Source organism: Lontra canadensis, unplaced genomic scaffold, assembly GCF_010015895.1.
Source record: "Lontra canadensis isolate GAN:19392208 unplaced genomic scaffold, GSC_riverotter_1.0 scaffold41, whole genome shotgun sequence".
NCBI classification, from domain to species: Eukaryota; Metazoa; Chordata; class Mammalia; order Carnivora; family Mustelidae; genus Lontra; species Lontra canadensis.
In genome coordinates, this window is record NW_022631035.1 from 3,119,932 (window position 1) to 3,176,360 (window position 56,429).

Consider the following 56,429-nt stretch of genomic DNA (forward strand, 5'->3'; position numbering starts at 1 on the left):
ACAGGCAGGCGGGCACGCCAGGTGGATACCCAGGATCCGAGGCCCTTCCCTATGGGGCACCTGCATGCAAGGAGAGGATGGGGGTGCCTGGAGGGGAGGCAGACAGGGACGGAGAGAGACGCCAAGACCCCAAGGGGAGACGGTATAAAACAGCCATGGATGCGACCAAGGAAAGCCACGCGGGGATCAGGAGCTAAGGGCAGTGAGGGTGACAGGATCACCGATGTAATTGTCTCGAGGAGCTGTGCCCAGGGCAGGCCTCGACAGCGCCATGCAGAGAGCCCAGAAAAACCCCTATGTCCGCCCCTGCCCGCCCACCCTCCGCCGCCAGATCTAGCCACCACAGGGCTAAAGCTTCACCTAAAAATTGCTTTCCCAGGACAGGACGCCCATCCCGGTCACCCAGGTCCCCACCACCTGGAGACACTCCACAAACTTCCTGGTTGGCACCGTCTTCCTCTGTGGTCTCTCCCCATGCATCCGTGTCATTTCACGTAAGTGAAATATGACACGTGCCGTTTGCTCACGGACATTTGCACAAAACATCCCTTTAACTATCCCTTGCCCTCCCCATCTCCCCAGAGTGCCCTCGTGGACAGTCTGGTCCGCCGTCCTGTGTGCCCTTGTCCAGGTCACGCACCAGCACCATAACCTCCCCTGTGCACCGGTGTTTGCTCTAAAAAATTGAACCTTGTTTATCTGTCTCTGCGTTCGTTTTCTCAAGTCCACAGACTCTTATCAAACTTCCCTTCACGGTGGTGATCAACTGGGTGGTTTTGCTCCCCTACGGGGACATTAGGCAATGTCTGAAGATGTGTTTGGTTGTCACAACTTGGGGGGTGGCATTTAGAGGGTGGAGGCCAGCCATGTTGCTCAACACCCACAGGGCACACGGCACGCCACCCCCCCCACCACCACCAGGAAAACAATCTGACCCAGAGGTCAGAGGCAGACACGTCAGGCCTGGCCAAAGGGGGTTAATAAGGGCAATTCATGCAGTGAATGAATGTGGAAGGTCCTTCAGGTGTCCACCGCCAGTCACGAAGGTACTAACTGTCCAGACACTTGCAGCCCCTCTCCAGGCCACAGCTGGCCCTCCTTCTCCTGACTCACCTTCTTGTCATCGGGGATGTTCCTGGCCAGGGGACATGGGGAACAAATATCTGGGCTGGCGCTGGTGTGGGGGGGGGAATCACCTGCCTATGTGGCCGTGAGTCAGACGCCCAGACTGGACAGGGGCCCACTGTGATCCTGATCCCTGAGAGCCACGCATCCCACAACTCCAGAAACCTCCCAGATAGCCGGGCACGCGGCTGTCCCCCAGCTCCCCGCACAGCCGGCAGCTCCCCACCGCCCCAGGAGCTGCCCAAGACATTCCCACCCGTCCACATCCAGCTTCCTGGGCCTGCGGGGCCCGTGTGAATGCCTGTATGCTGGGGAGCGTCTGGCTCTCTGCAACCTGCCGGACGGGGCGGGGGGGGGCTTTGGCTCCTGTCCTGCTATCTCCAGGGAGAGAACACGCTCCACACACCCAGGAAGCAGCAGACCTTCCCCAAACGGAGAGAGTGAGTCTACGCAGAACCCACACTTCCAGGGCTCGCCCCGTGCCAGGTGGACAGGGCCTCGTGCCCGAGGCCTGAGAGGTCACTCTGACTCTGTTTACCCGACAGGAGCAGGAGGGAGGAGGTGCTGGCATTTCCTCCTGGGCCCGGTCGGTGTTTACTCGGCCAAGCCAAGCCTGGGATGTGTTTGCAGGGTGTGCCCCGACATGAGTGGGACGGGTGACAGCTCTGCTGGGCTCCATGCTGGAAACCTCTCTCGGTGGGGGAGGCAGGGGCAAGGTGAATGTTTCTGGCGGGCAGTCGTGGGCCCCGGGAGTGATGCCCCCCTCCCCGGCTGGCCTGGCAGGTACTGCTCCCTCACGACTCTCTTAGGAGAGAGTCGGCCTTAGGAGAGACTCTTAGGAGAGAGTCGGCCTGAGTCGGCTCTGGGACAGATACAAGCTGAGGTCCAGCAGGCTGTCGTCGGGAAGGATGTGGCCCGCTCCCCGTTATCAGGGTAGAGGAGGCTGGTTAGCAGCGAAGGCAAAAGAGGGAGCTACCAGCCCCGGGGCCTCTTCCCTTGCACTCCTCCTGGGCCTGGGTGGGGGCAGGCTGTGCGCCCTGCTGATCCCATCCTCCTCCTCTGGGTGGGGATCCAGAGTGCAGGCCTTGCCCCGAGGTCATCCTGCGTCAACCCAGCCTTCTTGGCGCAGAGCACGTGAAAGAACATCTCGTTGCTGGCCGTGGCCGATTCTGATCTCCTCCCTTCGGTACTTTCCTGGTCAGAGGCCTCAGTTTCCTTGGTCCTGAGATGGAAGAAAGCACCTGGAAGGGCAGGTCAAGGATGGGAAGAGGGGCAGGGAGGTCCACAGGAGCCGCGGCTGCAGGAGGCAGTCCGATGGCCGGGGCGGGGGACACGGAACTGGAGGAGGGACACCGCTCCGTCCCTTCACCTGCTACGTCCTCATGAGAGTCACTTGACACGGGCACCTCGTGGTAACAGGGGACACATGCACCACGTTCTAGAGACCACTTTGGCCCCTCAGAGCTACCTGTTGGGGGCGTCTAATGACCCTGGTGTGGACGGGGCGGCGGAAGCTGGGTGGGGCTAGCGAGCTGGCTGGGCTGCCGCGTCTGGGTCGTACCGGCGTCCTCAGCCCCCGCCCCACCCTTACAGAGGGACCTGCGATGCCTCTCTGCTGAAAACCTTCCAACTCACTCAGAATCAAAGGTGCATTCTCCCCCCTCCCGGCCCTTCTGACTGGGGTCCTAGCTGGCTCCTTTCCCTCACTTTCCTCCTCCTTCTCTGGCTCACGGGTCTTTCCACCTGCTGCCCCTGGGACTTCTGTCTGTTCGGTGGATTTCTGAATGGCCTGCTCTTGGGACAGTGACCACTGTAGATTCTCCTCTGATGAGCACTGTTGGTGGACGGATGGACGGGAGGGAGGGAGGGCGGGCGGGCGGGCAGCAGGCCAGGTCCCTTATTTCCAACCCCATGCAATGGCCTGGCCCGCACCCCCCACCTTGCCCCACCATCAAACCTGCCTCCGGGATAGTCATCACCCTCACTGTGCGCCGTTGCTAATGTGTGTATCTTGCCTAAAGGACAGGGTGTCCTTAGGTTATCTGTCTCCCTCATAAACTGACAAATCGACTTTGGATTCTCTAAAGTTCCACTGCAATTTTTCCCACTCGCCATAAAGAAAGAAGGACGGGAGGCAAAGGCCCTAAGCAGCCATCATGTTATGATTTTTGAATGAACAACTAAAAAGTTAGCATCCTACATCGTTTCAAGACGACACAGTTCTATTTTACGGGAACAAAAGTGGGAAAAGTGACTTTGGATTCGTCAGGGTGCTAAAAATAACCACACGGCCTCTTTAACTCTGCTCCCGGTTGTTTGCTGCGAAGGCACATAAACAGAAAGGAACCGTTTTTTTCCAGCTTTCCAGTACTTTCCAGTCTCCTATGGCAAGGCCAGTCGGCACCACACAGTTTAGTGGGCAATTACTCCTCCGTTTACAGCCCTCCGGCTAGAGTACAGACGTCCTGTGGGCAAGAGCGAGGGCCTGCGTGTGACAGCACCGACCACAGAGGGGCTCAGGGCAGACTCGGTGACAGGCACACAGGGACCCCGGTGGCCACACTTCACAGGCTTCTCCGCACCTCCAGGATCCCCGCCTTTCCTGGAACACAGAACTGTTTTGGGGAAAGTCCTTCAGTCCCACATTGGTGGGAAAGGGAGGGAACTGTGAGCAGAGCCCAGCAAACGCTTTCCTCCAATCCGAGCTCCTCGACTCCTAGGCCCACCCCTCCGGCTCTTGTTGGCTGGTCAAAAATATGGCCAGTTTATATAAAAATCCTGTTTTGTTCACAGTAACCATTCCCCTCCCCCTCCGTCTGAACTGGCCAAGCGCACTTAAAATTCTAAGACCTCCATTTGTAAAAGGAATCTTCAGGAAGCTTGCCCAGGCCACCTACCACGGGGGCGGCGGGGGATGACCCCTGCCCCGCAGCGCGCCTCCCTTTTGCTCAATTCCTAGCTCAGGGACCCCAGGGGTGGACGGGAGTCGGGCTGTGTACACCTCCCGTGCCAGGCTGGAGAGGAAGGGGCGGGGGTGGGCGCCTGGTGCCCTTGAGGGGTGGGCTTCGGGTCCCAAGTGCTGAGTCAGCCCACCCCCACCCCCACCCGCCACGAGCGCCGCCCGCCCCGCAGCGGCCACCCCGACCTCCGGAGATCTCAGGTGGGGGGCGGGGCTGGGGAGCTGCGGGGCCTGAGGGGCGCGGCCCGGGGCCAGGTGCGCAGCTGCGGGCCCCAGACGTGCCTGCGGGTCCGGGCACAACAAAGCCGGGTTCGGGGGAGGGCGGGAGGCGCGGGAGGCGCGCGGGGAGGGGGCGGCCGGGAGCTCCCGGCGCCGCATTGGCCGCCCGCCACCGGGGGGCGGAGCCGGCACGCCTCGGAGCGCAATAAAAGGCCGGCTCGGCCCGCGCCCGCAGCGCACGCATCCGTAGAAGGCCGTGGCAGCCGCCGGCGGCCGGTCGCGCGCGCTCCCTCGCTCCCTCGCCGCCCCCGCCCGCCCGCCCGCCGCGCCCCGCGCCCCCTCTCCGGCCCGCGACAAAGACCCGCGAAAGTTTGCGCGGGCGAGCGCGGGCCAGGTGCGGAGGGCGCGCCCGCGGAGCGCAGCGAGCCCCGCGCGGCCCCGGCGCGCCCCGAGGCCAGCGCCCGCACAGCCGCGGCGGCGGTCGAGCCCCGCGCCCCGCGCCCCCGCGTCCCCGCGCCCCCGCCCGCCATGGGCGCCGCGGCCCGCAGCCTGCGGCTGGCGCTCGGCCTCCTGCTGCTGGGGACGCTGCTGCGCCCGGCCGACGCCTGCAGCTGCTCCCCGGTGCACCCGCAACAGGCGTTTTGCAATGCGGACGTAGGTAAGCCGGCGACCCCGCCCCGGCCCGGTGCCCGCCTCCCCGAGGGTCCCCTGGCGCCCCGCCCGCCCGCATCTTGACGAGGGGCCCACGCCCGGACGCCGGCCCTCGGGCCTGCTAGAATCCTGCAAGTGGACGCCGAAATCGCACTTTCTTTTTCCCCTTACGTCTCCCTTTCTTTGCCTCTCGGCCGAGATGCTTCTCAACCTCAAAATTCCGCCGAAATTCCTCCGCAGCTCCAGCCCCAGAAAAGGGAGCCAGGGAGCGGATGGGGTTTGGCAGGCGGAGGGCCCTGGGATGCCAGCGCGGGGGGCGGGGAGAGTGGGGGACACAGCGTGGGGTGGGGAGAGTTCCGGCCCCGGGGCTGGAGGGCTGGGGACCCCGGGAGAAACTTTCCCAGACAGACGAGATGGAGCTGGGCTTCTCGGGCCCGAGGCCGGGTGGGGAAGGGCTTCTCTGCCTGGCCCTCTCCCGCCAGCCCGGTTTGGGGGCTTACCGGATGAAGCGCAGAATGGAAGCTTCCCTCCTCGGGCCAGTTCCCTGGGCCCAGAGGGGCGGCCGGGAAAGGCAGGTAGAGCCCAAGAGGCCGCCCCTTGCTCTGTTCTGGGAGGCGTCACACACAGGGCTGGACAGGGAGGATGGTCCTTGAATGCTTGGCCGCCGGTTGCCTGCAGGACATCCACAAAGACTGGAGACTTTGGGGCAAGTGGGGTTGTGTGGCTGCTTAGAATTCTCAGAAAATATCTTTTACCCTGCGCACTCCTTTCCCCTCAAAGGTGGGAGCGAGCAAGGGTGGGGGGAGCAGCTTGGTATTTATTCTGATCTACACAGGGGCCCGAGACAAGCAGGGAGAACGCAGCAGAAACGGGAGGAACCAGCGGGGCCCCAGAGTTTCCGTCAGGGCCTCCAGTTGCCCTGGTGAGGGTCAGCCAGATTTCCTGGGCCGAGTTCTGTTTAGCCAGAAGGACCCATGTGTAGCAGGTGCAGGCCCCTGTCCTCCTGCCCTCCCCCTTTGGCTTCTCAACAGGTTCAGGTTCAGCTTCTAAGTCGCAGCCGGTGGAGCATCTGGTTGCCAGGCGAGGTGTGGTGAGGCTGGCTGCCCTCACCTGTGCACACCCGGAGCTGGGGTGTCTGGGTTTCTCCTGTTGCTAGCCATGGCCTCCGATCTCCCCACACTCCCAGGGCTCCTGGCTGCTCCCGGGTTGGGCCTGGGACCTGCTGCCTAGCCCAAGGGGTCCGCAGGCGCCCACCTGCAGGTATCACGTGGCTCGGCTGCCTTGGTGTGGAGCGTGGTGTGTGCGCGCTTGCGATGTCGTTTTACGTAAAGCCTGAGCCGGGGGGGGGGGGGGGGGGGGGGGGGGGCCCATAAGGCTGACCCCTGATTTGGCTTTGTGCCCAGTGGGATCTGAGAGCAAGGCACGCTGGCCTTCCTCTGGGGAGTCCGCTGGGCGCCCAGGCCCCTTTGTTAAGAGCAAGGCCGTGCTTCTGACCATCAGGCTGGCGGGCAGGATGGTCCCAAGGCCCAGAGGAACTGAGTCTTGTAAGGGCTTGGGCTTGGGCTTGGTTCACAGGAGCCAAGCAGGCAAGGGCTGGGCCTGGGGACCACCTCACTCTTCAGCTTCCTGGGAAGAATTTCCAGCCACGTCCTGGCCTGCCCAGGAAGCCAAGGCAGCAAAGGTTCAGGGTCAAGGAGCTTCAGCAAGCCTCGAGGTTCTTTCTTGCTTTGTGTGCTCCTCCCTCCTCCACCTGGATCTCCTGGCCTGTGTGTCCCGTTTCCTTGCATCAGAATCGTTCAAGAGCCTAAACTTTAACCCCGTCCCAGCCTGGAGGCCCTGCGGGGCTGCCGACGACTTGCACGGTAAAGCCCAGTCCGTGAGGTTCCTGGGGCCGCTGTGGGGAATCCTCCAGCTGGGAGGCTCCAAACAGCCTGAGTTGCTTCTGTCACAGTTTGGGAGCCTGAAGTCCAAAATCAAGGTGTGGCAGGGTTGGCTCCTGCTGGAGGGTCCAAGGGAGCATCTGCTCCGGGTCTCCCTCTCCCAGCTGCTGCTGGCTGCCAGCGCTCCATGGCGCCCCTGGGCTTGTGCACATGTTGCTCCAGCTGCTGCTCTGTTTTTAAGCGGGTTTCTCTGTACATGTCTGTCCAAATCCCTCTCTTGTTAGAAGGACCCTGGTCCCTGGGTTTAGGGCCCACCCTCATCTGGCATGACCTCATCTTCCCTTGATCACGTCTACAAAGACCCTCTTTCCAGATACGGTTCCGGACGCAGGTTCTGGGTGGACGTGATTTTCGGGGAGAGGTCTTCGAGCTGGGCCGCTGCCGCTGGCCCTTCTGCGCTCAGCCACCGTGGGATACAGAGCCGAGACACCCTCAGGGAGACCCTGGCTGGCTGTGGAGTCCACCTCCCAGGGAAGGCCGGGGCTTCTCTGTGTCTGCTTCTCCTTTAAGGGTGCTTATTCATGACTTTCTTGCAATGATCCCAGGCTCTGGCTGAGAACAGAATTGCCTGGGGCGTTGGTAACGATCACTCTAGTCTGGGTTGCTTTGCGAACACAGGGAGTCTGGCCCGGAGTCCCTCTGGACCTCCGCTCGACCGGTGACCTTGGGCCCCCTGGAGCTGTGACGCAGGGGCCCATGAAGGGTGACAGCTGCGAGCACGTTGGAAGCCTACAAGCTGCCCTTCACTGTGGTGTCCTGGCGCCTTTAATTGTTGGCCTGGTACGGGCTTGTTACCTGGCCTGGTGTCTACAAGAGGCCGTTGACTTAAGAAACAATCGGATTTCTGTCTGCCTGTGTGGGGACTTCTGGGAGCCAGTAGGACTGGAAGTGTGGTCGGCAAAAGGAGTTCACGATGAGGTCACGAAATTTGGGATGAAGGGAGCGGTAGGTAGGTGAGAGGTGATTGGGTCCCTCCTGGAAGGCCCTGTTCCCCTGTTTTTCCAGGAAAGCAAGGACTGGCGGGACGCGTTTCCCGTCTCCGAGCACTGCTCCCATGTGCTGCTGGCCTGACTCAGACCACCTCATGGAGTCTGTGGCCGAGGTTGGAAGGCGTGGACGGCGCCCAGAACCCGGCCAGAGACCAGCTTTAGGGCTCGCTCTTCAGGCGGTGCTGTCGTGGAGGGAGCCTGGAGGCAGTTACCCCGCTGAGCAGCTTGGCAGATCTGGGCTGTATGGGCTAGTTTCTGGAGTCAGGGGTAAATCCAGGAGCTCTGTGGATGGGGGTGGGGGGCGGTGATAAGATCTCACTTCTGGGGGCGGAGCCCAGTTCTACTCCAAAGGAGTGCCCACTGTGGCATCTTTCTCTGGGGTTGGCGTCTCTGGACACGGCTGTCTGCAAACCCCCTGGTGATCTCCAACACCAGGTGGAGAAGGGCCCGCAGCCAAGGCCATGCGCTGGTTGCCAAGGCGAGGGGACCAGCCCCGTGCGTGCACTGATGGGGGTCCGACCGCGGGCACCAAGCATTCGGAAATTGTGTGTCTTCTCCGGACACGTGTGCTGGGGAGGAGCAGGGCGGTGAGGTTCCTGTGAGGTAAATGAGGCATTGGGCGCTTGGGGGCCGGGTAGGGGTGGCGGTCATTCCGCAGAGTGCCGGAGTGATCTGTGTTCCGACCGTCCTTGCTCTCCTCTCCGGCTGGGTTTCCGTAAATGGCTACGGAGTGGCCAGCTCTGCCCCATGGATTTCGAGACCTGATCTCGTCTTCACAAGACACCAGTGCCCGGCCGTGTGGACGTGGGTTTAGAACTGTGTGTGGCAGGTGGGCACAGCCCCGCAGACCCCTTCCCCGACGGCCAGGCTGTGGCGTAAAGCCAGACAGGCGCAAGTGATAAATGAAGTCACCATGTGAAAAGGGGGAATGCATTTTGGGGTCTGGAGGAAGAGGGTTTTGAAGGGAGGGGGCTGTGGCGGGAGTGCCTCAGACCTGGATTGGGACAGCGGCCCTGGAAGGCTGTGTCCAGGGGGAGTGACTAGAAGGCTGCGTTCTCCCAGGGGAGTGACTAGAACTGGAGTTGCTGGCAGTTCCTGGGGTTGGGAGACAGAGGGGGAGAGATGTGTCCCAGACTCGGGTGTGACGCCGTGCTGGGGCGTGGCTGGTGGCTGCGGGGAGCTCTCCCCGCACCGTGGTACCTGCCTGGGATCTGAGAGCAGGCTGCCAGCCTCCAGCGAGGGCACGCTCGGCACTCGGGAACTGGCAGTCGTGGCCTGGGTTCCGTGAGCTACTGACGAGCGTGGCTGCCTGCCCGTCCTCCCTGCTGCCTCAGGCGGTTGCCAGGCAGACACCTGCGCAGGCCACATGGTCCGAATCGGTTGGCAGTATTTGAGCCTGTTGAGAACGAGGATGTGGACAGCCCCCAGGCTTACGGGGTCGGGAGGGACATGCAGCCACCCTCGTCCAGGTGCAGAGCCACTGATCAGACACCCGAGGGGCTGCAGGTGTGGGCGAACCCCTTAGAGTCCATAATGGCTAAGAGATGTGTTTGGAAGAGCCTGGAAGAATGGACAACAGCAGGAGAAAGAAAACGCCTGCAGGAGACCGGAGAAGGGAGGAGAGCACACGGGGCAGGGTCACCGCTTCTCCCCTGCCTCGGTTGCTCCCTGTCCCCTCGGCACACACGTACAAGGGATCCAGGGCAGCTGGACCCGTAGCTAGGGTGGTCTTCCTGGGAGGAGAAGAGCAGAGCGGGGACATCAGGGTTGGAGAGTGTGAACCCTCACTCTGAGGGGAGATCGGGGAACACACACCCGGGCACAGTTAAGTGCCTTGTCAGTGGTAGCTGCGTGGGGATGTGCCCAGCAAAGGGACCATCTGTCCAGCCAAGGCCAGAGAGTGTTGTGGGCGCAGACGAGGCCAGAGAAGAGGGCAAGGGGCCAAAGGACACCACTCTGACTTATCACATGCAGTCTTTGTCCCCTCCTAAGGCCCCAAGGCGAGCCATCAAGGGTGTGCACCTGCAGGCGTGGCCCAGGGAGTTGGCTAAAAGGCAGGTGTCTGAATTGGGTCCCGAGTTCCAGCCTCAGGGTCCAGGTCATGGGCACTGGTGTTTCTAAGACTGTCCAGGTGATTCTGATGCCCGCCAAGGTTTGTCTCCAACACAGGCTACCCTGGACACTTTAGGTTCGAGAAAAGAATGTTGTAGGTTTTTAGCATAGACATCGATACCTGCACTTGTACAAAATTTTTTCTTTTTTTTTTAGATTTTTATTTATTTATTTGACAGACAGAGATCACAAGTAGGCAGAGAGGCAGGCAGGGAGAGAGGAGGAAGCAGGCTCCCCGCTGAGCAGAGAGCCCGATGCGGGGCTTGATCCCAGGACCCTGAGATGGTGACCTGAGCCAAAGGCAGAGGCTTAACCCCCTGAGCCACCCAGGTCCCCCATGTACAAAATTTTAAATGGGCAAGTAAGTGTTGAGGCTGCTGGGCTAGGTTTCTGTCTTGGTGCTGGAGGGTCTGAGCACGTGTGGAGAGTAAGGACCAGGGGTAAGAGGGTCGACGAGATGCCCCAGAATTTGGGAGGAGAGGTGGCTGAGGGCCGTGGTGGAGGAAATCTTCCAGACTAAGGGATGGTCAGGGTCAGTGTCTCAGAGGGCAAGTGGGATGAAGCTGGCTCCCCCATTTGGAGCTGGGAGCTCCGGGGATCCACTCCCCTGGGCCCTGGGGCCCGAACTGGCTGGAAGGCTGGGATCTTTCCGTGCCTCTATCATTGAGCGGGTCTGTGACTCCAGGGGTAGAATGCACAGAGACCCAGAGGAATACCACTTTGTAGCTGACGAAACTGTACTGCCCCCTGGTCAGCTGAGTCAGAATACCTGGGTCAGGCCTCCCGGGGCCCCGGCGAGGCAGGCTGGACAGCTGTTCAGTCTAAAAAGCCAACAGGTGGGGTCTCTGGAAGGAAGGAACCCGATGGGGGTAGATGGAATCCGCCCAAAGCCACCCGGGGTGGGGGCGGGGGGTGGGGTGGCAGGGAGGCTCCATGGGAGGGCTGGTAGGTGTGGACGTGGGGCAGTGAGCGTGAAGCTGCAGACAGGATAGTGATCTTAAGGGGCCTGTGGTCCTCCGGGAGCCGGCGTGTGCACTGGGGGAAGGACTGGAGACATAAGGCAGATCTGGCAACTGGGGGGTGGCGTGGGGGTGAAGGGCTCGTGGTGGGCTTGCCTCTGGGGTTTGGCCTCAGTGCCTGAGGCTCCATTCCCTGCTTATTTCTGCTGGGGTACGGCGACCCTGGGGTACAGTGACCCTGGGGTCTTCGCGAGAAAGGCTGGGACTGTGGCTCAGCAGACAGTGGAAAATGTGTGCAGGGACCCGGAGGGAAGGGGAAGTGGAATGTGGTGGGGAAGAAGGGTCAGCAGGAAGCGAGGAGACTGGCCTTTTCGAACAAGGCCATGAGGGAGGCCGCTGTGGAGCCCCCCAGAGGCGTCCAGGGGAGAGGTCCAGGCGAGTGCCCTTTGCCTCGTCTCTCCAGCTCCAAACAGGAGACGGTAATTTGCCCACCTCCGAGGGGTGCGGGCGGAGATCACAAGAACGAGTGGAGTCAGATGCTCAGGACGGTGCCCCCGGGGAGGCTGTGGTGTCTGTGTGTGTGTGTGTGTGTGTGTGTGTGTGTGTGTGTGTGTGTGTAGGGTGGGGACGTGAGACCTCTCTGTGCGCAAGACCCTGCACTGTGCTCGCCATCCTCACCGACCTGGAGGGCGGGCCATGCTGATTGACCACACAGGTTGGGGAGCTCAGGGAGACAGGGGCCGGGTTTTGGTACCACCAGGAGGCAGCCAGGGAGCTGGGAGGAAAAGCATCCTCGTTTTGTGAATGGAGGGTGATGGGGGCCTGTTAACATTGTCCTTAAGAAATGTTAACATTGTCCTTAAGAAATGTTAACATTGTCCTTAAGAAATGCTAACGTTCCCAACGTTAGGTTAGTTGGATTCCCACCGTTCCTGATGTCAGCTGTTCCTGATGTCAGCCGGGCGGGTTCAGTCGTTATGCCCGTTTTATAGAAGATCAAACTGAGGCACGGCGGAGGAAGTCCTGCAGCTGGCAAGCAGCTGAGACGGGGCCGGGGGTGGGGGGTGTTAATAGAGGAGGCTGACCTTGGTGATCCTGAACCTCCTGGGCTTGGCGGGGTGGGGCTGGCTGCTCCAGGCGGTGGGGGACGGTGGGGGTGGGGGGAGAGGAACCCCTTGCTCAGAGGTTAGCCCGTAGACTGCAGATGCGCCAAAGAAATAAAGCTGTATCCTGATGGCAGGGTTCCTTATGGATCCGCGTTTCTGACCTTGAAGGACGTTTGGAGGGTATTAATTTGCCGAGCCCAGCTGCCGCCCGAGTGCTCTCACGTTTGGAACGCGCGCGCTCTCCGGCTGGGGCAGAGTCTGGGGCCGACACACACATGTTTTGTTAAAACGCACACCCAAGCGCTCTCCATTTCTCAAGTTTCCAAGTGAGCATCTGGGTCAGGAAACAGAACATTGCTGCCCCCCCGCCCCCCCTCCCCGCCCAAATCCTCTGGTGATCCCTCCTGCCCCAATCTTCCCCTTTTCCTTTAGGTCACCCCTGGCCTGGTTTTTGGTGGCAAGTCCCTGCCTTTACTTTATGCGGGTTTATTACTTTTCTGTGTATGTTTACGTCATGAAGAAGCATGTACACATCTAAATGCTCACAGAAAAGTCTGGAAGACTGTCAGAATTCTAGGCGGCGGTGAGGTCCAGGGCGGGTTCTTTTTCCTTTAGTTTATCTGCATTTTCTAAATTGTGTTTGATTAACGTGTCTTGGGTGGGTAATTTCTTCAAAGCTGAAAGGCATCAGGGATGGATGAGAGGGGCAGGGAGGTGAGGGTTTCTTCAGGAGGGGGCAAGCGGCAGGGAGGCCCCCCTGTGATTGGGTGAGGGCACTGAGCCTGGGGGGGCACACGGCACCCCAGGGCCGCCTGACGCTCCCTCGGGTCCCCCGAGAAGCGGTCGCGTGGAGGGTTTGTTGCTCTGTGAGAAGCCTGTGGTCCTTCCTGGAACTCGGAGACTGGCCACTCCGTGTCGGCTTCCCGGGGGTGTTACTCCCGTCCTGCACACCTGTTCAAGGTGCACAAGCTGGAGTCTTGAGCTCATTCACGGGGCCTGGCTGAGGCTGAGGCTTTATTGGTCCCTTTCTGATCTGTCGTCTGGAGGCCTGGGCTGGGGGCACCATCACAGGCCCGGCGAGGCACGGGGTCCTGCCGCAGGCTCTGCCGACAGCCCCTGCTTGTACTTGAGGGCCCTGAGTACGGACCCCCGGCCGCCGCTTTACCGACAGCAGAATGAGAAAATGGACTGGCATTTTAGAGGAAAAAGACAAACTAGAAAGCTTTGGGAGAAGAGCCAGCCAGAACCGGTTCTGAACCCCAACTCCGTGCCTGAGGCTCCTTTCCTTATTCCAGGATGAAAGTCCTCGGGATCCTGGCCCAGCAGAGGCTGGGAAGTCTCTTCGGGGTGAGCCTAGTGCAGATGCCGGGGAGGGCCCACCGCCGTCGGCCTGGGATGCTTGGCGCCCCGTGCCGCAGCTCTGTAAGAAGAAAGCCGCGGGTGGCACAGGAATGTAATGCCTCCCGCCCCGATTCCTGGCCAGCTCTTAGCACGAGCCCACCCTGCCTGTCATGTCCCCATTGCTCGTGTCACCTCCTTGCCCCCGGCCGGTGAGGAGTTCAGGCCACAGGGTTGGAGGAGGGCCATGGACTTCCTCACGACCACACAGGCTCATGGCCCCCCAGAGAGAAATGATATCCTTGGGGGTCTGCGGCCCCGCCTCTGCCGCATCCCTCTGCCTGGTCACTCCGGCTGACCCTCCGCAGGCTACCATGTCCTCTCCTAGGTCCCATGACGTGCGAGAGGGTGGAAAACAAGGGCAGGAGGCTGAAGAGAGCCAGGAATGTGTTGGAGGCAGAGATGTGGAGCGACGAGCCCATTGGGCTGCGTGTCCCACGTGCTCGCACGTACCCGGCGAGGTCTGCACTCACGGTGACCTCACCAGCAGCGGCTCCAACACCAGGGGAGATTACCCGAGCCTTTGCCCGTGGTCACAAGCCTACTGGGCGTCCCTGCTGGAACCCTAGCTGGTCATCGGAACTTTCAGGAACGGCATTCTTTCCATCATGAGTCGGAGAGAGGACGCTGGCCACCTGTGGGCTTCAGGTCCATGGGGGACCATACTGTTCAGAGGACAGAACCCATTTCAAGAGGGTGATTTGACTCTGTGACAGTGGGGGCTGAGGGGGGCCCACACAAGGCACCCTGCTTTTTGGGCAAAGGGTTGTTGGTTGGACGTGTGCACACAGTGCTCTCCTGGGGCCTCTCGTCTAGCGTTGAACCTTCCATCCCTCGATGTCTGGGAGAGAAGGACCAGCCTGGCATTTTGGGAGGGAGCGACCGTAGCACTGGGATGTGTGTCCCCCCGTCCCGGGTTCTCGGTCACGACGTCCTGTCCCTTCATCCCAGGTGGCTCTAGGACAGAGAATGAAGGGACAAATCTGAGGTGGTCTTTGTCCTGCATGCGCCGTTCTGGGAGGCGGGGACTGAAAGCCGGAGACACATCCTCCCCTATCGGACATCTCTTAGAACAAGACCTCGCCTGTCTCTGCCTTTCCAGCGCAGAAGCCCTGGCCCTCTCTCCCCTGACTTGCAGGCCTCGTTAAGGCAGGTGAGGCCTGTGTCCCCTCCTGTGTGGATGGGGAGTGGTTGGATGACTCGCCCAAGGTCATGCAGCCAAGGGCTCCTGCCAGGAGTCGAAGGAGCCCGGTCCTGGCACGAGTGTCTGCAAGCGGGATTGGATGTCACAGCACCGGACTTCCCATTGCTTGGTTCATCTGGCTCTGGGGCTTGTCCTTGGAAGGGCTTGAGGAGAGGGGTGTGCTGTCTCCGCCTGAGCGCTGGAGAGGGCTGGAGGGCTTTCAGCAAAGTCCCCCTCCGATCAGGTGGCTCTGTATCCAGGCAGTCATTGAGGACACATGCTAGCATTTAGGCGAGAGGATATTCATCTCCGTCCTGTTTGTCTTCGGGAAACGTTGGAAACACCTACACGCACGGCAGCAGGCGGGGGGGGGGGGGGTTAAATCAATCACAGCTTTGGACGCTCCTCGGGACCAAATGGTGTTCGGGTTTTTTTACCAGAGCGCGTTTGGATGGGGGAGGGGGAGTCAGACGTCCTCTCCCGAGCGTGTGTTTTCTCACGTTCCCACGGTGAGCGTGAGTGATACGTGTCACTGGGAAGGTTGCAGCTCACCCAAGTGAGGGTCTAGTTGTGGAGCGCGGTCCAGGGTGGGGGAGAGGGATGGGAGCTGAGGGAGTGTTAGGTGGGTGGGTGGGCGATGTCCTCACTCCGGAAGCAGCACGGAGAGGATGGCCGTGGTGGCCATGCTGGAGCGTTCTGGAAGGCCGGCAGAGGCCCTCCGAGCTGGAACGTGTGGATGCCATGTCTGCCCACCACCCCACCCCGCCCCGGTCTTGTCCCTTAAGGGAGTGGGTACACCAGCCACATGCAGAGCCCGAGGGCTTGGCGGTGCTTGCTGCGGGGGAAAGTCTCCATCTGCAGACTCAGAAGAGGGACCCCAACGCAAGTGGGTGGCGGGGCTGGGCTGCGTTGGGCACTCCCCGCGGGAAGAAGGCTTCCCGGGCCCTTCAGCCTCAGACAAAAGCTTTTGTCCCCAAGACCCCCACACTTCAGCCAAGTTCCCGTTAACAACGGTCTCCCCTCTAGAGCCCAACCCCGAGATCACTTGCTTTGACTTCTTAGGGCCAGAGTCCTGTTCCCCAAACGGAATTGGTGAGATTCATGGAGGGTGCCCCAGCCCTCGGAACGAGGTCAGATATGTCCGATTTCCTGCTTTGGGGGCGTGGGTGGCCCAAGGGGGCCTGGGCTGGGAGCCCTTCTTCCCCGGCCCCTGGAGAGTCCTGCACGGCAGTGACCCCCTGGAGCAGCAGGTGTCCCGCACCCAAGGGGGAGCAGACGTCCCCACCTGTGGGGGGAGGGGCGGCAGGCATCGCACGGGGATCCTGGGACAGCTGGGAGAAGCCCCGCAGGGAGCACTGGCACGTGCTCCCAGGCTGGGGAGGAAAGGCTCTTCTCGCCCAGAGCCCCTCCTTAAACACCGAAAGGGCACACGTGCCAGACCTTCGTGATGCCCCTGTGTCCGGGCCGTCCCCCTCCTCGTCACCCCAGCTGTTTGGAGCCAAACCTTTGTGTTTGCTAGACCCACAGCAGGTGTCCTGCCAGGCGCTTGCCCTCCGGCCAGCTTGTCGCTATCCCTGACTTCACCCCTGCTCTGATGTCACAGGCCAGCAGCTCTGTCGTTCCCGTGGCAGCAGCCTGCCACAGTTCACCAGCTGGGGCAGACGCCGGGCTGCTGGTGGAGGTGGGGAGCTGCGATTCCAGCCTGCTTTGGTCAGTGGGCCCCGGAGACCCCAGCGCAGACTGTCCGTGCTGCCTGCCCCTCATCTGTGGTGGGGTGGGTCTTGTGTGTGCCCCGTGTTTGGGGCCTTGGGAAGTGGACTGGTCGGGGTGGCCAGGCCGCATGCCCAGAAGGCTAATTTGAAAGTCCTGTGCTGTGGGACTCTCCCTGTAGAGTTGTGGGGGGATGGGGGGCAGGATGGGGTTGGGGAGGAACATGGTGGTTTGGGGGAGTGGGGAGAGGTTATCGTGCAGTAGGAACAGCTGTTGATCATGGCGACCCCTGACCTGCACTGTGTCCCTGGAGTCCAAGGTGGGAGGGGAACCCGATGACTGGCCTTGTCAAGGGACATCGAGTGAGCCACTGGCCAGGTCCGCCGTGAGTCTGCCCTGTTCTGAGTCCGAAACTGGCCGAGGCAATAACGGAGACGTGGTGAGCCTGAGCTGCTCCCTCAGGGCCCGGCTACCTGGCCGTCTTGGCCTTCTAGAACCGTCCCAGGCAGGCTGTATGTCGGTGATTGACAGTTAAACGTACAGATCTAAAGCCCCCACTGCAGGATTCTGGTGCAAAAATCTGCTGTGGGGCCTGGCCCGGATTCCTGCCTACTGTGACTCCCCCCGTCCCCCCAGGGATTTTGATACAGGCGGTCCAAAACCCAGCTGGCTTTAGGAACCACTACTCTGGGACTTGGCTGAGAGTCAGGAAGTGGGCAAACCTTGAGGCTCTGGGTGACACAGACGGTGTCACCGAGTGTATTTTTAGAGGCTGGAACTCAGAGAAATGGGAATTAAAAATGTTTCTGCCGTTTGTTTTATCCGGGCTTGGCTTGGATGCCTTCAGTGATGGGTGTCTCACTACCGACCAAGTCAGCCCAATGATTTCAAGACAATCCTGTAGGAAGTGCTTCTTTCCACCTGGCCGGTTTCTACCTCCCTGTAATGTGTTCTCGGTCTAGCTCTGTCATCTGGAGACGCGCACAGTAAGTACCATCCTCTTCCCCAAACAGCGTACTGAGCGTTTGGGTGTTCCTAATGGCGATCGGTGCCCTTATTACCGCCATTTCACAGAGGAGCAAACTGAGGCACCCGGAGTTAGGAAGCTTGCACTGGATCACACAGTTAATACTCTGCAGCAACACACTGTGCTGCTCTAGACGTTTCTGTCACCTGCGAGCTCCCCTGCAAACACGCTTGGTTCCTTAGGACTTTTCCTCAGACCAGTTTTTCACTCTCCTCCTGACCTCAGGCTACGGCCTCTTCCCTCCTCACTGAAGACTCTCTAGTTGTTCTGAATTCTTTCTGGGAAGTCCAGTGCCTCCGTTGTTCAGATTTTGTCCTTATTTAGTGAAGTTGCACACTTGTCCCTGTCTGTTTCTTGTTTAGGTGAATTCCTGAGCATTTCAGTAGTTACACTTCGATCATGAAACTGTCCCCCGACGTTGGCAAAGTAGACGTTGTGAGCTCTCAACACCTCTTTATGGCTATTCAGACCCACGACTGTCGGCTGCGTGCCCCGTCTTTACAGCTCTGTGGTGCTCAGACGTTCACGGAGCCTTCCTGTAAGCTGCGGGCTGTTTGCAGAGCCTCACGGGCCTCCCTGCTTGATCAACAGCCTGTGGTAGGGGAGCAGAACGGGCTTCTCCTGTGTCGGCCGGCGTCTGCCACGTGCCCTCCAGCTCGGCTCGTCAGGGCCCGGAATGCCCAACTAGGATCCGAGCCGGGCATCACTGGGCTGGACCATTGCCCTGCTTATTCTAGGCCCCTCTTAGCCTCACAGGGAAAGATCACACCACCTCTGTTGACCATGTGTCTCTGCTGACCTGTCCCCGCTCTGCACTTGTGCAGTCAGATTTGGGGGCCCATGTACGAGTTATAAATGTCTTCCTAATACTTGGTTCCTCGTTATGTTGGACCAGGCATTAAAGCCCATTAACAATCCTCTGGGCAGGGGTGCCTGGGTGGCTCAGTCAGTTAAGTGCCTGCCTTCAGCTCAGGTCATGATCCCAAGGGCCTGGGATCGAGCCCCATCCCTGCATCAGGCTCTGCTCAGCTGGGAGCCTGCTTCTGTCTCTCCCTCTGCCTGCTGCTCTGCCTACTTGTGCTCTTTCTCTTTATCAAATAAATAAATAAAATCTTAAAAAAAAAAAAATCTTCTGAGCCAGAGGGGCCCCTAGCCAGTTTCTGCCTCCCTGAAGCATCTGACTCTTGATTTCAGCTCAGATCAGGATCGCAGGGTCGTGAGATCGAGCCCCTTGTCGGGCTCCACACTCAGGGTGGAGTCTGCTTGGGATTCTCTCTCTCTCTCCCTCTGCCCCTCCCCTGCTCTCTTGCTCCCTCTAAATAAATAAAATCTTAAATCTTCTGAGCTTGAGGAGCACCTTCCAACACCACAGCTGGTTCTCTTGTGTCCCCGCGGGTCCTTGGGGGCTGGCTGTCCCCCGCTAGACTTGGTAGGTTTGGAGTCATACACCCGTGTACTTGACTCACAGAAGAGCCCATCCGTGCCCCGTGCCGCGGACTCCGTTGATGCTCTAGACGCGGTTTTAGCAAGCTCCCTGCATGCGTGCCAGGCTGTTGGGGGGAAAGGAGGCTAGGGTGCTGTCCGTCTGTCTATGCCTCACAGCCAGAGACGAGGACAGAGGAAGCTATGAAGAATTGACCTGTAGAGCCCAGATTATATGCTGGGGTCATTTCGTGTAGAGGCACCGTGTCCTACATATGTATTTTTTTCTTTCTTTTCTTTGTTTTTTTGGTCCTATGCATTTTAAAAGCCCTAAAGGGATTCCTTATGTTTTAGTCCAAAAGCTTATCTGCAGCGTGCCGGAAGAGGTCAAACTGGGTCTGTTCTGTGGCCTCTCAGAAGACAGAAATGATTAACTTGGCACATGAAAGAGTAAGCTTTCATTCTAGGGAAATGTTCTCTGGCCATGCCAGCTAATGGGGGCCTTTCTGTGTCTATTTTTATATGTTTCAAAGAAGAAGTGCTAAAACGTGTCACCTAGGCACCGAGCCTGTAGGCCTTTGGAGAAAGGCAGGAGCATTTCTCTCGTTGCTACAGAGGCCGGGAGACGTCCTTGGAGGAAGGAGGGACTGGGCCAGGCGTGGGGAAACGTGTGTAGGGTGAGGAAGAGAAACCCACACGGGCAGCATTCTGGCCCTGGATCTGGGTTGCGGGGGGAGAGGCATCAAGGAGCCCAGCTCGGGAGGGGAGCTGGGTCCCGAGCTACCGCCCGTCCTCAGGCCCACAGCCCTGGGATCATTGACCTTGTTAGGAATTGCCAGGGAGATGGTGAACTGACCGGGGTCTGGGCCCCTCCCCGCGGACGCAGAGCCTGGGAATCTGCATTTTAACTGGCGGCTCAGTGGACCGTGCTGCTGGTGGCCTGTGGACGGTGCTGGGACACCTGCTGGTGTGGGTGAAGATGCCATATGCTGAGTTAGGGCGGTGGCTACGGCCGAGCGTAGAGGTGTTGGGGTAGGGCTCAGGGCAGAGGGGAGGCAGAGAGGCTGCTCAGGAGTCTTATAGGAGGGGTGCAGGTGGGGTAGGCGGCTGGGAGGAGGCCACTACAGACACGGGTACCAGGTAGAGCCGTTTGCTAGGGCCGCCTTATTCAGAATGTGGTCCGTGGACCTGAGGATTGCATCCCCGGGGAGCGCCGCACAAGTCAGAATGTCAGCCTCACCATAGACCTGTCGGATCAAAATCCAGCTCCAAACAAGATTTGGGAGGCCCGGGGACGGAACTGGCCTTTCCGTGTTTAAGGAAAATACCCGAATGGGAAAGGGGAGGGTGATGCGTTCGATGAACTGCGGTAAAAACACGCGGGAAACACTACGGCCCAGCTTGTCGCACCGAGGCCTCTCGCGATGGTGGGCAGTCGGGTGGGAGGTTCACCCCAGGACAGAGTCCTGGCTCCCAGCACTGACCTTTCTCTGCCGCAGGGTGGGCGACTCAGATCGGGGGTCAGCCTGCTCAGGCTTGAACCCTTGCTGTCCTGCTTTGAGCTGTGTGGCCTTAGGCAAGTTACTTAACTTCTCTGAGTCTGTTTCCCCATCAGAAAGTGGGGATAGGGCTGGAGCTTCCCTGTCGTGGTGAGACCAGGCGAGAGCGATGGCCTGTGCCACAGAGGTCTGCCGTCCATGAGGTTTACATGGTGGTCAGTGTCCTGTTCATACATCAAACTCCGTTTGACCGTTTTCTTCACACATGTGACCTCGTTTGGTTAAATGTCTGTGAAATCGCGTGCAGTCCCGTGGGCCCAGGTGAACCCTCAGATCATGTGGTGGGTTCCAGCCGAGAAGAAGGTGTGTGTAAGGTAGATGGATGCCCCACGTTCCCTGAGGGGTGTGATGTCCACATTCTGTCATTCTGATGACCACAGGCATCGTTCCAGGGGCCCAGGGCCCCACTACCACCTATAGCGTCATCGCAACAGATGCCAGCACTTGGAGGGCTGCGGGGTCTGTCCCAGCCAACTGCCACGCATCAGCCACGTGACCGTCCACCGAGCGTAGGCCAGGCCCCCTGCAGGCTCTGAGGCCACTGTGAGGACAGGCAGCGGGTAGGTCCTGGGCACATGCATGGCTTCGCCCGTGTCACCCCTCCATAGCCCTGTGTGGGCCGCCTTGTGCCTCTGGTATGCGGGAGGGAGTCACGGGACTTGGAGACCCTGCGGTGGAATCTGTCCTGTCTGACGTTGGAGCCCCGGGTCTTTGTCCCCCCAGGCCTCTGATCGTGGCACTGTCGGCATTGCTGCTCATGGGCGTGAGGGGCCCTGGAGTCTGCTCTGGGCCTGGCGCCGGACGGCCACCCACGAGCAGGTCTCTGCAGAGGCCTGGCAGGGGCCCGTCTCTACTGGAGGGAGATTGGAGTGACTGGCTGGGGGTGGCCACCGCACCAGGGCCACGGGGTGTGAGAGAATGGGCCCAGTGTCTGCTTGGCACGGGAGGCCAGACGGTGTCCACCTCGCCGTCCGTCTGCTGCTCTGAGTGGGGCTTGTGTTGGGACGGGGGCTGCGGTTCCCTAAGGGGTTGAAGGCAGCCGGCCTGGGGCAGGCAGCCGTCCAGCTCTGGGGGAGCAGGAGTACAAGACCGGAGGGAGAACCCCAGGACGCTCAGAACACTCCGGTCTCACGTTCGCCCGCGGGGCCGGGCTGGAAGGTGGCAGCTTGGAGGAGCTGGGGGCGTGGGCGGAGGGCAAGCTGGCGTCTGCTGGGTGTCATGGGGTTTTCGCTTCCTGAACTGGGAGCTGACTGTAATTTCCGCACTTTGTCCTCAAGAAATCTGTCCAGACATTTTCAGTTTCCATCCATTCGCCCGTCTCGCGGAAAGCCAACTCCGTGGTATTGGTTGGGGGGGCCTTCTCCGGGGACCTGGGTCAGGGTGACCGAGTGGGAGAGGCATGTCCGGGCGTTACTAACCATCACCGGTTAACAGAAGGTGAGCCAGGGCACCGCTGGACCCGGGGGTGTGCTTTCCCTTCTTGCTCCAGGTGTCTTCCAGAGTGGCCGAGGGGTCAGTCCCTGCTCTCCCCTCCTGTCCAGACCCCATGGTGGCCGTTCATAGGGCGGAAAGAGCCCAGGCACATTTGCGACTCGGACCCAAACTCCCATCTTCCCTGTGAGCCGGGAAGGTCGGCCAGTCCCCCTGTGCTCCCGCGGCTTCGGTCTGGGCCTGCACTTGCCTTTCTCTGGGGCGCACCCTCCGGTGTGCGGTGGCTGGGACATGTGGCAAATCTGCGTTTACCTTTTCAGAATCGCCCAAACTGTTTTCCAAAACGGCTGCACCGTTTTGCATTCCGCCAGCGGCGTGGGAGGAAGCCGGTGGCTCGAAGTCCTCACCAGCACTTGTTAGGGTCCTTCTTCCTCGTCATCGCCGTCCCCGGTGGGCGCGAATGGTCCCCCGTTGCTTCCGCGTGCTCCCCCCTCCCGCTGACGGGCGGTGCTGGAGCCTCACGCTTTATGAGCCGTGCGCCTTCTCTTTAATCAAGTGTCTGTTTTGCCTTTTTTTGGCCCGTTTAAAGATCGGATTGTCTTACTGCATCTCGAGTGGTTTTCAGAGTCTGGATTCAAGCCTTCTGTTGCGCGTGTGATTCTCGGGTCCTTCCTGCCAGCCTGTGCCTTTTGTTCTCGCTTATGAATGATGTCCCTCGGCCTGCAAACGTGTTTAGCTTCGATCCCGCCATCCTCTTGGTTTTCTTTGTTTGTTGTGCTTTGGGGGTCGTATCCGAGGAATCCTTGCCTGACCCAAGGTCGTGAAGACACACGTGTGTCTCGCGCTGAAGCTATAGCTCGAGACCTTGCGTTAAGGTCTGTGCTCCGTTTTGAGTTCGTTTTCATACGTGGTGTGGTTTTGCACGGGGCTACGATCTGTCTCGAAAACACCCAAACTGTTCCTTCCCCCGTCGAGTTCCGGGGGCTCCTCTGCCAAATCCCGGGCACTGACGGCCGGCACCCCTGCTCCCCACCCCCCGGCTCATCGCGGTGGTTGGCAGAGTAGCTGCCTGGAGTGCTAACCGCTGTTCTGAGGGTCTAACCGGATCAGATTTACCGAAAGCCGGTGGCCGTGTGAGCGGCCTCGCCGGGGTGCACGAGAGTGGCACAGACCCGTCTCTGCCACTTGCCAGCTGTGTGATCCGGTGAAGTTTCTTAATCGGGCCCTGCCTCAGTTTCCCCACCTGTGAACCAGGGGTGCTGGTGGCTCCTTGCCTCACAGGGTTATCGCACAGAAGATGAGCAGATACCTGTAACTGTTCTGTGTTCCACGGACGCGGGGTCGTCTTCCGACTCCTGCCATGCCTCTGGGCCGGCCTGGCTCAGCCCGGCTGCACACAGACTAACGTGGAAGCAGGGAGGGATGGTGGAGGGGCCCTCGGCACGGCCAGCCCCTGCCCAGGAAGGGGCTCCTTTAGCCCATCGGTCTGGCTGGTCTTGACATCAGCAGGTGGCCACAGGTGTGAGTCCATGCTTTGTTGGTGTAAATGCCCCTCCTGGTCTAGGAGGGCCTACGGACCACGGGTCCCTTCCTGATGCCAAAGTGTCCCCCTCCGATAACCCCACAGGAGAAGAGCTCTGGATTCTGAGAAAAGAAGCTTAAGCCCCCCTGATGGGTTTGCAGTGGATTCTAGTACCACGTGGACACACACGCACATGTGCACACACACGGACACACACGGACATGGACACACCCCCACAACCCTCACATGTGCACACACCCGCACCCTTGCGCGCACACATGTACACATGTGCACGCATACACACTAATTCACACCCGCACACGTGCACACACATGCGCACACGCACACACGTGCACACACTCACACCCTAACCTAGAGGCTCCTCCTCCACCTTTTCCTCCCTCCACTGTGGGGACCGTCCCAGACAGCGCAGGATGTCAAGCAGCGTCCCTGCCCCGCATACGCCAGGTGCATCTCCTCCCCCCAGTTCTGACAAAAAATGTCCCAGACGTGGCCGATGTCCCCTGGAGATTGAAACCGCACCCTGCTGAAAACAGCTGCCCCCCAGGGTCCCATTAAAGGTGTGCCAGACGACGGGAACCCGAGCCCATGCCCTTGCGGGTGGGTCTTGGCCTAAGTGACTGGGAGGGACGCGTTTTAGCTCTCGTCCTGCATTCAGAGCTGCGTGTGCCTTGTCCCCAGGGGCTCGCTCTTCTCAGAACGCTCCGGGCAGCAGAGTGTGCCGTGGTCGTGCGGGCTTCGCGTGGGCCGGCCGTGGCAACTGTGGCTCTCCGGCCCCTTGCGCCTTGACTCCCGCTCTTGGTTCCTGCCACCGTCGCTCTGAAGCTGCGTCTGCACAGGTCACCGACATGAAAAGAAATGCAGACAGAGCCGCTCAGCTGGGTCCCAGCCCTGAGCAGCAGGCCCCGCGCTTACGGCAGAAGCACAGGTTGCTACAGGTCCACGAGAAGGGACCCCTGGCCCTGCAGAGACATGACCTCCCGCAGCGGAAGAGCCCGCAGCCCCCGCGCCTGGCCGAGGAGCTGGAGGCCCCCAGCCAGCCCCAGCATGTCCGGGGCCTGGAGCACCTGTACTTAGCCCATCGGTTAGGTGCTGGGGGAGGACAGGCCAGGGAGCACCGGCCTGACTCGGAGGGGCCGGCCCAGCGAGGAGCAGCCCGGCAGCCCAGGGCCCGGGAAAAGCACAGAGCAGCCGTCCAAGAAGAGAAGAGTCGCAAAGAAGGGCTGGCTGGACGGCAGTCCCGGCTCACGCAGTCCCAGAGGAAAGCCGCGGGCCCCGAGAAGCTGGGGGCTCCCAGAGCCGCAGGTCTCACCCGTCGCCCCCTCTGCCCCCGCGAGCAGAATAAGAGCAAGCGACCGCCTTTGATGAAGGCCCGCGGTGGCCACCGTCCCGCTGACCCCTGGGGAAGCAGAGGGGTGCACAGAGAAGAGTTTTTGGCTGTCCCGGGGGCATTCGGGCATCTGCAGAGAAGGGAGAAAGAAGGAGCCCGGGACAGGAGGAGGCGGCCGGGAAAGGGGGCAACTCCTCCTGGTCAGGGCCCGACAAATAGCTCTCTGGATCAGAGCCCCGAGGGAAACACAGAGGACCCAGAACAGCCGTGGTTCATTGGCTGGACCCACATTGGGGGTGCTGCGCCCCAGGCGTCTCTGTGCAGGCGCGGGGACAAGAGCAGGTGGCAGAGGGAGCTGGAGTTTGCCTTCCAGGAGCTGTTCAACACAAACAGGGAGCTGAAGAAGCACTTGACCTTGCACCTTGCCCTGGGGCCCGCGGCGGATCAGAGCTCCAGGGACGAGCTCAGCCCCCACGACGTGCAAGAACCGAGGGGTGAGTCCCAGCGCGACAAGCCAGCGGTGGGCCCGGAAGGGGACGTGGAGCCCGGCACGGAGCCCACGGGGCCAGCGCAAGCAAAGGCCCACCAGACCGAGTCCCGAACCAGCTTGGAGGAGTTCTTGAGCAACCTCAAGAACCAGAAATATCTCAGGCCGGCCACGTTCCCGTCTAAGACCATGAGTGAACCGTTGTCTCCCAAGGCAGGGGTGTTTATGGGCGCAGAGAACCGGCTCCTGGGTGGCCTGGGCTCCAGGGAGGCGCTGGCCAGACCCGACCCGCTGGCGGAGGGCCCCCGGCGCCGGTGCCTGCAAGAACAGGCAGACGGAGCCAACCTCGTGGCCTTGTGGCGGAGACCAGATGGGCCACTGGAGCCAGTGCCCCGGACGGGGCCCCTGGGGCTGAGCTGGGAAGCCCGCTCCCAGGCTGGGCTGGAAGGGCAGAGAGAACAGAGAAGGGCAGGCCCGGCCCACCTGACGTCTTACTCCTCCCTAGACCCCGAGGAGGAAGGGGCGTGTGCCTGCAACACCACTTCCCCCTGGGCCTCCGGCTTCATCATCGACGATGACAGGCACAGTCAGATGATCCATGACCTTCAGCAGCAAATTGAAGAGCAAAACAAATTGCACAAGCAATTTCTCGCAGAAGCCAGGAAACGCTTGCAAGAGTTTCAGAGGATATGATAAGAGCGAGCGTCCCGCCCATGATAAAAATACATCACTGATAACAGGCATGATGCCGGAAATGGTACCTGCGCCCAGAGAGTCTGTGTGCGTCCCCCTCCCCGTTCAGACCCCGTGGGCCCCCTCCTGGCCGGCCGCCTGTCCCCGCCGCCCCCCACCCCCACAGGCCTTCTACCCAAGTCCCATCCGGGAAGGCTCCCTGGCACGACCCTGGGAACCCGTTGGGTGGGGCGCGGAGCGGGTCCGGAGGCTGAGGCCGGGAGCTCAGCCAGGGATGCAGGTGAGGGAAGGAGTCCAGACGTTTTCAGCAGATAAGCGCTGGACTTCAGGGGCGTCCAAGGTCAAGCGGGCAGAGTTTCAAAAGATACACCATTTATTGCTTGGCAGTCGGCTGGGACACGCATGGGGAGATCGCGCTAACGTCTCTTTCGTCTTGCAAGTCACCAAAGCCAACCTCATTTCATGGGACTTGGCTTAGATATTCTTGTCACTTTAATGTTGGGAAGGGAGACGGGGAAAGGCAGAAGAGAGGCAGGAGGAAGGGGACAAAGAGAAGACAGAGCCCCAGAGAAGAAAGGGGAGGGGTCCGCAGCAACACAGCCTCCCAGCTGCCTCCGCCTGGGGCAGGCAGGGGCGGGGCGCCTGGCTGGCTGGTCATGTCCCACCCCGCTGCACCCCTGACCTGGCAGCCCTGGGGACCCAGCCTGGGTGGGATGGGGTTCTTCTGCCAGTGGCAGATACTTAGAGACAGGAATAGGGACGGATAAACTTTTTCTGCAGAGAACCAGATAATAAACGTTCTAGGTTTGCCAGCCCACCGGTCTCTGTGGCCACAACCCACCCCTGCCACAGCACCTTGAACGTAGCCCTAGACAGCACGTAAGTGGATGGGCAGGGCCAGGTTCCCAATAAGACTCTATTCACAAAAATGGGGAGGGGGGTACCTGGGTGCAGACCTCAAGCCATAGTTAAGTGACCCCTGGACTGGCGTAGGGAGGACGTGGCTGCCTCCCTCCCTCTCTCCCTCCCCAGGACCACAGAAGAAGGTCGTCTGTCTTGGGTCGTGGTGCATTTCTATCATTGGTCCATGAACGGCGTTCTGTCCCTTAGTGGATACTTCTGGATAGCATGATGAAGGACGTGAGCCCGCCCTCCAAACCCAGGACCTAGACTGTTTCTCAGAAACAGCTTCTGCCTGTGTGCTCCTTCCCTGTTCAGTTCCTCCTCAGCTGCGTGCCTGCCAGACTTGGGGCTCGTCCCTCCGTTTGCGGGCTGCACAGGGAGATGTGGGGTGACCAGGCCCATTAGAAACCCAAGCGCTTCCCTGGAGTGCATCAGGCTCACGGAACCCCCCACACAGGCCACTCAGACGGGGCGGGGATGGCGCCCTATAAGTTTTGGGGGTACTTTTCAAATCCCCAGTAGCCGGGGTGAGGGAGCTTTTGCGATCTCTCGTTTTTAATCTCATTGAAAGCATCTCCCTGAGCTCCCTTGTCTTATCTGGCTTTTCCAGGTTAGGTAGAGAAAATGTTTGGTCCCAGCCCGTTTCGATTCTGTCCTCTGCTGCTGGAATGTCACAGGTCTGGGGCTGCAAAGCCAACTTGACCATCTGATCTGAGCCCAACATGAGTGAGCACGAAGCCCTGGGGCCAGGAGGGTCTGAGACTCCCAAGCCAGATGAGGATTAGCTGAGGGGAGGCTGGGCTGTGGTTGCAGGGTACGGGGTCACCTGGGGCTCCTGCCTGCTGCTAAAGAGTCACTTTGGTCCCAGAGGGCACCGTGGGATCACCGGGTTTAAAGCCATGGCCGTGATGGGACCCGAAGCCTGAGCACCTGGAGGCTGCGGTCCAATGAATAGAGGAGCCTGCCTGCCGGGGGCTTATTTTCGTTTCTACTTCCCAAGGTGGTATTTGTGGCCTGAGTGTCCTAGGCGAGGAAGTGCCCCTTTCCGGCCACACCTGAGCTAAAAGTAGACATAGGAGATGGACAGGGAGACGACGTAGAGGGTGAGTCACTGGTGCCCGATGGTCTTGTCTACCCTGTCCCCCGGCTGCAGGATGAGACACCCTGCCGTTTCCCACCGGGGCTGCAGAGGGCTGGGGGCCACTGGTGGTGCTTTGCTCCCTTCAGATTGCTCAGACGCACCCGACAACGGTGCTAGAGGCCCTGGGACCCTGGGACAATGCCACCAGGAAGAGTGGGGGCTCCTGGCAGGTTCCCACGGGGCATGGCCAGGTGGCAGCAAGGATTCCTGACATGATGACTGTGTGCACCTTTGTCGTCCTGGCCCACTTCTTGCGTCTTCCCCTGGGGGTCCACCCTTTCCGAACACTGTATCTTCTAGAACTTTCCATGGGTTTCATGCTGCTGCTCAAACATTCGGGGGCAGCTTCCCTGTTTCCATATCATTCTGAATTTACTAGAACATTTACTGTTCGGTCCGAGGGTCCTCATGCCTTTCTCCTCCGCCACGCAGCCGGGTGAGTGGTTGTGGGGTACATGATGATGTATAGACCCTCAGAGATGTAAAATAAAGCGGAAATGAAGGTTTTTAAAATTGGGGCACAGGGCCCCCTCTCAGACCTGCAGCGGTTCTTCTGGTGAGCAGAGGACGGCCCCGACATGTGGACGGCCTCCCGCCCCCGCCTCCTCCCTCTGTGGCACGATGGGGGCGGTTGATGTGGACGCGTTGCCTGTCTCTACAGTTGTTGGGACAGCCCCGGCCGGGCTGCAGGCTGGGGAGGGAGTGCGGGGTTGACCACGCCTCTCTACACTGCCAGCTCTGGTGGGTAGGGGGGCAGCCTTGCTTGCTCGGCTAAATTCCAGGGTGTAGGAGGAGTGGCGGGCACACGAGCCTCCCAGGTTCTCCCCGCGCTGGAAGCTGGAGCGTGGGCCCTGGGGTCCCAGCCTTTACATCCCTGTCTCTGCCTGAGTGGCCACGGCTTGGGGTCAGCCCACAAGACCGCAGGTCTCCGTCCTACACAAGGGGGAGGGCGGCTGCCCAGTCTGAGCCGTGGGCCCGGCCCTCCCGCTCTCACCCCTGCGTGTGGGGCAGCCCGGAGAGGGGCACAGGCTTCCTCCGGGGTCACGGCCTGTTAGAGGCAGTGTGAGGGCAGGCCCAGCCAGCCTCTCCATGCCCCTCTGCCAGCCGGTGGGCAGGCGAGGATTGCAGCGGGGTGGCCGGATGGTCCCTCTGCCCCCCGCCTGCGCCATCCAGCTGCTGCCCCCCGCTGCGGGCTCCGGGCTTGCGGCTTTGCAGGGCCGAGCTTGGCCGCTCCTCGGGGTCTTGGCGGGGAAAGTGCAGAGCAGCACTTCCTTCCACAAAGCCGCACTGTTCTCAGCAAATCCTCCCAGGATCGGGGTGCATTTTTTTCAAGTGATTCAGCAGCACGTGAATGGGAAGGGCCTGAGCCCAAGGCTTCGGGAACCGTGACCGAGCCTCTGGCATGAGATCCCGTTGGGCTCCCAGGGAGAGGAAGGCTGGCGGGGCATGAGTCGGGGGCTGAACAGCGAGCCCCCCCCCCCAGGTTCTCTCTGCACAGCTGAGGAGCTCTTAGGGATGGTTTCCTCGTGCTCCCCAGGGGACCTGAGCCAGCGGACAGGAAGTGGAGGTGGGAACGCTGGTCTCCATGGAGACGGGGCATCCAGTGGACAGCAGCTCATGGGAATGTGCTAGAATCTCAGAAGCCCCAGGGGCCACACTGCTGTTTGCTGTCCAGTCACCCTCCCCACCCCACCCTCGGCCCACACAGACACACGTGCTTCGAGGGGGGGGGGTGAGCGCAGGCGTTCCCGCCGCGGCCCGAGTCACGCCGGCCAACCTTGCCCTCAGCCTGGACAGGCGCAGCCCTGCCCCAGAGCTGGGGACGGTGGTCGGCTCCCCAGGGTGAGGAGGCTTTCAGGGACCCGAAGGTGGCACTGGGTCTGTCGGGGCTGCGGCTCAGACGGAGGGAGCCCCTGGTTGCCTCCTACCACCACAGGAAGATTTTAATTATGAAATGGTGCCTCCCCCCACCTTTTTCTCAGTTCCCTAAAAGAAGTGAATTGGCGGAAGTTGACCCCACTGCTGACTGAAAGCAGCCAGGCCCTGAAACCAGGGAAGGCAGAGCCAGGTGTCCCGGGAAAGCCCCACCACCACCACCGAGGGGCACCTGCAAAGGCGGGGTGTGGCCAGACAGCGAGGCCGGGGGCAGGTGGGGCCGGACGCTCCCATGGACATCTGGGTGCCCAGCCAGCACTGACGCCACGCATTCCTTGGGACATCTCCCAGGCTGTTGGACCACACCCCGTTTCCACGTGCGGTTCTGTGGGGAGGGGCGTGGCCTTGAGACCCAGAGGGTCTGAGCGGGCCTGTGGTCCACATGAGCTCGCTTCTCTTTCTCAATCCCCGTGTGCCCTGTTCCCTGCCCTCCAGCTCGGGAGGTCGCCCACCCTACTCACGAAGCAGATGCAGTCCCGTTGGAGAGGTTCAAAACCGCCCTTATGATGCCCCCCGAAACAGGGACCCCACAGTGGTGGGGGGCAGGGCGCTGAAAACGTGCTTGACTCCTTACAGCTCTTACAGGGCAAAGCTGCAGCTGTTACTGATGGGCCTGGGTGTGGATGGGGCCGTGGGGCACCCCTCGCTTTCCCAAGTCTGGCCCCGAGGGCTAGCATTTGGGTGGGATGGGGGCGCCCCCGCGCTGCCCTCAGCCGGTCTTTGGACAAGCTCATCAAAACTCCCAGGGACCTCAGCCAGGTTGACCAGCCGTGCAGCGTCACCTGTCTGCCCAAAAGGGACAAGAAATTCCCATCCCAGATGCCAGCTGCCGGGTGCTTACAGTGTTACGGGGACGGTGGCCACTCTGTGATTGGAGGGTGTAATGTCCAGACCCGGAGCGCCCTGTTCTCTAGAGAGTGTGGACAAAAGCAGGGAACCCTGCAGCTGTCCCCAACCCCCCCAGCAGAGTGGAGACCCCTGGAGTAAGGGTCACCTGGGCTTCCTCTGAACAGGCCGGCAGGAAGACAAGTGGACTGAGGGACCCACGGAAGGTGTTTGCAGCCCGGGCAGCACAGTGGCCTTGTTTCCACCCTTTTGCACACTCACCACCCTGATGGCTCTCAGACCCCGGTGCCCGCGGTGGGCTTGGCTCAGCTGCATTCCCGTCACTGTGCAGGGTGACTCCCTCCTGATTGGGGACAGGACAGGAGGGTCTTTGGCAGATGTGCTGGGCCCCATCTCTCCCTCCCCCTACACGAGTGGCACGGGGAACGGGCCCCCAGCGGAGGGACCCCAGGGCCAGGGCGAGGACGGAAGAGCAGGTCAGTGCCGTCCCCGCAGGCAACGGTCTCCCTGTCGACCGTCCCGGGTTCCCGCTGGTGGCTGCGGTCCGCGGGCTGGGCTGAGAGGGGACGTGGCCTCCACGGACGTTGAGCTAGCCCTGCCACTCTGAGTCAGGACGCTGGTGAGACTCAGATGATCTGGGGCGGGATTTTGACCTTGTATTTAGAGACGAATGTTCTTTCCGAACCCCAGAGATTCCCACATCTCCTCTGGGCAAGGGCGTGATTTTTCCTGAAGCCAGAAGCTCGGCGTTGGCCAGCACCCGGGCCTGGGAACTTAGCGTGAGCCGAGTGCATCCAAACAAGCCCATGAAGGTCTAAAAGTCATGTTTTAACAGCCACAGCTTTACCTGGGTCTGGAATTGGGAGGGCTGCCCAGCAGAGTGGCCCCTTGGGGAAGTGTCCCATTAGGAGATATTCGTGTATGTAGCTCTCACGTGTGAGAGCTGCCCGGCTCACGGCAAGATAGTGAAAACAACTCAGTGGGTGTGAAGTCAATGAACTCGTTAGAGAAGTTTCTTTTTCTGAGTCTGGCTGCCCACAGGTTATGGGGACGCCTCGTTCTTCTCCATTGCTTCCTCAGGAATGGCCACGGACACAGTAGGACTCAGAAGGTGTCGGTGAGGTGCCAGCTGTGAGTGGGCGGGGGGTGATTTGAATCTCTGCCCAGGCTGGTCAAGCGTGCACCCCCCCACACCGCCCCTGTCCCGGGCCGGCCCAGGCCACGTTGTATGCTGAGGACACCCTAGGTTTCCCGAAAGCCCCTGCTGTTCTCACCCCACCCCCGCCCCAGGCAGCAAGAGGGACAGTCTGGCCTCCCGGGCCTTCCCTGAGCAGGCGTCCTCTCTCACAGTCTGAACGTAGCCTGTGTTCTTTGGATCGTTGTCCCCGACCTTGACTCTCCACCCACCCAGCTCTTTTCCATCCCAAATCTGGCTGGGTGGACTAGGGATTGTTTTGCAGGCTGCTAACGGGGGAAGTGACATCATGTGATGTCCGCGGCCCAAGGGCTGGGGGCAGGGGCTCTGCGGTTGCGTGTGCTTTGAATTAAGTCGACGGTTGTGCATTCCAGTAGCCAACATCTGGTGGTGAATTCATCAGCCAGTGTATCACCCTTGATCTCAAACCCAGATGTTGTGTTAACGGCAGAAGGGGAAGAAAAACAAAATCAGAGCAGCTCGGGGAGAAGCCATCATTTTTTAGCACAAAGCAGTTAAAACAGGGATCTTTATAAAGCCTCTTGCTCCTGCCACTGCCTCTGGTTCCTACAGCCAGGGGCAGGCCCATGGAGCAGAGCTGCTCACTGCTGGGGAGTGGACAGCTTGAGGGCTGGTCGCCCACCCGGGGCCAGGCACCCGGCCCAGCACATAGTAGGTGTTCGGCAAACGTGTGTCCTTGCCTGGATTTTAATTTCCTCTCGGACTCTTGGTGTCTCTTTGCCTTTCCCCAGTCCTGGCCTTTAAGTGGCCCGGGGCCGAGACGGGCCCATCCTTGATTTAGAGTGGCCTCCATCCCAGAGCTCTGGGATGCCTGTCCCCTGGGGTGTTGGAAATGCCTTTCTGGAGAGCTCTCTGCCTCCTCCCTGCCCACTGCTTGGGTTGGAAATGGCGTGCTTCCCTATCCCCCCCGTCCGCTGGTCTGACTTCTTATCTGGGTTGGATGCTCCTTGAAGGCCATCTCTGTTCCCAAAGACCCTCCCTCACCTTATTCCTTTCTTCCATGGGCAGAAGGAGGCCCACGCTTTTAGGATTTTACCTGAAAGGCAACTCAACCCTGAGCTCGGAGTCTGGCTGCGAAGAAATCCCCACTCTGGCTTCCTGCTGGGGGCAGACGGCTGAGGGTCAGAATGTCCACAGCCAGAGCTGGCTGGGGTCCCCCATGCGGCGGCCCCGGCCCTCCGTCCCTGTGAGGCCCCTCTGCCTGTTTCCCCCAGGTCTCCTGCCTTCAGCTTGCCGGTGGGTCCTCCGGCTTTGATGAATTCATTTGCAATCCTTTGCCTATACCCTTCCCCGCCCAGAGTGCTGAAACTGCAGCGCACCTGCTTCCCTGCGTGGAGCTGCGGCATCTCCGTTGACAGGTGTACCCCTGGCACCTCTCCTTCGCATCTGACGGTGTTGATGTTTTCAGAAGATTGCCATAGAGCTGGTCTTTCTTTGCCCCTCTTGATTCTCTTTCTTTCCTTCACGTTTTCTCCCATGTCGCAAGGTGGAGAGGAGGTTCCCACGCTGCGTTCAGAGACCCCGAGGAATCTTGAGTTCTTATTTGCGTGGACCAGCCCCGCTGCGGTTCCTCCTGGCCCCCGCCCCCATGTCCCTGCAAGCCACAGGCAGCCTGGGAGCCGGTTCACAAGCTGGCCTTGACCCGCGAGTCTGCCCTGGATCCTGGATTCAACCAGTCCCTTCTTTCCGACAATTTAAAAAAGGAAAGCGTGTCATCTGTAGCCCTAAAGCGAAGCCAGCAAGTTAGGAAGCGGTGTCCGACCTACAGTCTGGGATTTGTGCTGACCTGGGGGTGCCATCCGGACCCGAGCGGCCGGCGCAATGTAGCTCTCCCAGCCTCCCACCTGCAGGAGTAGGAGAATGTGTGCCAGGCACGGCATGTCCCACGATCCGGGTCCTCTACTCCCGGGGTAGCACAGGGGGCTGATGGTGGTGGCGGCCCAGTGTCCGCTGTGAGTGGCTGTGCCTCCTGGGGGAGCGTCCATGACCCTACACGGTGGGCAGGGGCCAAGAGAAGGGTCTAGCCCGGTGCTGCCCCACGTGACTAAGGATTCGGACTGCCTGCGACCTTAGGGGCTTTTCTAGGAGAAAATGCCTGGACCTGAATGCGTGCAACGGGATGGAACCTGCTCACTGGGGTTTTCTCATTGCCGCGGGGGAGTTGAGGCAGGACCCATTATTCGTGGATGAGGTGTCATGTGGGGTAGTGGACCTTGGAAAAGTAGTTTGAAAAGGCGTGCCGAATTGGGTGTGTCCTAGTAAAACCCAGCAGCCGTGCTGCTCCCAGAACCGCTGTCTCCCTTAGATGTTCTGGTTCATCTTCTACCACCAGCCCGTGACAATGCTCACAGCCCAGAGACACCTGGGGCGTTGATCTGGGGCATTAATCTGGGATGGTTCGTGATTTGCATCAACGTTTCCCCGTGTGGCAGCGCAGTATGGTGTGGGTGAGGCAGGCAGTGAGAGAGACCACAGACGGACTCACCTGGGCTGCCCGGATGTCTCAGGGACAGCCCGGTTCCATCTGGCAAGGACCTAGCGGGCCCCGACTATGGCGAGAACGTAGCCTCTTCCCGGTAGAAGCCCCCTGAGCCCACAGGGGTGCAGGCGTTTACAGCAGGATGGAAGAGAGATGTGGAACGTGCCAAGGGCTGCAGGAGGACAGGATCTCCCAGAGCAAGACAGGAAAGGGCGATTATATCTGGGTTTTGAAGGATGCATAGAAGTTCTCCTGGCAGGGAGGGCTAGATGGTCTTCAGGGCAGAAGAGACTTGTCTGTCCAGAGGTGGGGACACTCCTTGGCGTTTTTGGGTTCAAGGGACCCTTATGGACGGGCAGAACAGCAGGACGGGAGCAGCTGGGGTCACAGAGAGACCTGCTGGCTGGCACCAGGTTGTGGAGAGTGTCCTGTTTTAGATGAGGGCAGTGGGCGGCTGAGGAAGATGTTTGAGCCTGGAGGGATGCAGCTATAAAAAGTCTGCTGGCACTGGGGGTGGAGAAGGAGGAGCCACTGGACACAGGCTGACCCAGTCCCAAGGGCAGGGCCTTCTGTTGAACGTGGCCCACTGGATGGCAATTCCTAGATGTGGCTTTGCAGGTTGGGGCCTGGCTTAGCTTGAGAAACAGGAACCTGCGCTTTGTGACTCAGCTCCAACAGAAGACATAAGAATGGGGTTTGGGTGTGGATGGGACTGGAGAGGGGTGGTGTGGGCTGACCTTTGGTGACAGGCTGGGGCCCAAGGGAGGGGAGCTTCCCTGCTCCGTGGGCAAGACAGCCCTGGCCAGGGGGTTCCAAGACACAAGCTGCCTGCCTGGGGCTGGAGGACGGAGGCGCCTCTGTGCCTGGCTCTGTCTCTTCCTTACTGCTCTGCTCTGCTTTTGTCCACGTTAACCTAACTCTCTCCCAAGTGACCCTGCACAGCTGAGCTGTGGAGGGCAAAGCTTTTAAAGCCATTACAGCAGGCGGTGTCACCAGCGGATAAGCCTCCAGATGAAACGAGGGAGGGCTCGGCCCCAGGGACACGTGAGCAGCTGACCCTCCCGGCCTCAGGGTGCCGGCTGGGGCCGGGTCCTGGCGTAATTGCTGGGAGGACGCCCTGTGGTGCACGGCCCACGAGTAGCCTCAGGGTCTGGCCAACATTCCAGAACCTTCCCAGCCGGACCTCTTCCCCTGTCCTGCATCTTGTGTCATAGTCTGGGATCATTTTCTTTCCGTTTGGCCTCCCTCCCTGGCACCTGCCCCGTGGGACCTGGGAATGTTTCCTTTGGGGGGTGGGGCGGCCAGATTGCTCTGACCCTTCCTCTGTCGTGCCCTTGATAGGATGTGTTGTTGTTTTTATAAAGAATCACCCACAGGACATTCTTCAGGGTCACTTTTAGGACAGATTAGGCGTAGTAGGCCAGAACCTTCAGATGTAAGACCCCCAAACCCAGATGCGATAGGGCCTCCTGTTAACCCTCCACGCTCAGCCTGGAAAAGCCTTTGTGGAGCTGGCAGTGGCTGGAGGCTGGGCGGCAGCGGGACTCTCGCCATCCTCCATTGCAGGGTGACGATTGCACCCAGTTAATTCGATTATCTGCTTCCCCAGCCATCCAAGAGTATACACTGGAGAGAATTTCAAAAAGCCCCCAAGCCCTAGAGCGTAGCATCAAGGAAGAGTTTTGCCAGCGACCGCCTCAGGAAGCCGGCTCGCCCTGTGAGACCCGGCTCCTGCTGCCCCCGACAGCGTCCTTGTCGAAGAATCCTGGGACCGGAGGGGTCTCAGAGCGTCACCTCTTGTCCCCTCCCCGCTCGGTGCGTGTGGGGAGCGACTCGCACCTCCCACCCCTCCTCGGCCCCAGGACGGTGTCGCGGGGGCTCTGCTGACCTCTGTGTCTTTGTCTCACAGTGATCAGGGCGAAAGCGGTCAGTGCGAAGGAGGTGGATTCCGGGAATGACATCTACGGTAACCCCATCAAACGGATTCAGTACGAGATCAAGCAGATCAAGGTAACGGGGGCCGTCGCGGGGTTGTCCCGCTGGGCAGAGCTGTGAGAGGGTCGGGAGCCGGGGCCGGGGGGGGGGTGTCTCCTGGAGGCGGGAGACCCTGGGGAGGTAGCCTGCCTTCTCCGGGGCAGATGCAAGTCCCTTGGATTTTCCTTAATCTGTAAACGCCTGCAGAGTCGTGTGGACGCACTTTGACTGCTCTGTGTCAGAAATGCGTCCTCTTCACTTTGGTGGACAGTAAGCGTGTGGCAGAGGCTCAGTGTCCTTGCGGAGCTGGCAAGGGCTGCTATGGAACGTTCCACGGGTGCCCGTCCATAGCGCGAGGTTCGCGAAGGCAAGAGAGCTTGGCCACTGCGTCTGCGACCCCTCACACCCCCAGACAGTGCTGGAGGCTCGAGTCTTGCGTGGTCAGCTTCAGATCCTGAGAGGAAGGAGTCCTGTGGGCAGGTGTGGTGGGGGCGGCTTCTCGAAAGAGGATGTGGGGGAAGACTTGGAGACCACAGCCTGGCCAGAGGTGGAGAGGGGGGTCCACCAGGTGAGAGAGGGACAGGAGGCGTGGAGGCTGCCGACTGAGGGGCAGGTGGTGGGTCCGTTTTCTCAGAATGTTGTTTGTGTCAGGGCGTATGGCAAGGAGCCTGTGTTTGCACGGAGACGGGATGGGAGAGGCAGGAAGGACGGGACCGGCTCTGGAGGAAAGTGATTGTTGTCAACAGTCACTAACGTGGTCTGAGGCAGAGAGAGAAGTCCTAGGTTCTGACTAGAGAGACAGCTCTGTCAACAAGAGTTGTCACTGTTTGTTTTTCACAAAAAAGCATCCGCGGGCAGTGAATGTTATCAGGTCAATGAGACACTTACTTGTTGCATCTGTGCCATTAGAGGGGGTGACCTGCTCTCTTGGGACCTGAGTCTCTGTGAAAGGGAGAGAGAACATCTCTATTCTTGTGACCTCATCGAGGCGTCCTGAAAAGACAGGTGTTAGCATTCTTGCTCTCAGTGGGAGACGTCATTTAGCAGAGCCCGTTGTCGTCACCATTGGCCTCACCTTTCCTGGAGTGGGGTGGACTGAGCTCTTGCAAGGCTGGTTTATTGTGCCATTGAGATGACCCCGTTGCGTTGGGGTCTGCTTATTGAAACAACCCCCTCCCGTCCAAAGCCCACGCTAGTGACCTTGGCTTAGGCACGGCAAGGTTCCAGCGGACGAGTGAAGCCCAGGGGCACATGTGCCCTGCGTCCTCTGTTGTGTGGTCCCGGAGCATGTGTGTGCTTTCCCCTTTCCACCACCTCCCACCCCCGGCACCCCATAGCCGGGGTGGAGGGCCAGCCTCCATGCACACTCACATCCCCCACCTGTCACTGTCCCCACCTGGTGGGGCAGCAGGAACCCCCCTGGCTGTGGCAGTCTCACTTCCTGCCAGGCTCTTGGAACGGTGCACCCACCTCCGGGCGGCAGGCTTGTCCCCAGTAGATCAGCAGCCGGGACATTAGGCCCCGTTGGCCCGCGGAGTCCTGTCCAAGGCCATGCAGGCGAGGGTGCCTCTCCCGTCAAGTAGCCAATGCTTGGTCAGAGTTGCGGGACTCCACAGAGGCGGTGGTCCTCCACGATAGGTCAGAGTCACCTGGACATACACCCTCGATCTCGTCGGGGGTAGGGAGAGCCCATGTGTTGTCGGAGATGGGATCCTCCAGGGGACCCTGTTGTGCCCAGCCTGGTGACAGCTGCCACACTACGTGACAAGTGTCTCCAGAGCATCACTCTGCAATAGGAATGGCCACCTTCTCGTACAGCTCCCGCGTTCCTTCTGTCCCCCTTTCCCACCCCGGGGGTCCCGCGGGGGCAGGTCAGCACGTCCGCGGTGCAGGCGGGCTCTGCTCACATCTCATCTCGGTCCTCACAGATGTTCAAAGGCCCCGACAAGGACATCGAGTTCATCTACACGGCCCCTTCCTCCGCCGTGTGCGGGGTCTCGCTGGACGTCGGAGGGAAGAAGGAATATCTTATTGCAGGTGGGTATGTGGCGAGGCGTGGGGCACGTTCGTGGGGACTGGCCCCCAGGGCTGTGGCGCAGGGGGAACCCTGACCCCGTAAGGCTGTTCAGAAGTCTCCGGGCTCCCCTGCCTCTTCCCATCCGAGACGTCCTGGTGCGTTCTCGCCTGCCCGGGCCCCCACAACAGTGGGACTCATGTGACTTGATGGGGAAACACAGTAAACCAGTATCCACGGGAGACAGGCGGTCGGGTGGACACCAAGAGGTGAGAATTTTCGCGTTTTATTCCTGAAAGGGAGGCCCGAGCCAGATGTGGAGATGCTCCCTAGGGAAGCAGGCTCCGGCTTACAACGTGTGTGGAGACGGGGGCGTGGAGGGGCAGCGCCCCGCATCTATCATTATATTTTGTTATACAGTCCGAGTTTAATCATAAAAATACATTCTGAATCCGAGTCTCTGTGATTTGGGGGGTTTCTTCTGTTTGGATGATTTGTACTTTTTCCCCCATCCACTGAAAATACTTAAAAAATCAACACACAGGCCCCTGGGTGGCTTAGTCGGCTAAGCGGGGTCCTGGGATAGAGCCTACTTCAGGCTCCCTGCTTAGCAGAGAGCCTGCTTCTCCCTCTCCCTCTGCCTGCTGCTCTGCCTACTTGTGCTCTCTCTCTCTGTCAAATAAATAAATAAAGTCTTTAAAAATGGGGCGCCTGCGTGGCTCAGTGGGTTAAGCCTCTGCCTTCAGCTCAGGTCATGATCTCAGGGTCCTGGGATCGAGCCCCACATCGGGCTCTCTGCTCAGCGGGGAGCCTGCTTCTTCCTCTCTCTCTGCCTGCCTCTCTGCCTACTTGTGATCTCTGTCTGTCAAATAAATAAGATCTTTTTAAAAATCTTAGGAAAAAAAAAAAAACACATACTAGGCAGGTGCCTACTCGCCCTATGCCCTGTGTGACGGGAGTTCAGGAGGGGCTCTCCCGGAGGGAAGTGCACACAGGCTCCCACTGCGGGGGCAGGAGAAGAAACGAGAGAAAATAAGGCAGGGTTTTTGGGGGGAGGGGGTGCTGCGAGCAGTGAGCAAATGCTCAGGAGGAGGAGACCGTCTTGGGCAGCAGGTGCAAAGATCCAGGGATCCGGAGGATTTGGCACTGACCCCGGCTAGCTGTGCTGCACGCATGGGGGTCCCTGCCAGGGGACAAGGGGAGATGCAGTGGGGAGTGAGTGGGGCAGAGGACACGGCTGTCATCCCTCCTTGGGTAACACCCCCTCCCTCCCTTAAAATTCTCATGCCTGTCCTCTGGGTGTCTGGTTCGTTGCTCCACTGAGACGTCTGTCCCTCTCCTTGGGGATGGTGGGAGATTCTTTCTTCTTTTATGAGCACTTTTGACTTTTCTAAATGTTTTCTTACGAGATTTTATTGACTGTAACTCACACAGTGTACCATTGGCCCCTTTAAAGGGCATCTTTCAGTGGTTTGGGTAATCCGTGCAGCTTGCGACCATGGCCACCATTGGAGAACCCCGACTCTTCTGCTGTTTCGCCTCCCCAGCCCCCACTCCCCGCCCCCCAGCCCCAGCATGCTCCAGTCTCTTTCTTTTTTGGTCCGTGGGTTTCCCTATTTCAGAGTCCTGTGAATGGAAGCGTGGACTCTGTGGTCCTGTGTCTGGCGCCCCTCACTCAGCACTGTGTTCAGCCTGACATTATTTAAAGTTCATCCACATTGTAACGTGAATCAGAACTTCTCTCCCTTTTATGCTCGAATACTATGTCTTTGAGCAGACCACAGTGTGTCCCCCCGTCTGTCATCTGATGGACACTGGGGTTGTTTCCGCCCTTGGGCTCACATGCACACCGCGGCTGTCAGCACCCATCACCAAGCGTTCGCGTGGCTGTGTTTTCATCCCTCTCGGGCCGATGCGTAGGAGTAGAATTTCAGGGCATATGGTGACTATGTTTAATCATTTGAGGAGCTGCCAGACTGTTTTCCAAAGCAGCTGCACCATTTTACATGTGCGGTGTCTACTATTTTTACAGAAAGAAAAACAAAGTTGACCAGAGAGGCAGGTATGGGGACAGAATCACGAAGCAGGGACCTTCTGATGGTGCTGTTACCGTGACACCGGGGAAGGGCGAGGCAGGCAGGTGCAGGGAACATGGGGCGCGCGCTGCAGGTGCCCGGGGAGGGCTGTGAGAGGACCAGATCCGCATGTGCCAGGAATGGGCTGCATCGGTTTTATCTCCTCTTGATACGTCCCTGTATTTGCAAAATCTTACACATGACATCCGTTGCTTTTATGGTCAGAAAGATAAGCTGTGGAGAGAAGGGAAAGGAGACGAGACTTCCCATGGTTCGGGGAACTTGTTGCCCTAAGAAATCAACGGCTTCCGGTTTTCAGCTCCAGGTTTTGTGCTGGTCTCTGGGAAATAACCCTTCAAACGCTGCACCTCGCGGGCCTTCTCCAGCTCCTCACACCGCCCTCTAGAGGCAGCCGAGCAGACTGCAGAGCTGTAGAAGCACGTGCGGAAGGCAGGCGGCCCGGCTGGGTCTTCTGGGTGGGCTCCTGGGAGGGGAAGGTGACCCAGGTCTGGGTTCATGCAACAGGCATCGCCGTCTCCCTGTTAATAGAACTAGGATCGCCCTCTCCCTGGTCCTGATGGCCTCTGAAAGTTTCTCGTGTGGATTCCCTTTGATCCTTACGATCTCTTACAACCAAGGTAATGTTATGTGGTCCCCATTTTACAGATGAGGAAAACAGAGGAGTAGAGAGATGGACAATGTGCCCCAGGTCTGGTGGTGTGTCTGAACCCACTTTCTCACGCCAATTGTTAAAAATTCTGGTTGATGTCTCGTTGGTACTTTGAAATCAGGGCGCGAGCGTCTGCCACACAGACTCTGGCAGGTGCCGGGCGCTGGAGCTCTTTCTCCTGGGAGGAGCCAGTGGCTAGGCATTTCTCGGCACTCCTGTGCCTGGGCCACACTGCCGGACGTGTCTTCCTGACTCCCAGGTTTGTGATATTCTGCTTCCCTGCTCATGAGATCTAGGTTTTAGCCGTCTTGCCTCCCCAGTATCTGAGCCAGCAGCCCTCTGCCTTCACGGCCTGTTGGGATTTCTCGGGGAGTCTGTTAGAAGTCCTAAACCTCAGGTGGCACCGTAGAGCAGTTCCAAGCAGGCCCTTCGGGGGGCGGCCTGGGCATCAGTGTTTCTGAAGCTGCCCAGGAGAGGCCAGGGGAAAGCCAGTGCTGGGAGCTGACATCCAACGATAACCTTCCCTGCCCTGGGTCGGAGGCAGACCTTTCATCACAGAGGTGCCGAGTGGTGGGTCGGCACACACAAAGGAGGGCTGAGCCCCAGCAGGTGAGGTCAGTCACCTTCCTTTCGGAGGTACCTCCGGACATCGTGGTCATCTCCTGGGGCCTTTTCGTGGTCAGTCAGTCCTGCCTCTTGCCCAGAGATTCTGAGGACCTTGGCGTCGCCCTTTATTCCACGAGATGGACCGTCTGGACTGCTGGGGGGGATGGCCAGGAAGCTGGGTTATGTCCAGCAGCCAGAAGCCCTGGCGTGCAGTCTCTGCTGTGTATGTGGCTCACGTCCGTCCCCGTCCCACTGACCACGAGGCACGTGAGGAAGCCGCGTGGCTGCTTAGAAAGTGTGGGTCCTGAACGAGAGCCGAGGGCAGAGGCTGCACGCGGCAGCCTGGCAGCGACTCTCTTGCGAGGTTGCTTTGTGTTATTTCGGGGGACGTGGTAGGAGAGTCTTTTTAATCTATTTTGCTCAGCCTCTTTTCTGGAAGGAAGAGGTTTCTGTGTCCAAATGAGGCGTCGTGAGTCGAAAGCAGAGAGCCTGATATCTCACTCAGTTACTCTGCGAACATCGACATTCTCATGTGGAAGTTCACTCACTTATTTCTGCCATCAGAGGTATGGCAGCGTCGCGTGACATGTACGTGTCCTGGGCTGTTCCTTCACACGGGTCCATTAAATTGTCCCCAGTCTGAACAAGAAGACAGTTCCAGTAACTGGAGCCCACCTCCTCTAGGCTTGCTACAACTGAAACCATCCGAACTGTGGCTCTGCTTATAATAAAAATGAAAAAGATACATTTTATTTGAAGATACACCTGCTTGTAACTGTGTGTCTCTCCACTTCCACTGTTCCACTTTTAATGCCGGGAGCAAGCAAGTGACCTGGGGCACATCTGGGTTTCCTAACTGGCTGTGGAACCTAAGATCCGTAAAAGGCAAATCCAGCAGGGGCCAGCGTACCCGCTACAGGGTGACCTCGCTGAGCTGACTACTTTCCCCAGCTTGGTCGGATGGCTCTGGGTCAAATCTGGTGTTTACTTTCTGAGCACACGCTCTCCATCTTGTTGTCCTGGAGTCAGTATGGGCCACCCAGAAATCACGGGGCACAGTAAACCACTCAGCCCGGCTGGCAGCGGCCCCAGAGTGACCGCATGGCCCGAGGCAGCCCACCTCCTCTTGGGCTGATGACTCAAGTTCACATGTTGAGCTGGGCACCAGGAGACGCTCTTGTTCAGGAACTGTAATTTTCTTCTGCAGTCCTCTTCTCCAAAGGAAAAAGAAACCTACAACCCTCAGTTACAAATTTTAATTAATTCCTGTTTTTCTCTCCAAGAAAGACTGTGTGTTTTTCCAAGGCAGACGTACGAGGATGTTGTAACAGATTTTCACATCATGCGTGCCCAACCAAGTCCTAATAACTGTACCCGTACGGAAAGGGTGTCTTTTGAGTGTTCTGAGAGGCTCTGTCATTTATACGCAACATCCAGGGTCAGCAGGAGCCCCGCAGCCAGGCCCGTGGAAGATACCAGTTTGCACCGCATCTCCATGTCCTTCCACGTTCTGCTCTCGGCGGGAGCTTGGACCGGTGGCAAAAAGGTCCACGGGGAGTGGAATCAGGAGCCTGAGGTCAAAAAGACAAACGGTGCCACCTCCCCCTCCACCCTCCCACCATGAAGGGAATTCGGGGCCGATTTCTAATTTTATAGAATTCCATGTTTTTGCTTGGTGGAAAAACCCAGACAAGGTCAACGTCAAATGGAGGACACGTGTGTGAGAAATAAGACCGGAAACAGCGTGATCTACACACAGTGTGATCTCTTTCGTGCGAACACACGCGTGTGAAAGTGTGGGAAGGAAACGCGTCTGAGTGTTCGCTGTAATGAAAACGGGAGGTTTTTTTCCTTTGTCCTTTCTTGGGTCTGCCGAGGGCTCTGGGTGTTTGTTTTGCTCCACACAGATGGTCCACGGTGTATCCATCAGCTCGCACCACGGGCTGGGGATCGATTCCCCCCAGCAGGCCCCGGGGCTGGGGGTCCGGCATCCGGCGTGGGCAGTGCTGGTTCTCCCAAAGCCTTGCTTCTGGGCTCACAGACGGCCGTCTCCTCCCCGTGGCTGCAGTGCTTGTCCTTCTGTGCCTCTCTGGGTCCTGATCTCGTCTTATGAGGAGCCTTTTCTTACCGGATGTGGGTCCCCCCCCCCCTTGTGATCTCACTGAACTCACAAAAGACCCAGCTCCAAACACAGGCACATCTCTGAGGTGCTGGGGGTCGGGCTCTCACACAGGGCTTTCGGGGCGGCTGCAGCTCAGCCCACAACACTCGGGACTGTGAGCAGCAAGGCTGCACGTGCCCAAGCCACACGTGGGTGTGAGGGGCGGCAGGAGGAGGAGGACCCGTAACCTGCCCTGAGCTCGAGGACTTCTGTCTCCTCAGGAAAGGCCGAGGGGAACGGCAAGATGCATATCACCCTGTGTGACTTCATCGTGCCCTGGGACACCCTGAGCACCACCCAGAAGAAGAGCCTCAACCACAGGTACCAGATGGGCTGTGAGTGCAAGGTAAGCCGCTGCCGCCGCCTCCTGGGCTTTCCGTCATCGCCTCCTTCTCCAGGGAGACCTCCAGGCTTTGATCCTGGCTTGCCAGACCCTCTCCATCCACGGGGTCCTTAGAACAGGGCTCTGGGGAGGTGCGGCCTCTCCACCAGTGAGGCAGGCTGGCCAGGGACAGAGCCCCGAGGCATGCCCCCTGCAGAGGGATATCTGAGAAGTCCCTGCAATCTTGCCACATGGCCTGTAGCTTCTGGGAAGGAGAACCTCCCAGGGGGAGGAATTTTGTGGGGAAAACAGGATGCCATGAGTGCTTTCTGGGGACGTACCAGTGCAAAGACTGGAGTGCCTTGGGAAAGAACATCCAGCCGTTTCCATGCGCTGGGGCCATGGAGAACCCTGACACCCCATCCCCTTCTTAAAAGCAGCCCAGGGGGCGCCTGAGTATTTCAGTCGCTTGAGCATCTACCTTCAGCTCAGGTCATGATCTTGGGGTCCTGGGATCAAGGCCTTCATGGGGCTCCCTGCTTAGGAGGGAGTCTGATTGTCCCTCTGCCCCCTGCCCCTGCCCACCCCAAATAAATAAGTAAAATCTTAGAAAAAAGAAAAAGAAAAAAGACAGCCCAGAGTTGGGGCTAGACACAGCCGGAGCAGGGCTCATGTTAAGTGCTAAGTGCTGCTGTAGACCGTGCGATCTCCCCGGCCCCCGGCTTGGGTCCTCTCCTGCCCGCTGCCCTCCAGCCCCCTGCCTGTGCCTTCAGCCCCAGCACAGGAAAACCCGCCAGGTGCCAGGGCCCCTCTGCCACCGGACATGGGTCGGGCTTGAAGGCTGCCGGCCTTGCCTCTTGCCGGGAACGCTGTTGCTTGTGCTGCCGCGTTGTTGCCAGCCAATCCCTTGGCTCCTCTGGAGTGGGAATTCGGACCTACAGCTACGTGTCCAGGGGGCACACGGCTCCATGGCCAGCGGGAACTCAACAGTGAGTCCTTTAGCATCAAAACAAACGCAGCCTTGCCACTTGCTATGACATGGATGGAATGCGAGGGTGTCCCGCCCAGCGAAATAAGTCAGAGAAAGACAGTTTTCGATGATCTCACTCATCTGTGGAACTTAGCAAACAAAACAGAGGAGTGTAGGAGAAGGGAGGGAAAACCAGAGCAAGATGAACCCGGAGAGGGAGACAAACCGTCAGAGACTGACTCCTAACCACAGGAAAGAGCCTGAGGGTAGCTGGAGGGGAGGGTGCAGGGGAGGGGGCGAGTGGGTGCCAGGCCCTAAGGAGGGCCCGTGATGTAATGAGCACTGGGTGTTACATGAGACTGATGAATCACTGACCTCTGCCTCTGAGACTAGTAATATGCTATATGTTAATTAGTTTAATTTAAATTCAAAAATACAAAACAAAACTGAGTTCTTCCCTTTCCCTCTTGCGGACTGACGTTCCTCCACCACAGTCCTACTTGCTGATCCTCTCAAGGCCCATGCATGCTTCAGAGCAAGACGCTGTCCTTTTTATTTGACTGGAGCCTAGCTCCAGGAAATTTGGGACCCTCTGTGGTTGTCTTCTCCTCCCAGGAGGGTGGCGCTCCGCTGAGGCCTTTGTGGCATGCCCAGATATGGTAGACAAGATGGCCCAAAGCAGAGGGGGCACCTACAGCTGCTGGGGGGTGTGGGGGCAGTGCCTGAGGGTTACCCCAGGCCCCTTCCCTCCACCCAGGTGGGCTGCCTGCTGCTGCTTGGAGACTAGGGGAAGTCAGGAGAGGCTGCTGATGGAGCAGGTTCAACTAGAGCCCCCATTTCCTCCCCCGCCGCTGGGCTCATGTGGTCATTCATTCTTGACAAACTGCCCTTGAACGTCATTGCTGGGCTCGTGGCTGGGTTCTGGAGATGCTCCCTTGCATGGCCTCGGTCGCTGACTGGATCTGCCTCCGTGTCCCTCTTCCTAGATCACGCGCTGCCCCATGATCCCGTGCTACATCTCATCTCCGGACGAGTGCCTCTGGATGGACTGGGTCACGGAGAAGAACATCAACGGGCATCAGGCCAAGTTCTTCGCCTGCATCAAGAGAAGTGACGGCTCCTGTGCGTGGTACCGCGGGGCGGCGCCCCCCAAGCAGGAGTTTCTCGATATTGAGGACCCGTAAGCAGGCCAACAGCACCCCTCTGGCCAACGGAAAAGCCTCCAAGAGTTTAGACTGGTCCAGCTCTGACATCCCTTCCCGGAAACAGCATGAATAAAACAGTCATCCAAGTGGGTCTAAATTAGTGTGAGTCTCCTCCCACCCCCATTTCCCTTTTAAAAGTGGTCGTGGTCCCACACCCCGTCCGCCAGCCTGGGCATCCTTGGGTGCAGGCAGGGCAGGACACACGGGCCCAGCCCCAGCCCTGGCACCATCACAAACACTGAGTGGGGGTGTCCCGTACATAGGAGTCCCCCAGGCCTGGTTAGGGCAGAGCCTGGAAATGTGCATTTTGCAGAAACTTTTTGAGGGTCGTTGCGAGACTGTGTAGCAGGCCTACCAGGTCCCTTTCATCTCGAGAGGGGCATGTCCCTCATTTCCTGCAGCTTCCACACCTCTGGCCCTAAGGCAGCAGTCCCCGCCCCTTGCAAGTGCCCCTGTCTCCTCTGTGCCCATCACAGGCTCCCAGTACCTGTGACTCCCGTAAATACAGAAGCCCTGGACCAGTGGCTCACTCCTGAAGAAGCCCCAGTTAACTCCATGAATCCACAGTAGAAGCCAGGCTCCAGGGCCTTGTACGATGCGGGCGACAAGCTTCCCCATCATCCAAGTCCTTTTCATTCCCCCCACCACACACCCCGACTCTGGGGGAGTCCATGGCATTCTGCCCTGAGGGCAGACGTTTGGGGGGACACTTGGCTCCCCTTGCCATTTACTCCCGGGCTTCTGAAGTCAGTCTGGCTCCCTCCTCCTCCTGGCATCGGGCACCCAGCTGAGTTGCACACATTGGTTTTGCACGGGGTTGTGTGTAGCCGGTAGCACGGGCTGGCTGTGCTCTGTTTGCACATCCTGAAGACATCGAAAACTGGGCTGTGCGGTGTCCCCCAACGCACCTGGTGCCACAGCCTTACCGTGACCCACCCCCCCCAAAGACGGATAGTCACTGTGCTGGGCGTGATTTCTGGGAGCAAAGGTAGCTGGGCATGTTGTGAAGTCTTACCCAGTAAGGGAGAACTTGGGGAGGTAGGGGGGTTCGGTGAATCTCTTTCCAGGCGTCTGGGATACTGCAGCCAACATCTCACTTTTCTAAAGATGAATTCTCAGATAATCTGTGAACCCAAATCCCAGCCATACCAGTCTCCACTTAGGTTTTTGATATTCCATCTCTCAGTCCAAAAAAAAAAAGCGTCCTAGGGGACTGGAGAACCTGTTCCCCAAGCACAGCTTTCTGCTGCCAGTAAATTGGGGGTTAATGCAGGCAGAAATTGCTCAGCAAAAAGTGCTCTTTTCTTCCGACTTGTGTACGGTATAAACTGTTCTGAGTTTTTCATGCTAATTAGGCAAACACACTGACGCGAGCACGTGTGCAAGCACACGCACACGCAGAGACCCACGTGTGTCCGCCTGCGCACCCTCCTCCTGCAGAACACTTCGAGTCACACGTTCTAAGCATTGCTCTACTCTGCAGTGACCCCAAACCACCCGTAAGACCCCTGACCCCCACGTGGCGTGTAGCCCCCCATGCCTGCCGGGACCCGGTCAGCACAGATTTTTGATGACTTCCCTTTCTAGGGCAGACTAGGGGGATAGCCAGGGATCAGCCCCTGAATAGAGGGTACTTTCATGCTGTACAGTGATAGAAAGTTTGTAAGATGTCATAATGGACCAGTCCATGTGATTTCAGTATATACAAGAACACCAGACCCCTCCAATCAATATAACACCCCCCCCCGTTTGCTTCCTGTATGGTGTTATCATATGTAACATTTACTCCTGTTTCTGCTGATTTTTTAAATGTTTCAGTTTGTTTCTGACATCAGTTGTAATCATTCCTGTGCTGTGTCTTTTATTACCCTTGGTAGGTGTTAGCCTTGCACTTTTTTTTTTTTAAGGTTTCTGCATCGTGGAAGCTTTTGACCCAGAATGGAAAGCATGGCGTGCTAGCTAGCCTATGGTGGTGGATGCCTTCCGCTCTTTTCTTTCCTTCTTTGAGTGTGGTTGCTTTCTTCCAGCCGCTGCCTTTTGTTCTCTGGTTCAAATCATTACAGAGTAAAGCATCTTTGAGTTGGTTGGTTCTAAAAGATGGCCTTTATACTCAGTCCACACACATTGGTCTTCTAGCCACGCTGAGCAGAAAACAAAAACAGAAACAAAAAATGCAAGAGGAAGTGCCCAGTGGCAGCTGAGAGACAAAGCCACTCAAATACCATCAGAGTCAACAATTACAGCGTGCGCGTAGTTGAAGAAGGGTCTCCATTAGGCATCCTTTAATTTATGCTCTGTTCTACACACTGCTCGTTCCTCCTTCCATTCTTGTCTCCATGCAAGCAACTCAAAATATTGAAAGTGAAGTTTACATTGTAGTTATTTTCAAACCTTTGCTTGATAAGTATTAAGAAATACCGGACTTGCTGCCATAATTTAAAGCTTTGTTTGTGTTTGTTTTTGCTTGGGTTTGGTTTGGTTTTGTTTTGTTTTAACTTTTGGGCAATGCGTTTTTGCTGGAATATGAAGTCTGAGACCTTCCTGTGCTGGGAACACGTGAGAGCTGTTGAACATTGACAAGCAGACTGTGCATGTCTCTGATACTTTGTATCATTCTTGAGTGATCGCTCTGTCAATGGACAATAAACAGTATTATCAAGAACGTTGGCTCTGTCTTGTAGCTCTGTCTGGTGCTCTTAGCCGCTGCTTCCAAGCCTAGCAACCAAACACCTCCAAAGGAGCCTGTTCCGTGGAGGTGGACGTGTGTCCCCAGGAGAAAGAGAGGCCCGTTGGGATCTGGTCCGTGTTCAGACATCTCCCATGGTCTCTTCGATGCTTTTTTACGGTCCACTGGCTTGCATCAGGCTCCTAATGAGGGCCATGCATGGCAGTGACTCTGAAGGCTCTTTTTTCTGCAGGTTTTCCTCCCCTCCCCATCCACCTCTTAAGCTGGGAAAGATGGCCCCATCATAATTTAAACTTGAACGTGTCGTGCAAATGACCTTCCCTGACATTCGTGCCCCTCTGGACCTGCAGGTTCCTTGGGGTCCTAGCAGACAACCCACCAGACGGCGGCCACCCATGTACTTTCTTTTTCATATTTACAGATATATTTTGGGTACATATTTTTATATATTTACATATATAATTTAGGTGAAATGTGACTTCTGCGAAACACTTCTCATAATGGAAATTTTCAAACAAACCAAAAAAATGCAGAGAATGATCTGACAAATTCCACGCTCCCATGACCTGGTTATTATCTGCACATTCTCCGTCTTTGCAAACAATTTTGAATCGGTTTGAGGACCCACATGCTGGGTGAGCAGACTGTTAGGGGGTCTCCGGATGCCATTCTAATCCCCCTCAGCCTCGCTCATCCTGTGGAAAGGAACGTGCATGAGGACTCGGGTCCGAAGCTCCACCAGACGCTCTAGGATCCAACGTGGAGGGTCCTGGGGCCAGCCACCAGGCCTGGTTAAAACCTCTAGAAGTTTGAGCACTGCTAGCTTTCCCCTCATCCAACTCAACGACCAAACTGTGGGGCTACAGATGTTTTTATCGGGGTCAGTTTTTTTATGGACAGCCTGCCGTTACCACAGATTTGAAACTTTATGAACAGGTTCTATCTTTAGCCTCGGGTTCGAGCTCAGAGCTGACCCACAGCTCGCCTTGCCCCGCTCGGTTGCTGTGAGTCCTTCGCCGTGAAAGGCAAGCCCTTTGATTTGGGGAAACCATCAGCTCTGCAGATCTTCTCCTTTGGGAAACAAACTGGAAGAGAAAAAAGACCTTCAGAAACACGACTGTATCCGTTTTTCATTCCATAATGATGGAGAGGAATATTCCTCTCTGATGAAGTGAAACAAAAAAGGGAGGCAAATCCCAATCTGAGTCGGCTAAATGGCGGGGTGCCTGGTGGGGGGCAATGCGGAGAATGAGTGGGTTTGAGGATGGGATCCAAGATGGGATGCAGAGGCAATGCTGCATACGGGACCCAGAAGGAAAGCCAAAAACTTGATGTTTATTTTTGTCCCACTCAGGATGTTTGGTTTTACCCCTTCAAGCGAAGTCTGTAGGGGGGCGGGGGGAGGGGAGCTCCAGGTGTAAGATTCCAGCCAGGGAGTCTCAACAGAGACCTAGCCCCGGGGGGTGGGGGGGGTGTTTACTGGGTGCTGGTCATACGGGGATCCTCTGCCCAGTGTGTAGCAGAATTCCAGCCTCCCAGAAGGAAAGCAGGTGTTCAGCATAAACGAACATTTGAGACACAGGATCCTTTTTTTTTGTTGTCTTGGTTTCTTAAGAAGGCTCCACACCCACCATGGGGTTCAAAATCACAACCCCGAGATCAAAAGTCACACACTCCACCGACTGAACAGGGCAGGTTCCCCTGGATCCATTCACCAGAGAATGGGGGATCCCTCCCGAAATCCGAGTTCCCAGACACCGACCCCAGACGCAGGCCTTCTGCAGGAGAGCGGCCCCAGGCCCGCTGTGGGACTCTGGCATACATGCCCTGCCCCTTTCCTGTTCTCGACCTCCCAGGCTCGGGAGACACTGATGCTGAACCACCACGGACGACTGCTTAGCAAATCATTCTAATGACAGTAACCCCAGTCAAAGCTCACATTTAGTCCATGCCAGGACTGCCATCAAGGGCTTCAAATCCATTATCCTGGGTGACACTTGCCAACTCTGCGAAGTCTGTGTCCTCATCTCTCTTCATTGGTCGATAAAGAGTCTGAGGCCTCGAGAGGTCAGTTTCCCGGGCACCCGGCCAGTAAGCACTGGGGCTGGGATCGAACAGGGACACTTTAGAGAGAGAAGGAGGGTGCTTTCCAAGAGAGGGTCAATAGGCGTAAACCAGGACTGCCCCAAGAAAACCAGGGTGGCCCCTCTCATTGTAGGACACCTTCCCCAGGCACACCAGGTGCACTGATTCCCCCCCACCCCCAGCAGATGCTAGGGCTTGGCACTAGACGCAGCAGCCCACAACGCCCAGGGCCCCAAAGACTTCTGACTTCCTATGATCTGGGAGCAAAAGTATACCAGCCACAGAGATGCTGGGTGCCATAGCAAACCCAGCATCCCAGGGCATTTCTTGCCAAGACCAGTGGGGATGTCTTCTGGGTGACCTTCCACGGCCGATTCAGACGGGCTCTTGCCCTCTTGTCCCCACCACCTTCTGAAGCCTCAGGGTCCTTCCTTTTCAGCCAGAAAGAGGAAGGAGGGATGCCTGGCAGATTCTCAGCCTCTGGCTTAGGAGTGACACCAGGCACCTCCTCTTCCAGACTCTGGAGAGAATTAGTCACTATTGAACTCACTACAGGCAGCTTCTGGCCTGGGTCCCCTGGGCCTGTACCCACCTCCTTCCCAGGCAGGCCCAGACACGGCAAGGGACAGTCTAACAGAACCTGCTCTCTGGGCAACCCTGGGCCACGGTGGAGCTCAGAGGGTCCAAGGCGAGGTGGTACCGAGATTTAAAAGAGGTCTTTTTTTTTTTTTAAGATTTTATTTATTCATTTGACACAGAGAGAGAGATCACAAGCAGGCAGGGAGGCAGGCAGAGAGAAAGGAGGAAGCAGGCCCTCCGCGGAGCAGAGAGCCCGATGCGGGGCTCGATCCCAGGACCCTGGGATCATGACCTGAGCCGAAGGCAGAGGCTTTAACCCACTGAGCCACCCAGGCGCCCCTAAAAGAGGTCTTGTACACTCTTGAAAAATGTACAGAATCAGTCCTGAGCCAAACATGGATACATGCCTTGCTTCAAAACAACAGTAACGGGGCTATGCAAAGTAACATTGTGTTACAGAGAACAATGCCAGCGTCCTAAGGAAAGGAATGAAACAGGAAAGAATGAAGCGAGAGGCCGCGGGGTAGCGGGGGGAGGGGGGGTGAATTTTGAGGGAGGGAGGTGGGTTTGTGGCAAGGAGGGGGAGGCATCCTGAGGGCAGTGGGATACGAATGGGGACAGTGAAGATTCAAGCAGGGTTTCGGTGTCAGCAGTTGGGGACAGCTACTTCTATGCACACAGAAAATGCACACCTGTGTGTACACGCTGACTTCGTTTGTTTGTTTGTTTGTTTTTAAGAGAGAAAACTACCTTGGGAGGGAAGGAGGAGGCAGGCCAGTGACCAGCACAGGAATTTAAGGCCTGTTGGCTACTTTTTGGCCAAACCACCAAACACATTCATGAAAAAGTAAGATCTTTATGGGCCAAATTCAACAGCAGGCCACCCATAGTCCAAGGAGAGAAGGTCTAAAACGGCTCTGGGAATCTGCCGTGTGGCTTTTCCTTGGTGAATGCAGCCAGAGAAGGGTTTGGATCTTAATTTGGCAGTGTTTAGAAACAGGGGAATTGTTAGGGTTGTGTAGGCCCAGCCAGAACAACTCCTAGGAACCTGAACTCACAACAACTGATGTAAAAGTCAGAATTATTAATTTACGGTGAGAGATGCGAGTTAGATCTCTCCAGAAATTAGCACATATCTTTGGCCAGCCACAAGTGAGTTCCGGATACTGTTAATCTGTTAATGTACATTATTTCTGTTTTTTTTTTAAATTTTATTTAATTTTTTCAGTGTTCCAAGATTCATTATTTAATTGTACATTATTTCTTTTTTTAAAAAAAATTTTAAGTTTTTTTATTTGAGAGAGAGAGAGCATGAGAGGGGAGAAGGTCAGAGGGAGAGGCAGACTCCCCACGGAGCTGGGAGCCCAATGTGGGACTTGATCCCGGAACTCCAGGATCATGACCTGAGCCGAAGTCAGTGAGTTAACCGACTGAGCCACCCAGGCGCCTAATTGTACATTATTTCTTAAAATAAATTCTCATTTGATTCATTTTGGTTATAGCTTTTTTGGTTTTGCTTTGTTTTGTTTTGAGTCTACTTTATCCTTTTACCTTCAGTGTTTCTCGACTTTTCTTCTTCTGGATTTAGAGATTATTCATTGTCTCATCTTGGGCATTTCATTTTCTGTTTGGTTGGGTGTCACAGACATTTATGCACCGTGTACCTGCAAAACACTCAGATGAGGGAGACATCGTGAGAGCTTTACCAATCATCAAGGGGAGGGAGAAGTCGAGAGAACATTCCAACTGAATCTGTAAATGGAATGTACAGCAGGCCCAGGGCAACACCTGCCCCCAATGGCAGGGATGGAGGAAATCTAGGAAGACTTCCTGGAAGATGTAGTGCCTGAGGAGGCTGTAAAGGCCACAAGTGGGAAAGGGAATTTAGGCCAAAGATCAGCAAGAGCCTGGAGCAGAGATAACCTGATTAGGGCCTAGGGGGCATTTGGATTTAGCTCTGCTAAAGGATCCGGGAGTGGTGGGGGGGGAGGTGAGGAAGAAAAAGCAGGCAAGGAGCCAGCTTCCAGGGGCTATTAGAGACCGGTTTAAGGAGAGCTTGACTTTCCCATCAGCTTCAGGGGATGGGGAAGGGTTCAGACAGGCCCACAGTGTTTTTGGGTAGGCCTTTTGAACATACATATATATTTTTATTTTATTTATTTGACAGAGAGAGACACAGCAAGAGAGGGAACACAGGCATGGGGAGGGGGAGAGGGAGAAGCAGGCTTCCTGCTGAGCAGGGAGGCTGATGTGGGGCTCCATCCCAGGACCCTGGGATCATGACCTGAGCCGAAGGCAGATGCTTAACCGACTGAGCCACCCAGGCGCCCCCGAACATGTTCCTCTATTGGGCAGTTTGAGTGATGGACTTGGCCATTCCAGTAATGCAGCTGAAGATGGAGAGGCGCTCTATTTGGGCAATTAGGCGGAGGGAAAAGAGTGGCTTGAGGACTATTTGAGAAGGAAATTTAGCACAATTTGTTGCTGGATATTTACATGGGGTGAGGGAAAGAGAGGAGACCAGGATGCTCTTGGCCAGGAAGGTGGGTGTTAGGGTCTGTATCAACCTGGATCCAATCAGAACACCGAAACCACTCTGTACAGCCTTTAAAACAGAGGGAATTAATGCCGGGCTTGGTTACATCGTGATGGCAGCCCAACCAGAGGACAACCAGCAGCTGTTAGCACTTCCCGACCAGAGCCCAGGGAGGGGAGGGTTTGGAGAGGGCGGGAGGCTGGAACCACTGTGCGCCTCTCTGGTTGGAGCAGAGAAGGAGGGAGAGGAAGTTCCTGCCTCTCTCGTCCTTTGCCCTCCAGTATCCCAGTGACCCCCGGTGGCCAGATACTCCTGGACACCAGGGAGCCTGGAAAGCAGGAAAGGGCAAGGATCTGGTCTGAACTCTAGCACAGCAGCCCAAGGGGGCACAGTGCAGAAAAAGAGAGGCAGCTTACGGGAGGTGGGGGGATGGCCCTGTATCTGGGCATGGTGAATCCTGCAGGGAGACGACCAGCAGGCCCTTCCTGAGCCCACCTTTCCAAAGATCGGGGCGGGGGAGGCGAGGTCTGTATGTGCACATGCGGCATTTACTGGACTACAGGCCTAGTTAGAGTGGTGAGAGCCATAGCCATGGATGGGCTTGGGGGTGTTTGTTCCTTCCAGGAAACCTCTAACTTTTCCTTCCAAAATGCTTGCACCATTTATACTCCCAGCCTTCTTACAGAGTCTACTTTGCTTCACGTTCTCTCCAACATGTAGTCTTTTTAATTTTAGCTCTTCTAGTGGGTGTGAAATGGCCCTCGGTGTGGTTTTAATTTGCATTTCTCTGGTAGCATTTGAGACTGAGCACTTTAGGAAAGGCCCACGTGAACTGTACCTCAAGGAGGTAGCGATCTGAGGCTTCTTTGAGAGACTCCGAAGGGGGAGTTAGGGTGGGAATGTGGCTGGCCAAAGGCTCTTCCCAACGTCTAGGTCTCAGATTACACTCCCAGGCAGGTTGGAGGCCCATCTGTCATCTCACCAGAATTTGGGGGCTCCTCTGAGGGCTCGGCTACAGGTGTGAACTTGGAGCCTGACAAACCCAGGTTGAAATCCTCACATCACTGCTTGCTTGCAGCGATGGTGCACACTCAGTTTTTTCATCTGTAAAATGGGAACAGTATCTTTCTGTAGGCTTGCCATGGGAATTGAAGCATATAATGTTGGCAAAGCAGCCAACTAGGTATGGGAGACGTAGTATCAGCTCAGCAACGGAAGCAATTGTCTTCAGTTTTCTCAAGACCTGCTGGGGATCGCCTTTACTCCATAGACGAGGAAGGGAGGCCTAGGTTAGTTACCTCCAAAGCAACCTGCTCATTAGGGCAGCTTTGGGATAAACCCTGTCTCCTCAGCCCCTTCCAACCTGCCCTCACACTATATATCACTCACTGATACAGTGTCAGACGTGAGACCTGTCTTTGTTTGAATCATTGTTTCAGTGATTTCAACTATTCACTGATTCAGTGATGGGGCACAGAACTCATCACCAGGAACACATCTCCATCTTAAACTTTTAAGAGTTCTCACAAGGCTCGGGCTCAGGCCCCTACAGTGTTGCTCCCGTTCGTTTGCTTTTGCAAGACGCCAGCACCCGCGTCGTAAGTGCAGGGTGAATCCTGTCCCGGTTACACCTCGTGTCACCGTCCCTCCCCAGCCCCAAAGGCAGGGACTGGGGGGGGGGGGGCGCGGGCTCCCCCAGCAACTCACCCGCCCGCCCGCTCCAGACCTCCCCGCCAGGAAAGACCGGGCTGACCGCGTCGTGTGCAGGAGGTCGTCGTCTGGGGCGGGGGGGGGGGGGGGCGTTTATGCCCACCCTCTGCCCCCGTGAGAGTGCCAGGGCCTGGGTCGGGCTCCGAGCACGCCCCTCCCCCCACCCCGGGAGGTCGGGAAGGCACGGTTTGGGTGAAAAGGAGCCTTAAAACACTGCAGGAGCAGCGCGCATTTTCCAGCACTCCACCGGAAGCCTCAGGTAATCGTCACGGGGTCAGCAAGGGGGCTGGGCACTGCAAGCGCCCGCGCAGCCCGGACACTTCCGAAGTCAAAGGCCACACTCCCCCTACGCCCCCAACCTTCCAACAGCTCCTCTCGGCCTCCCCGGCTGCCCTCATCGCTCCCCGTCCGCGTCTAGGTCACTAAAGGGCTCCGGAGAGGGAGGCCGAGGCCCCGGGCCACCAGCTGAACGC

General features: G+C 58.1%; 2 protein-coding genes across 2 annotated transcripts; both read left to right on the forward strand.

Annotated features, from left to right (window-relative positions):
- Nucleotides 1–4,793: 4,793 nt before the first annotated feature.
- On the forward strand, nt 4,794–46,457 carry TIMP2 (TIMP metallopeptidase inhibitor 2). The gene is made up of 5 exons (XM_032870474.1): nt 4,794–4,961; nt 36,273–36,373; nt 38,266–38,374; nt 44,085–44,209; nt 46,142–46,457. The coding sequence occupies exons 1-5, from the start codon at nt 4,832–4,834 to the stop codon at nt 46,337–46,339; spliced, it is 663 nt and encodes a 220-aa protein (XP_032726365.1). The 5' UTR covers nt 4,794–4,831; the 3' UTR covers nt 46,340–46,457.
- On the forward strand, nt 24,182–25,906 carry CEP295NL (CEP295 N-terminal like). Its single transcript, XM_032870473.1, has one exon. The coding sequence runs from the start codon at nt 24,182–24,184 to the stop codon at nt 25,841–25,843; it is 1,662 nt and encodes a 553-aa protein (XP_032726364.1). The 3' UTR covers nt 25,844–25,906.
- Nucleotides 46,458–56,429: the final 9,972 nt, after the last annotated feature.

What these genes read in the sequence shown, in the direction of transcription:
- TIMP2 (XM_032870474.1), top strand. Translation starts at nt 4,832, where the DNA reads ATGGGCGCCGCGGCCCGCAGCCTGCGGCTGGCGCTCGGCCTCCTGCTG. An exon ending in ACGAGATCAAGCAGATCAAG is followed by an intron (nt 36,374 to 38,265) that starts GTAACGGGGGCC and finishes CGGTCCTCACAG; the next exon opens with ATGTTCAAAGGCCCCGACAA. An exon ending in GAAGGAATATCTTATTGCAG is followed by an intron (nt 38,375 to 44,084) that starts GTGGGTATGTGG and finishes CTGTCTCCTCAG; the next exon opens with GAAAGGCCGAGGGGAACGGC.
- CEP295NL (XM_032870473.1), top strand. Translation starts at nt 24,182, where the DNA reads ATGAAAAGAAATGCAGACAGAGCCGCTCAGCTGGGTCCCAGCCCTGAG.